The following is a 60,948-nucleotide window of genomic DNA, read 5'->3' on the forward strand; positions in this document are numbered from 1 at the left end:
GATCAGCTGCAGCCATTTTTAAAGGCTCATGGAATCTGATAACAACTCCAGCAACAATAGTCTTCCTCTCACTCATATTGTTCAAGTGCAGCAACACAATGGTCGCCCAGGGACATTATTTGCATATTGTCAAGGGGTGTGTGAATAGGGCTTAGGAGAATGAGAAATTGTATCAGCCACAAAGAAAAGCAATGGTCTGTGACCAAATGCTCGATCTTCTATGCATATGTTATCTGAGATCGAGGGGTTTTGTTGTCATATAAATGCAAATGGAAAGCTGGTATGCAGGGATATAATGTGCAATTATGGTTCAAATAGGAATTTCACTCAATCTAATCCACTTTAGTGTTCTGTTAAGTATGATGTGCAGTGGACAGTATCGTACAAACCCCACACAGTAGTAGGATTTTAGACATAATTCATTTAACGTAGCATGTAATCAGTGATAGTGATGGTGGCTCATCTTCTTCAGAAGAAACACGATAAACATTTAGATGAACAGAATTGACAAAGTCTAATTATTTGGCTGGTAAACTGATAGTTTTGATGATAGATTTATTTTTTGTTCAGTTGAAGACTGAGACTACCTGTGCGTTCCAACATCCATATGTCATACTATTTAGTATGCCAGAAAAATATGTAGTATGGCCCAATACATAGTATGTTAAATGCCAAAAATACCAGGATGTCCTACTACATCCGGTCGTATTTTGCAGTATGCAAGCCAGCATGCTTTTCTGGCTATTCTGACCCACAATCTTCTGCACAGAGGGTCAAAGTTCAAGGCGCAATGTTATGACGAAGTAGTATGTCCCAGTTGTATGCACACTACATGAAACAACATGTACATGTAAGGGCAGCTGCACGGTACTAAAAGTAAAAAATAAAAATGATGTGGTTTTGGAACTACCCTCTGTCTCAGCTACAGGGAATACCTGAGAAATGCTCAGGCTTGTAATGAATCAATGTCTCCACTGGGTGGTGCAACTTAACAGTTTTGTTTTTCAAACAGACATTAAAAATGACACACGCTCACAGTCAGCAGAATAAAGGAAACCAGAGATTTTATTTTCTGGATTATCAGGTGTGTTGTCACTGAAACCTGACCACCTTAATGTCAGGAGGAATCGTTGTATTTTTATAATAACTTTCTATTTGAATAAACTTGTTTATTGTACTCATGTTTTTTGATGCACCCATACACTGTAGATGTTTTAATGTTTTTTGTTTTTTTTATGTCTGTATGTTTTGATATTTTGTTGTTGTTGTTGTTTATTCACAGTAGTTCTGAAATAATGTGGAATGCAGTTAAGAGGGGGGAGGCTGAAGGCTGTATGGGGTTACCAGTTTAAATCCCTGGATCAGCTGGGAACGCCAGGCCAAGCAGAGTGAACATGAAAAAAGATGATGATGCTAAAAAGACATGTATGATCAGGGGACTTTAAAAACTTAGACTTAATTCCATTCATCATATACATACATACATGAAATTTGACCTCTGCATGTAACCTACCCAAAGAGTTTTAGGAGCAGTGAGCTGCTGCTCCCGGGGAGCAACTTGGGGTTCAGTGTCTCGCTCATGGACACTTCGACATGCAGACAGTAGACGGTAGGAGCCGCGGATCCAACCACCAACCTTGTGGTACAGTAGCCCCTGGGTTACTGTATTGAAGATACATATTTGATTTAATTTTTTTCCACTTCCTTTCCTCTCCTTCCGTCATCACTGATTGGCTTTTGTTTTATTAACCTGATTCACTTCACCGGCTCACTCTTTATTTAAAGACTGCACTCCCTTTCACTCACTCTTTTTCACTTTCATGTGAGGTGCCAGTTCAGGTTTAGAGGAGTTTATCTCATTTTCATCTTACTCTTTAGTGCTTGTCCTATGTCCATGTTAGTTTAGCTGAGAACTTTATTCAATGTTTTTTAAGATGGTCATTTGAGACCAATTTGATTCGTAAACTCTAATCTTGTATTTTGTTCCAGATACACCAACCCATGTGTCTTGTACTCCTTTAAATTCATTAATGCAACTACTTGAGTTTGAAGAAAATAAACTTTGTTCAAATTGAAAAACTCTTTTCCTTTGCATTCTGCTTCGATGCTAATGGTCAACTTTTCATCCTGGACCTCCTAATCAACAGTTGGCTATAAAAGAAAACAACAATATGAAGTTACTGCAAGTGTTTAAGAAATTCAGAGGCCCTCATTTGTTTAGATGACCATCTTATAGTGCCTTCAGAGAGTATTCAGACCCCTTCCCCTTTTTCACATTTTGCTATGTTGCAGCTTTATGCTGAAATTGTTTAAATATATTCCCCCACCATTAATATACACTCCATACATTAATCACATTAATGTATCATATCATATTGACAAAAGTATTCAGTCCGTTTGCTTTGACACGGGATGTTTCAAACATCTTTTAGATGTTTCTACACCTTGATTGGAGTCCACCTGATGAATTCAATTGATTGGACATGATTTGGACTAATGCCTCAGAGCTGACGACGCTATCGGAGCAGAGACCATGAGGTCGAAGGACCAGCCTGCAGAGCTCAGGCGAGATTGTGTCAAAGCTTTTGTATATTCACTCATTTTCTCCTTGATGGTACGGTCACCTAAACTAAAAATCTAAGAATAAAATCTCTCGGATTGCAAGCCTGTGACTCCACTTTTTACAGAAAGGACGAAGAAGACAGCGAGGAGTATCCTGACAGATGGCTCCCATCTTTACATCCAGTTAGAGCTCTTGAGCTTTAGGAGGCGCTATACAGTACCTCTGGAAACTAAAAATGTGTTTAAGTAGTCCTTCATCCCAAGTGCCATTAATTTTCTTAACTCAAAGTGACTGAGTAGATCTAAGTCAGTTTGGTGATTTCCACCCTGCTCGACAATAAAGATTTTATTGTACTCTTGTGTTTTTACTCATTACTGAGTTAAAGCTGCTGCCACTTACTTTCTTTTGTGTTTCATGTCCATAAACCTCATTGAAGGATGTTTATAACAACAACAAAAAAAGCCGGACTTCCTCTCATGTACGTTGATGATTATGGCTGTGCGGAGAGCTCAACCATAGAAGTCAATTTGGAATCATTAGTGAAAGGAAGTGACAATGAATAGATGTAAATTCATATATTATACTTCAGTTACTATAGTTAAAGTGACTGTATGTAAGTTTTTGTATGTATGAATGTTTTTTGCTAATGTGTGAACAGGTTGTAACCTAACCTCAAAAATGAGACTTCCTGAGTTTCCTCTATGCAGGCCGTTTTTTTTCCAAGAAAATTCAACAGATGTGACTTCATGCGTGCTCACGAGTGCCTATATTTCCAGCTCTGCTACATTGCTAATAGGGTGCAACAATGGCTAATGTTTGGTTAGAAATGGAGTCCGCTAACGCCAACAAACGACCAGCCCCCACCACAACTCGGACTCCAACACAAACTCCACGGAAGCACAAAAAAACTAAGTTATATCTAGTGAAGCCAGTCTTGCAAAAACAGGAATGTGACCGACGTCGGGAGGCAGTAAACTAGAATTGTCCGGGCCTTCTTTTCGTGGAGGGACCTTTGTTTGGTAAGCTACAATCACGTTCAGTCTTGTGTGTGTCGCCTCACCGATGCTCACTTGCGTATACGTAGCATCAGCAATGGGATGCTTAACGGGCGTAAACTTAAAGGCCACAGGTGTCACTGTTAACAAGCAGTTTCTGATTCTTACATAGAGCCCCTTTAAAGAAGCTTGAGTGTGCTGCTCCTCCTGTCAAAGATGTTAACATGATGAAAAATGACAGACAGGAAGCTTCCATTGATTGTCTCACTGTAATGAAATCCATGTACATTAAACCAGATCATCATGCTGTTGAGTCATTTGTAGGAAGGATTTCGTCGGATCACAGATTACACACATTCAGCAGTTGAAATGTTTGTTACTCTAATGCTCATCAGGTTTATAACTTCAGCTGAATCAACATCCACAGCAATTCAGTCCAAGTACTCTGATACCTTATGACTGTCTCATATGTGGTGCAATGCTCTGCTCCTCTCCTGAACCCACCATCTCAAACGACATGACCTCAACTCAATATCCTGTCTGCTATCAATGAGATTATGCAGGCATGCTAACAACAGGAAATTTGCTCTCACAGGGATTGACCAACAGCCATTTATAGTGACTCATGACTCAGAGGAAAGTCATGACAGCGGTGCCTCACTCAGACAAACTCTTGTTTTATAAATCAGTCATAGCAGGAACACCGGGTTATCTCTGGAGTTGTCGTTTCACAGCATGAGTCACACCTTGAAACTGGAGCAGAAATCTTCTCTGCAGCGACACAGATTATGGTCACCGTGACTATATAAGGAACGAGAGTGGAGCTACCTGTGCTGTGAGTCATTGCGTGTTTGTGTATAATCTGCTCGTGTGTGTGTTCACATAGTATCAGGGAGAAGTCGCATCAGCAGAGTCACATAGTGCCGATGAGCAACACACCCATGACTCTGCTGTACCAGTCTGTTACATACTGACCCATTTCCCTGTGTAGGTTGCAGCAATCGCAGGCGGGTCGCCCTCTCAACCCTTCTTAATCAACAAAACAGACATTTACTCCTTGTGGGGAATCTACAGTATAGAAAAGTAACACATGGTTTTAAATCATTGGCAGATCCCGATTTCACTGAAAATCTCAAATTAAATCTAATCTACTTGAAGCCCAACAAAGAAGACAGAGGAGGCAGTATGTGGACCTGTTGGAAAATGTTGGAAAATAAAACTTAGCACAACTATAATTGAACATTTAAGTGAATAAATTAACAGACACATGAAAACATTTTACATTGCATTGTTTCTAAAAATCCTGGCTACAGTCCCAGACTTTAACCAGCATTTTGAATTGTCACATGGAAACTGAAAACACACACACACCAAACAAAAGCTAGAAAAATGTAGAGCATTTACAATATTTCAACATTAATGGGAACACTAATTTGTCTTTTCTTTGTTTGTGCACTTTAATATGAAATTTTCAGTTATTACAATTAGCAGAATTTATTTGAACTCTGTCCTGTTGTCCTTGTAGAATCACTAAATTGATTGAATTAATTGATTTTTTTAAAAGAACATGTACACAATATTATTTTACATTCCATTGTAAATCTAATCTGACTGTATACAGTGTACATATAGGATATCCATCAATAGACAAACCCCTCGGCTGCCCCTATGATAGATAAAACATGATAAAGTGTCACTTCCAGTGAAGAAAATGTGTGTGCCTGCTAATAATAGACATGTGTTTGTCTGCTTAGCTAAGTTTAGTTTTGTTGTCTAATTGAGAGCAGTCACATTCCTTGTGTGTGTGTCAATATACTCGGCCAAAGAGCTTATTTTAATTCAGAACACTATAATGACACACAACAATGTTTTCTTTTCTCAAAAGTAAAGTTTTTCAGAGAATATTTTGAACAGACGTGGGCAAAATATGGCTCCAGGGCGAGATAACACCTGACTTTAATGCACATCTGAGGCTTTAATCCTCCCACTTAGATGGGTGCTGTGTGTTAACTTGTTCAATTTCTCAAACCCAACCAGATAACAACTCCAAGTTATTAAATCTCTTATTAAGTCTCATTTACATCAGGAAAACAGCCCGATATTTTCAATTTTCATCAGTTGACAAACAGACAAAATGCCCATCATAGTAAAATTTCCTCCAAAACAAAGAAAAAAACTGAAGCTCTTATATCCAAAGCCTCACATATGGTATGCTATTTCAATAAAGCCAACCTTTATATGTGGTTTGCATTCACGCAGGCTGCCACTGAGGATTCTGCTAAGTGACAGGCAATTACACTGAGGGGAAAAATAGCTGTCTTCCTGTTATTCATACAACAGTGAGTTGTGCAACAGTCTGAAGTTTCAAAACCTTTGTTAGCGGGGACTTATATGAGCCAAAGTGTTTCCTCTGCTGAAGTGGATTATCAGATGTAAACAATGGTCACATCTAAATACACCTTTACAGGATAAATGTGTATATAAATGAGAAAAAAGGGTGTTTGTGAAGGGAGTGCAAACAAAAGAGAAAGAGAGAGAGAAGGGAAGACAAAGTGTCATCTATAGAGTACTGGAGAAAGAAAGGAGGGGCCGGCTGCATGCGGAAGGGTGTGTGTGTGCGTGTGTGTGTGTTTGTGTATTTCAGTGTGGGAGGGTTATGCAGTCGAGCCTCTGGTACACCATGTGCTCGCTGGAGGAGCTGTCAGGAGCTGTTGAACGATTGATGGCGTCCTCAGAAAGCACAGTGTCACGTTATCATGTTATTGCCAAGGAGATCAGTGAAAACACTTTTATGTGTTTCCACACACACGCACATACACACACACACACACACACACACACACACACACACATACGCACACACACACACACAAACTGTATACATGATGCACTATTGTGACTAATGTTGGACTTGGCTTTAAACTGTAAGGAGATTTTTGAAATCTGTTGCTAAGGAACAAGAGAGAGAGAGAGAGAGTTGTGACGGACACATTTGTGGCTCTATATTTACAAACTTTGCACATTTCTCTGTAAAAATCATATATTAAGCAGAGCGCCTCGGTAGCCGAGTGGTTATGGCGCATTATGTCATATAACCACAACGTCCCAGGTTTGATTCTGGCCTTGGGAACTTAGTTGCATGTCATACCCGCCTCTCTCTGTCTCCCCCAATTCTGCACTGTCCTCTGTCAAATAAAGGCCAAAATGCCCAAAAAAATAATCTTAAATAAAGTCTTATATTTAGCATTTTTCTAATAATAGTGGTGAAATGTAGCTACTTACATTTACTCAACTGTACTGAAATACAGGCTTGTGGTACCTGTACTTTACTCGAGTGTTTATATACTTGTACTATAATACATTTCCAAGCGAAATATTACTACTTTTTACTAAATGTATCTATTAGCTATTGTTCATGCTTACTTTGTAGGTTAACTTTTTCTATACATACAAAAACATATAATCATATTATAAAATGTCAACACGTTCTCATCCATACTCGTCACATACTGACGCTTTGTCAAACCCCTCAGTGTCACTTTACGGTCGCAGTAAACACGTGCTTAATGTTGTGAATTAAACAAAAATATTTGCTTAGGTTCGGGCAACAAAACCACTCAGTGAGGTTTAGGAAAAAACAACATGGTTGGGCTGAAAACTACTGTTTCTACAGTGAAAATGACACTGAACGTTGTGAACACGAGACATAAATGAACAGCTGATTGTAACGTGACGCACGGGACACAAACAGCATTAAACATAAAATATTTCTTTATTGTGGTATTGCTACTTTTACCTGAGTGAATGATCTTAATACTTCTTCAATCGCTGTCAAACACAGAACTTTCTATCTTATATTCCAAAATCCTGAACTTTTCAAAGATGCCAAATAGTGTGTGTCATGACATGGCAATGAGAATAAAATAATGCACAAACCATCTACACTTTTCAGTTTTATTGTGGAGTTTAATATAACATAATATTTGATGCATAAAAGTATAGATAGAGAAGTAAAATACAGATACAAGAGTTAAATGTGATGTTGGCAAACAGTGGGGATATTTTTAATCTTATTTTGAAGCTATGTCAGGGAAACCTTTAATACAATTTATTAATACAGTAAATCTTTTATTTATATTGAAGATAAGTTTTAAAATAGTTATTTCATCAGCGTAATTAGAACTTCCTCTTTTAGTTGGCCAAACATTGGTCATCTGTGTCCTTATCACATCCATCCAGACACCCACACTTTCTATTCTTTCTGACCCTTTTACTCCTCTGGGACACCAGCTGACATCACACATACACACACACACACACACACACACACACACACACACACACACACTCTGGACCAAGTCCCCTGAGGTCGCAGCCGGCACAATGTCATTATCAACCATCGGATTGTATGTGGTCGCTGCCCATTCAGTCTTGCTGACGTGCCTTTTGTGCTCAGTAATTCTTCTCACAGAAGGACACCCCCCCTCCCCATCCACCCCGTACTGCCCCCCCGTCTACTGCGGCCCATCTGTAATCCCATCCCCCATCCTGCACCCCCATATCCGCCCTGTCTCACCCTGCACTTCTCCAAAACAAACCAGCTGTCTTGGCCGGTCGTGTCCCCCGGGGGCGTAAACAGGTGCCGAGAGGGCCGCCGGGGCCTCAGCATGTGACACATGGCAGCACGCTCCTCCAGCCTTCTCCTCCAACCTGCCAACACACCACAGAAGAAGAGCAGAGAGAGAGAGAGAGAGAGAGAGAGAGAGAGTGGTGTGTTTTACAGCTGCACACTTGATTGTTATCACAGATGAGGAGCTGCTGATGGCTAATATCACAAAAAACCCACAAAGCTTTCTCACTGGGACAGTAATGTAAAAGGCTGTGATAGTACTGGTCAAAAAAGTGTATGTTTCATAATTACTTAATGAAGATTTTTACAAAGTTTTTATTTAAACACATTACTGTGCAGTGTGAAACTATTTATCAGACATCCTAAGCATGAGGGTAGAACCTTGACGTGCCTTTAGCAGGTATAAAAATATACATGGCTGTGTGACCAAAATAGATAAAAGGAAAGAGGGTCTGTCCTGCTAAGCCTGAAGCCAGCTGTATTTTTAGCACAAACGACACACTGTGCACAGAGAGGGGGGGCTGCTGGACGCAGGTCAACGCGCCTGTACACACAAACCAAAATGATAACCACAGGTCGATGCTACTATTCTTGTATGAGTGTGAAATGTCAATGGAGGCGTGTGTTAAAGGTTTGCACTTCTTAAAGATAAGATATGAGGATGGGAACATTGACTTCCTCCTTAAATTTGAGTTCAGAGCTCAAATTTAAGGAGCTCAGCTCAGTGGTAAAAGAATGAATGAATACATTTCTTAATGCATATTTTCCAGGGCTATTCGCAGCCATTTTGAGGCCCACAGTATGCAAGTTATTCTGCTTTTGCCTCTGATACCTTTTGTGTGTTACACTAATTTAAAAATTGGAATTTGTAGAGAGAAACCCAGCAAGTCCATCAGCTTCTTTGTGCAGAGCGTTCACTTTTACAACTCTTTCAAGCGCTCGCAAATAGGGCTCCCAAGTTTGGAAACCGCTTTTGAACACAGTAAAGTCTTTCTTTTGAAGCTTGAAGAACAAAGGCAGCCTCACACCCTAAATTGTTCGACTATCACTCTCTCTCTGTGATGAGCTCAGCTGCGTTACACACTCTATTGTACATCTGGCACTTTGACTCCTTGACACTGTGTGTGTGTGAGGGAGGGGGGTGTATGCATATGTGGAAGTGTGTGCATAAGTCAGGCCATACTTGTGGTTTCAGGGGCTGAGCCACGCTGCAAACCAAACTGCCACCTCGTTGAGTAGGCGTCCTTGCGTGTGTTCATATCTCTGACAAGTTGAGGCAAGTTTGGTGGCTCAGCTTGTGCATGCGTGCACGACTTTTAGCACCTTCCATCTTAACAGCAGCTCCTATGTGATTTACCCATGTGGAGAAAAACAACCCAGTAGCAATTACTGTTGGAGATGCTGAATTTCAAACCCCACAACTCACGAGTGTGTGGATTTCCAAAAATATAAAGGAAAACAAGTTAGTGTATTTTCCTCTTAAAGTTAAAAAACTAAGCTTTATTACCCGGAGGAGGTAAGAACATCATGGCCTTCTTTAGACTATAATTACATAAACTGAAACAGATGGATGATTTCATTTGGGGAGTTTTCAAGACGATTCAGCATATTTGTCCGTGGAAATGTAGTTTAAGCAGAGCCTACGTTTATCTTTTTCAGATAGCACCCCATATGGGGAAAAAGATCAACACCAGGAGAACAAGGACATCCAAATTTCTAAGTGCAGTCACATTTTTTTGTATAGTTTTTGTTGAGATGAGAAATAGGCATTACAGTAACAGAATATTGATTCATATTTGATCAGCGCTGCCTAGTTTCACCATATGATCGGAGTTCGCAAGTGATTTACAGCTGCTCAGATATGGCAAAGCAGCAGCTCGGCTCTGCTTGGTTGTTTTCCTTCGGTCTGTGAACTCTTTTAGACGCTTTCAGGAGCACTGGAGGACACCAAAGGACACAGAGGCACATTATTTTTTTTTTCAGATTACCTGTCTCATGCACTACTGTCAGTATATAGTGACTGTTTTATAAAAATAACTTCTTTTTTTATCATATTTGCTCCAATTCTACCCACTGCTGCTTTAGCTTTTGTAATAAATGTTTCACTGGATAAAATCTATGGATCAATTTAAAGTGCAGTCACATGCAATTAACTTTTTTTGCTCTGTGTTACATAACTAAATCAAGTGATGTGCATGTGCATGTGATTGTGGACAGCTTATTTAGGCACATTGACTACATGTAATTATATCAGCAAGTGAAAAAAAGGCAGGCAGGGATTGTGCAATATCATCGCAGCACATTGAGCCAGCTGCTGAGTACTGGCCTCTCACTGGTCTGCTGTGCAGCCTTGAATGGTGACTCTCAGCAGCAGCTCCTGCATTTGCATTTGATGCAGACTTCTTGCAGACTTTAGTCGAAAGGGGGACCCAGCACCGCGGATGAATCTGAACTCAACAAAACTTTGCTGATCGGGTTATAAAGCAAGCAGCAAAATAAAACAGAAAGTGAAGTACTTCCACTTCGATGTTTGCACCTTGTGTCGGGTTATAGTTTTGGTGTGACTCGTGTTGGGTGTATTTTAAAATAGCTCCGGCTTTAAAGCAGTGCAGACGGGACTACTTTCCCCGGCGGATGAGCAGTAAATCCACCGCTCAACAGACTACCGGTGCACAGTTCACCGCTGAGCTGCAGCCAGACGGAGTGCGCTCACACCGGAGGGTTTAACTCCGGGATGCATCTGCGTGGCGTCTAATAAACAACAACTAGTTGTTTCTAACTAAATAACGCGTTCACCTGTCACTGTTTTGGACCGCTTTGGAGAGCAGTTGTTCCCGTGGAGACTTTGTAAGACACACTGTGGACGGGACTTAAAAGCTGAACTCAAGATGTCAATCCTGCCTTTCACTCCCCCCATCGTCAAGAGACTGCTGGGCTGGAAGAAGGGAGAGCAGAACGGCCAGGAGGAGAAGTGGTGTGAAAAGGCGGTGAAAAGTCTGGTGAAGAAGCTGAAGAAGACGGGACAGCTGGACGAACTGGAGAAAGCCATCACCACCCAGAATATCAACACCAAATGCATCACTATACCGAGGTAAAGGAGAGAGAGAGCTGCTGCTGTGTGTGTGTCTATGGTGACCGTGAACGCAGCATCCTATAGCTAACTGACACTTCAGAACAGACGTTAAAACCGTTAAAGACGTTAAAACCGTTAAAGGCGTTAAAACAGTTGTGTTACTCTCATGTTATCCCGGCTAACTGCTCACCTTTAACGTACACACACACACACACGTTCTTACTTGACTGATAAGTTGACACTTCCTGTCTCAAATATGTCCAACCTGCTGTCCCTTAATCATACAGTAACTGTTGCTAATGTGGGTTGATGTTAAGGAGCTAACAGTGGTCCATACAGAGAGCTAGCAGATCATCATCGTCATCATCATATGTACATTATGAGTGAGCTGAAACACCTTTTAGCAGCTTGTTGTGATGCACTTGACATGTAACTGCAGTCGTGTTGTTGAATGAGGTTGATATAATGTGTGATATTGATTAGTTAGCAGCAGCACATGCAATGCAGAAAGCACAAATGGAGTCCCAAGTTATATAACTTGGCCTTAATCTGGGACGCTTTCTCGCGCTGTGGGTTAGTGTTAGTGCGTAGGCGAGTCTGTGGAGCTGCTGGGGCTCCTTTACAATGCATCTACACCAAGACATTCCTCTGTCAACACAGGGTTTTAATCACATAATCAACTCTGGCATTCAACATCACATTACTGCTCGTAGTTTTAGTTATTCAGGTCAGTAATAAGCAGTCACTCTCCTCCCTTGATGTGAGGTTGTTGCAGGTATAAGAGCTGGTGAGGTGCTGTTTGTAAACACAGATTATGACAGCCAGCAGTCTTGAGTTTTTACTTCTGTCACTTTCTAAACATCACATTAGTAGGAGTAATGTGGAATTTAAGTTTTGTCTGATTTAACTTACAAAAAAATATTTAATCGCGATCAATCGCATGATTGTCCATAGTTAATCGCATTAATTGCAAATTATTTTTTTTATCTTTTCAAATGGCACCTTAAAGAGAAATTTGTCAGTTATTTAATACGCTTATCAACATGGGAGCGGGCAAATAGGCTTGCTTTATGACAATGTATTTATATGTTTATTATTGGAAATCAATTAACAACACAAAACAATGATAAATATTGTCCAGAAACCCTCACAGGTACTGCATTAAGCATAAAATAATATGCTCAAATCATAACATGGCAAACTGCAGCCCAACAGGCAACAACAGCTGTCAGTGTGTCAGTGTGCTGACTTGACTATGACTTGCTCCAAAACTGCATGTGATTATCATAAAGTGGGCATATCTGTAAAGGCGAGACTCGTGGGTACCCATAGAACCCATTTACATTCACATATCTTGAGGTCAGAGGTCAAGGGACCCCTTTGAAAATGGCCAGGACAGTTTTTCCTCTCCAAAATTTAGCACCGGTTTGGAGCGTTATTTAACCTCCTTCGCGACAAGGTAGTATGACATGGTTGGTACCGATGGATTCCTTAGGTTTTCTAATTTCAGATGATCTATCTTCACTCGAGCTTTAATAATGAGCCCGCTACAACCTCCGAAAGATTGATTGCGTTAATGCGTTAAAGAAATTAGCGACGTTATAATTAATTTGCATTAACACGTTATTGCGTTAACTTTGACAGCCCTAATTCTAATGTATGAATTGCCTTTGTATATATAACAGGACAGCATCTGTTACATACACTCAGTTACCAGTTTTTTCAGCACACCTTGCTAAATTTTGCCCACCCCATGTACAGTATATCAGCTGCGATGATTATAAATCAAATTGTTGATCAGAAAATTAATTGGCAATATTTTAATAATCAGTTAATTGTTTGAGTCAATTTTCAATACCAAACAGTGGTTGGTTCCAGCTTTTCAAATGTGAGGTTTTGATGTTTTACTTTGTCATATAAACTTTATTAGATCCGTCATATACAGACAGGTACATACATGAAATTTGACCTTTGTATTTAACCCGTCCTAAGCATTGTAGGAGCAGTGGGCTGCGGTATGCTCATGGGGAGCAACTTGGGGTTCAATGTCTTGCTCAAGGAGACTTGGTCATGCAAAATGTAGGACCCTGGGATAAAAGGACGACCCGCTCTACCCACTGAGCTACAGCCGCCCCACTACACTGTAGTGTATGATACGACACTAAATATCTTTTGGTTTTGAACACAAGACATTTGAATACATCTGTGTCAACTGTGTGTGTAAAAGGCATTTAACAAATTTCTGGCGTCTAGACCATACAATTAGTTGACTAATTGGGGAAATAATTAGCAGATGAATCAGTAATGAAAACAGTCATTAGTTGTAGCCCTAAATGAGCGTAGTCTAAATTATAGAAAAGGCCTCTCACTATAGTGCAAACGAATCCAACAGCCCTACAATATACAGTCTGTAAATGATTATAATATAACACCTCTCTTAAAAAGTTTCAACAAAAACTAAACATTATAACCTTCATGAAAGTAGGATTTATTGCAGGGTTGTCATATTAGACTGTATTCAATCAGGTGTAACTCATAAACTGGCAACAGAGTGTATGTTCACAGCTAATTTCTAAGTCTCTACTACTATTTTTGCAAATTATAAGTAACAAATAAAGGCCTCAAAGTTTTGCATGTGTCCACAAAATCTCACTTGCATGTGTGGGCAATTTAGATTTAATAGCATACTGTGTGTCAGATGAAAATTGAACCCGGTTTGCTGGGCACTCCCACATTCTTTATTGCCACAAGTGTGCATATCACAGCTTGCACAGGCCTGGGCCAGCGTTCAGAGTTAAGCCTACCCGGAAAGTTAAATAATGTTTGTCATGATCCAGGTTTCATATATCCCACCACTAATGCAGAGGGGAAGAGGGGGAGTGCATTAAGATGACCCCAGATCAGAGCTGGCTGTCAGTGTGGGCTAACAGTGTCCCTGGAGAGCTGCTGTTTCTATTAATTCCCCTACGTTCTGGCTCGCTGACAGCAGCTGCCTGCGTGTTCAGGCCTGTCCATGAGGAGGTCAGCTCCTATCTCTCTGACACATGTACTCCCTAATGAGGCTCATCGCTACCCCTCTTGATGACGGTTTGCCGTGATGCTGAGTGCTGAAGGAAGCAGGCAATGTGCATTGATTGAGTTAATAGTGGCATCCGGTGGTGGATTAGCAGATCAAGTATCTGTTGGGGGAATTTGAGGTTGGATTATTGAAAAGGGGGAAAACAGGCAGCTGATTCAGATATCATATCTTAAGCTAGGCATACACGGTATGATTTTAGCCCATTTCTGGCCCAAATTTGAGCCTCACAACTAACTTTAGAGTCGGACCGAATTTCAGCTTCGTCAGGTGTCGTTTGCCGTGCAGTGTACGGGGGGACCGAGGACCGATTAACTCCTGAATTTCTGACATGTCAGAAATTTTTGTCGGCTGTCCACAGGCTCTCACACAGTAGAAGCAGAGCCACGGGCCGACTTCCCAACGTCGGTGCCTTTTTTTTTTTTTTTTTTTTTTTACAGTAATTACAACGTAGCTATCAAGATAACAATGCACAATTGATATAGTAAAACATATAGCTAGCTTACCTCCAATTCTCTCTGTAAAATGGACAAGCCATACTGTCCACGTCTTCCTCGCCACGTGCTAGTCCATATACGCCGGCGCCTCTTTTTTTAGACATTTCAGCAGACAGGATGACACAGATGATTAAAACAGCACGTTTCTGACTTGTTAGAATTGTGACCTGAACAGACCTCTGCTAGCAAACAAACTTTACCTGCCTCAGAGCTTTTAAACAAATCTTTATTGACAACTGTCACCAGCCAGAACGGCCCTCAGGGGCCAACGGGCCGTGTTTTTTATTTATTTTACACGTACAGTGTGAGCACTCAGGTTGTGGCTGACGATCGGACCGTACAGTGTGAGCACATAAATCGTGAGCTGTGGCTTTATATCGCAAACGATCTACTCTCAAAGTAGGAGTTACACAACATTTCTAAAAACGTACAGTGTATGCCTGGGTTTAAAGGGTCAAATACCAGAAGCTGATTTTGAAATCTCAAGGCTAATGTCTTCCAGTTGTGTCAAACAAAGTTAAGGACGTTTGCAGGTTTTGTCCAAAGCAGCTCCTTCCTGAAAGTTTTGTCTGTCAAACCTACGATGCCAAGTGGTAAAAATGAGATGTTTAGAAGATTTGGGAAAGCCAGCTGTCAGATTTTAAAGGGCTGTGATCTGCTTGATGACATTTAAAATAACATGACTGTCTCTGGTTAGAAACCATGGTATCACAACTTGGTGAGTTTGGTCCACACGCAGTTATTTCTGGGTGTGGGTGGTTAACGTGGGCGGTGTGTGTGTATGTCCCAAAATATTTACACTGAGGATAAAGCCTGCGTCGCATGAAAAACATTAGTCACAGTCACTTTGATTTAAATTCCCATTTGAAGTCGGAAACAAAGGGCTTTTACAGTATATCGGGCTCTGCCTATCACTTGGGCAGGGCTACTGCTTTGCCTTTTAGGTCTCTGTGGTTTTCACAATGAGCTGTTTTCACTTTTTTTTTAGCAGTAAGCAAAGTGAATGCTGGGGCTCCTGTCCAAGTTCAAGCCTTAGTCACTCAACAACGAGCAATTGTGGCATTGTGGTGACTTACCCTCCCTCCCTCTTTTGCTCCCTCTCTCTCTTTTTAAAACCCTCTCTTCCTATGAGCTGTAAACGTGGGTTAGTCACAAACTTTGGTGTGTAAAATGCGTCAAGCCATGAAAATCGACCAGTTTCCCATGGTTTAAGGGGTGGATGTGAAGTGAGGTAGCTTGCACTGCTTGATCGTGTAAGGATGACTAACAAATGACTTCACCTCTGTTGTTTAAAGGCTGGCCCACACTAACAGATTTTTCAAATTTCAGTAGATGTTGGAAACATGAGATACCCCACACATAACAATATGTTATGTTAAATTTAATAGTTTTTTCCTATAGTGTGTGGAGAGCAACAATTTGGCCAAAACAGCACAACACACACTAAACAATTCCATTCATGAACAACAGAGTCCCAACACTCGTCACCAGAAATCTCGCAAAACTCTCTCGTGATCAAACGTGACTTTAGTGTAAACAAGCATGGCAGATGACGGGCAGGAAGATTTAGCGATGTTAGTTTTTGCACTACTTTGTATTGAAAATTCACGAAGAAAAAAGAACAAAATATGGAAGAAGTCATGGAGACATGTTAAATAAACACTTGTGTTGTTACCACTAATCAACAAGTTGATCCTCCACTTCTGAGTCCATCTTACTACTACTTTATGCTTTGCATTTGCATTAGCTGCCATGACTGCGGTTGTTGTCCTTCCTTCTTCAGTCAGGTTGGTTCCCAATTGGCTACAATTCTTTTCCAATTGTGACATAAGGTTCCTCACACACACAACAGGATGTATAATAGTAAATACTGAACATGTTTAATATTTGTGATTTGAAATTGGTGTGGCCAGGATGGACTTCTGAGCCGATCGGGGGGATGTAAAAAACACTCTTAACAAACCTCATACCACAAGAATATCTGGAAAGATAATCTTTAGAACCATCAAAAAATTGGGGCTTTGCTGACCATTGTCAAGAGGGGGGAATCGGGCCCAAAATAGGCTTGATTCTCATGTAGTTGTGCCTGGCATAAGTAGCCTACCATGGTAGAAACTACTCTTACTGGGGTCCGTACAAAAACACTGTATCATAATGTAAAAATAAATATGTAATTAAAATCCAAAGCAAAAAAGGGGTACAAAAGAAAAACAAACTTCAACCAAAACAACAACAAAAAAATAATCAACATCAATTATACTACTAATGACATTAACAACAAAACAAGTACCCACCTTAAAAACATTTCATCAACAGCAGCAACATTAAAAAACAGCGTATACATTTGCCGAAATTTAAATAAACCAAGAAACTTCCTCATTAATGATCATAGAGTCAGATATTATGTATCAAAACGTGTCATATTTGGAGAGGGGCTGGTGTTCTGTGCCATCAGGTATTTCTTTAAAATCTTCTTAAAAACAGTTTTATATGTTAAATGTGTGGATGGGCCAACAAAACATCAGACTTTGACACAAGAGGCTGCTATTTGGTTCCTGTTTTCTACCATTAGTCATTTTTAGTTTCTTTTAGCGATAGCAGTGATTGTTCCCTAATCTTAACCAACACGAAGAAGGTCCTGTAACCTTAAGGAAGTACATATTTAACCCAAACCACGGTGTTTCCTTAACGTTAACCAATACGTTATGAAAACATGACCTTTCCTTAACCCTAACCAACTAATTTTTGTCAGATCAAAACACGGTTTTATCTTTGTAAAATTGATTTGTAACTTCTTTTTTTTGAGGTGAACCCTTTTAAATACGTAGTCAAATAAAAACAGAAAATCGTCATATTTGAGAAGCTGGAATCAACATGTGCTTGTCATTTTTGCTCAACAAATTACTTCAATAATGGATTCTCAATGTTGTTGTCGATAAATTTCCTGGCAATCGACTAAACTATAGTTTCGGCATTTATATTGTGCAAACTAAGCATGAGTGACTAGTAGAGATGCACCGATACCGATACCAGTATCCCCATCCTGCAGTGTGTCGCTCACACCCTCCAGCTGGCTGTTAACGAGGGTCTTTTGGCACAGAGAAGTACTCGTATCGGTACTTGGTACTCGGTATCGGCGAGTACCCAAATGTAAGTACTTGTACTTGTACTCGGTCTGAAAAAAAGTGGTATCGGTGCATCCCATGTGACTAGGAAGCAGCGTTCTGTAAATGCTACACCTTGTGGCAGACGTGACTCTGAAGTAGAGCTGCTACGATTGTTCAAATAATCGATTAGTTGTCAACTATTAAATTAATCACCAACTATTTTGATAATCAAGAGTAATTTTTTAAGTTAATAAATTCAAAATTCTCTGATTCCAGCTTCTTAAATTGAATATTTTCTAGTTTCTTTACTCCTCTATGACAGTAAATGGAATATCTTTGAGTTGCGGACAAAACAAGACATTTGAGGACGTCATCTTGGGCTTTGGGAAACACTGATCAACATTTTTTCACCATTTTCGGACATTTTATAGACCAAACAAGAAAATTAATCGTTAGTTGCAGCCCTAAGAGAGACCTTCACAAGCTACTCTAGTTTTGTAACATAGATAGAAATTAGTCTGTCATTGAAATTAGGAGGAGATAACAAGTACTCAGTCTCTCAGTAACTTCTTGCATTGTCTAATCTTGTGTGTCAAATGCAAATTATTACACAAACGTTGTCTACCTGTCTGTAACGGTCCTGTCATGTTTGAACAGAGACAACTTTTTAACAGAGAACTATGTATGGATGCCAAACAATCCTTAGCAGAAAGATACACATGTTAATGTTACAGGCAGTAATTTAAGAGTTAATAGGTTAACATAGGAGCTTGCAGAGCAGCAAAATGATGTAGGATAGCAGTTTAATGGGGGAACACTGATGGTATATTATTCAAGGTGTGTTGCGTGTGTGTGTGTGTGTGTGTTATGTCTTTTCTCAGAGCCTGGGGGAGTGGATTCCTCATTCCTACCTACCTTAACTTAGTCTGGGTTTTGGCCAGCGCTGGGGAGTGCTTTCGTCTTGTCCACACACATCCCTCCTGGCAGCAGTCTGATTCACACTGCTGCATGTCAGGGCAGGAAGGAGGGAGTGAAGGAATCCCAAGCACAGAAATAAAAGATGAGATAAAACCAGATAGACAGGAAAAGAATATGGACTAAGAATGAAAGAGACTGCATTCGTGAGAAAGAGGGTGAGGAGGACAGAGATCAGTCCCCTTTTCACATACTAACGTCGCCATTCACTGGTCAAGACTCGGGTCCACAACTGTGTTTCCATACATGTTACTGCTTAACGGAGTTGTTGAGATTCATAGAGGATGTTGCAGACAATTTATAAGTTTAGAAGATTCCTTTTATTGATTTAGCCAGCCTATGAAAACGTTTGTGCCAAAACTGGTGCTCCACAGTCACACAGAGGTTGTGTTTGTGATCTAGAATAGCACAATTTATGACTGAACTGGCTGTCTCATACACTGTTTATTAGGGTGGGGGAAAAAATCGATACAGCATAGTATCGTGATATTTTGCGTGGCAATATTGTATCGATAAACGGACATCAAGTATTGATATTTTATTATATAATAATCTGACGGCCGCTATTCTGTCTTTCAGGGGTGGTAGCGGGTTCAGTCTTAAAGCTAGAGTGAAACTAGAAAACCTAAGGAATCGATTGGTACCAACCATGTCATGTTAGCTTATCGGGAAGAATGCTAAATAACGCTCCAAAATTGCGCAAAACTTTGGCAAGGAAAAACTGGCACAGACATTTTCAAATGGGTCCCTTGACCTCTGACCTCAAGAGAGGGACAGACTGAGAGAAAGTATGTAAGAGATAAAGGGAAATGCAAAGGGATGAAGGGGAGTTGGGGATTCCCAGTGTTGTGTCTGCTGCTGCTGCAGGGGAGGGCCTGGGATTTAATGAGGGAGGATGACACATAAATTATAGACAGAAGAAGTCAGAATAAAAGGAATGAAAGCGGCAGGGATGAGAAATTAGAGGGGATCAGGATGTGAAAGAGAAAGGTAAACCAGAAAGCCAAGGGATTAAATGAAGGAAGAGAAGGAGACAGAATATTTGGCAAGAGGCAGCGTGTTGGATTCTCGAGCTTATCAGAGGGAGACTGTGGTTACTGTGTTTGGCATGCAAAAAAAAGAAACATGCTAACAGCTAAGATAGAACTGGTTTGTTTTCCAGCTAAACAGCAGTTCAGCATCAAAAGAAGCGTGTCTGTGTGTGTCTGGATGACAGACTACATCAAATGCACACTGACACACACACACTGCAGCTACTGTGTCAAGAAGATATTGTTTATACCTGCACTGCTTCATACGCCTCCTGCTTGAATCTTGCACATAAGCCCTGTTTCGACCGCAGGAAATTCCCCCGGAACTAGGAACCTTTTGAGGAACTCATTGTGTTTTGACTGCGGGACCAGGGTCTAAATGAAGTTCTGGGGTCCTTTTCCAGGACCTTTTTACCCACCAAAAAAAGGCCCTGGTCGGGGGGGTATTACTTTCTAAAAAGTACAGGAACTTCCGGGGTGGAGTTTAAAAAAAAACAAAAAAAAACTTTAAAAGACTTTGCAGGGATGACCATTGCTGATTGGTAAAACGCACACAGTGCCGCTGCTTCAACTGTACCGCTTCATTCATAAAACAAGGAAGTACTCTATGATAGATTTAGGACAATCTTAGGACGAGAGGAGAGCATTTCTCTTTGTTTGATAACATTAAATGTAAAGTTAGGCTTTGCTGTTGGCTTTCCGACTCATTTAAAAAAAGACAGAAAGACAAAGAAAGAGAGAGAGAGATTGTACGAGTGAGCTTAGACGGCGAGCGAAAAAATAAGTTATTTTCATATTGTTTCACGGCGGTTACGTTCTAAAGCACATATAAATAACGATCAAACACTAAACAGATGATTTACTGTGGAGACAGACACACTTAGTTTCATTTTCCTCCATTGCATTTCATTCATCCAACGTGCATCAGTAAATACTACGCAGCAGTAAATATCATCGCAGTGAGACAAAACCTACGGTTAATTTTTTTCAACGTTATTTTTAGATGAAACGGGCGGACACACTGAACTGCAGGCTGCAGTGTGTTTACTGCTGTGACCATCAGCAGCCCTCATCCCATGTCATGTTGTATTTTCATACGTCAGCGGAATAATTTGCATAATCTTTGCAGGTCTTTAGACCGCTAAGGAAACGCACACAACGATGGCCTGGTGGAACATTTTAGTTCCTTGAAAAGTAGTCCCGGAACTAAAATTACCAGGAAATTCTTTGTGGAAACCAGACTGTGTTCTACACCAGTTCTACACATCCTGTTATTTGGTATAGCAGATGTCTGTGTGTCCTGTCTTTATCAGTGCATATTGTTTGTCTGAATTGTTAGTGATTTTTATATTGCCGGTATGTCTTGTGAATCGGTTGTTAGTCATCTTATTTGACACATGCTGTTTTCATGCTGTGGTGAAAGTTGGTAGAATGATGTTGCAAGTGAAATGCTGAAATAACGAATTCACTTTTTTTGTCAATGAGAAGCCAAAGACGGAGTGTGATTGATGATGACACACTCACAGATATTTTACTTTAAGCAACACCTGCCCAGGTTAAATCCAGGTTTGGTTTTAATTTTTTTAATTTTTTAATTTTATAAAGCTGATGTTGAACACTGTCATGACATGTAGGTGCATCTATCTTAACACTAGTTGACGTAGCCAGCATACTGTTGACACAGTTCTATGAATTCTATTTAAACTATTTTAGGGCTGCAACTAACGATTATTTTCATAATCTATTAATCTGCTTATTATTTTCTTGATTGATTAATTCTGTCTGTGGTGTATAAAAAATGAGAGTTAAAAGTTATGACATGGAAAAGCAGCAAATTTCACAAGCTTTAACCAACAAATGTTTGAAAGACGACTTGAGGATTGATCGATTATCAAAAAGTTTCTGATTAAATTTCTGTCGATAGACCAATAGATGGTAATCTATCATAAATGTATTAATGTAATAGATAAAGGTTGCAGCTGTAGATTATTTAGAAACTAATCTTTTTTAACATCTTACCTAAAGTAATTGAATATCTTTGACTAATATAATATGTAAGGGATAATGTACCCACTTTCTGTACATTTTCTTGCTTATTACACGGCTACTTAGTTAAGAAATCAATAATTATACTCAAAAACGGTCCTCCAGAGTCCGACATCAGAACTGTGTCCATAGCAACAGTTTGTTATACATAGCAACGGACTGCTATAAAGAAATAACAGTCCGTAGAATGCCGTGATTGACCAAACAGAATCGAGTATTCAACAAAGCCGTGTAATAAATATTATATATTTATAAATGATAAAAATAATTGCAATATTACATTTGAAAAATTACATAATCAAAGCATTTGAGCTGACGAATCAGTACAGTTTCGGATTTGGGAAATCCTTGCTCTTTTCTCTTGCCATTATCTTCATCATACTTCGGTGTGGTCAAAGGTCTACCATCTCCTTTTTGCGCGCACATACACACACACACACACACACACACACATACACACACACACACACACACACACACACAGACACAGTCTTTCTCTCTCCCACTCACTTAGGCATCACACCTGAGTCATCCGAGACAGCATTGTTCGACAGGGACGCGATACAAGACAGGTCACCGAGAGTTTATGTGTGTTGTCTGTCTGTGTGTGGTTGGCTGCTCTAATACGTTGCCCTCAACAGTTGGGTTCAGGATTCCTGTCATTGTTTGATTTGCTCGACAGAAAGTGGATACTGCTGCACTAAGTGTGTGTCTGTGTGTGTGTGTGTGTGTTTGAAGACTACAGTACCTGTGTTATGGTGTTTACCTTTTTGTAACCAAAGAGTTTTAACCTAAAAAACTGAATAAGTCAAAGCTCAGTGGCTTCACCTGGCTGCTGGGTAATGATTTGATTTAATGGTTTACTGTTTCATATAGTGAGGGTATCATGATATTGTGATATGACATTTTTATTGCTGATATTTCTGATGTTTAAATTAATAACAGATAGGTCCTCGACCAAAGAAATTCTTATTCAACTAACAATTGAAATGATACATCATTAGTTGATTTAATCGACATATCTGTGAAACAGAGTTTCTCCACAAAGAATCACACAAAAGCACCATTTTAAATCCTGTGTTTACCAGAGATGTGCTCAGAAGTTTATTGGAAATAAGTCATTCAACATGAAAAAAGCATAAAAAATGACTAATCGACTAAAGAAATCTAAAGGCCCAGACACACCAAGCCGACATTGAAGAACTAGCGGCGATGAAGGCCGACTGTTGCGTTGCCTGACGTTACCTTTGTCTTGGCCGACAAGTTGCATTTGTTTGCGCTGCAAAGACTACAGGCGACGGGAAGTTAGCACTTACGTTCTGTACCTGCGTGAGAGGAAATAACTCTCCACACCAGCAGGTCGTGGTAGTCTGTATTCGTCATTCAAAAAGGGAAACTGGAAGACCGAGGACTGCGGATATACAAGCCGTTGTTATGATGCATACATGAAACAAAGTGGCGTTTGCCGACCTTTTTTACACCACTCTCACTCACCACTCACCACTTAGCTTCATTCCAGATGGCCATGTCGTTATCTATCTCGTCATCCGTGTTTTGGAATGATCAGATGAGATAAAGATGAAAAATGAGAAGAGCCTTCTGTGTGTGTCCTCTTGACTTTACTCGTTGGCTTGCTTTCCTCACGTCTGTTTCTCTTCTCGTGCACTGATTCGTTTAAGCTGAACAGCCAATCGGAGTGATTTCTCTCACCGATTCTCAACATGCTGAATTGGCCAAAAAAACTCAGACACAGGCAGACTAGAGCCAACGGTGCGGGACACACCGCAAAAACTAGGCTGACAGACGCTCAACCACTGTCGACTGTCGGCTTGGTGTGTCAGGGCCTTTAAAACTAAGTTTGTCCACAAAGAATCACACAAAAGCACCATTTTAAATCTTGTGTTTACCAGAGATGTGCTCAGTTACTTGAAAATAAGTCATTCAGCATGAAAAAAGTCGACTAAGACCAAAACAGCCAATTAGTTGACTAACCGTCTAAGGGGGGTCAGCACTAATAACAGTTATTAGAAAGGTTTTACAGTAATTGAAATCACACGTAATCACATTGAACTGCATGAACTGTCATGTAGTTAAAGTCATTATTTATTTAAAGGAAATGTGATTACCGCATTCAGGCCGCTTACTAATATCAAACGGATTTCATCATACATGTTGTATCAGTGTGTGTGTGTGCGTGCGTGCGTGCGTGTGTGTGTGTGGTTACTCAGCTCAGAGGAATGCTATTTCTGCCTGCCGGGGCCTTGAGGAGGGCGTCGGCTGCTGTTTGGTTTTCGGCTTGCTCCGGGGGTGGAGGGGGTTAGACAGACAGCTCTGCCTCGACTTGGCCTTCTCACTATCTGCGGGGGAGTGCACGTGCACAGCGTAGAAACATACACATACTGTACACGCACACACACACACACACACACACACAGACACGTTCACCAGACAACAAGCCTGTCTTTGTGCTCCTCTGGCCACTACCACCACCACCACCACTGCTGCTACTGCTGCTACTGCTGCAGGGTGCTGAATGAATTGGAGACTCAAAATTGTTTGCAAGGTGTGAATGTGTTTGTCGATGTGTGTTAGCTCAGTAGTAGGCTGTTCAGGTGTATAGGGTTAGGTATCAGATCGTAATTAGATTCGTAATCTTGTTTACTTATTCTATGATCAGATAGTTTCTGATTTAAATCCAAATTTTGAAAATTTAAATGCTGTTTTAGTTCTTGTATTTCTGCCCATGTTTAGACAACATTTAAGAACTTTGGCTTCTTGTTTTAGATGAAAGAAGCTCAATAATTCATATCAGCATCAGGATCGAAAACTTTTAAATCATACCCAGTCCTTGTACTCTACCTCACTTCCAGTGCATGTTGGGATATGCTTCAGGCCCCCACAATGCTGAATAGATGAGCAGTTTAGACAATGGATGGATGGATGGATAGATAGATGATGGATATACTCAACTGTCTTGGGTAGCAATTGAGATAAACTTTGCTGGTCCATAGAAAGTAATTTGATAAGGAAGGGAAAAACTGTTATTTTTTGCTGATCAGTCAACAGCAATGTACTTGTCTGTCAGTATGAGAAAGTTCTCATTTCTGCTTTATTATTTACACATCAGACATTATGCACTTTTTTTTTTTTTCACCTGTAGCCACATTTGAGCTCACATAGCTTTTGTTTAGGCTATATTCCAGATTTCTGACCATCAGCACAGAAAATAATCAACTATCAACGACTGACGTAAGCTGTGGGATTGACTATGGGGTTAACATTTGTTGGGCAAAGTTACTGAGCATGTAACCTTAAATGCTCCAAAGGTAAAGGGGATGGTTGATTTTAATGAAATTTGTACTTAATGTAACAGTGCCTAAATTTAAGTCATTAATAAAGCTCAGTTGATTTTAGTCTTACGTAATCGTTGTAATTTGTCAAGTCGATGTGGCAATCCTTAAGATTTCAGTCCTGGTTGATTTGGCGACACCCTGTTTACTGGTGGTAACAACAAATGGTTTAATACTACAAGTCCCAGAATAGGGCAGCAAAGAAACTATTAACGTTTTAAATACAGAAGTCAGGCAGGAAATGACCTTTTTCCAAAAACCTCTGAGCAACCATGATCTGATTTTATGCTGCTCACGGCATGAGCCTGTTAACAGCGAAAGTGAAAGTAGTTGGTGTGTATCCTGTCGCCTGCAGATCTTCATCTAACAGCTCACTGTGGCTGCTGCTTCTTGTTCCATTACTCCTTGCAATATTTTAAACTGATCCACTGTCAAAAAATGGCCGTTTTTGTTACATTTTTATTAACAATAGCAGCAATACGTTGCATTTCCTGAGTACTTCATAATAAAAGTCTACTCATGTTTCGCCAGTTAAATGCTTCTAATGTTAAGCTGCATCAGTAGGAAATGTTCAGTTTGCATTAGCAGTAACTTTATACAGCGTTTTTCCGGGAATGTCGCCACATACACTTCAGTAATACTGCAAATATCTAAATAGTGCAATGCTTTCATCAGTGGGCCATAGGCTCAATCACAATTGTGTTACCTCATTTGGCAAAAGATAGTGACTTAACAGACATTTATTTAAATGAAAATCTTTGAGATTATTACTTTAATATCAGCTGTTTATCAAATCACACTCAACACTCAAACATAATGCAAATTTAGAGTGTTTTTTATTGTAGAAATTTCACTTTTTGAGCAATCTGTTTTAAAGAAGGAACAAGCATTAATTTCACTGGACTAGTAGACACTCTGCCCTACTGTAGGAAAAAGCCTTAACCGGACTGTGGAGAAAAATGTATCGATGACTTGCATGTGGAATATTTTCAGTCATTCATCATTTTGATGTATAAAGAGGGAGACGGGCTGCTCAGCTCATTGACTATTAGCAGTAAAACTAATGGTTCCCAGTCCTCCATTGTGTCCCCGGTCTTTTGAGTCCAGACTAGGTTATTTGTCGTCTAGCCTGACTGGTCGTCTGTCTGCTGGTTTCTTATTTCACATCCTTCACTGGTCCCAGCACACTCCAGTCCTATGATATCACCTGTGGGTTACAGTCACACTGGCTTTTCTCTCACACCCTATTCTTGGTTCTCTTCCTTCACCCCCCGCCCCCTCACCCCCCCCCCCTCCTCCTTTTGTTAGAAAAAGAGAAGTCTGATGGCTTTTCCAGAGAGAGTGGGAGGTGTGTGTGTGGAATACGTTTCTCTGTGTGAGTTTCACCACAGCTGGAATGTACTCACGAGCCAACATTTGTGCACTTTGAGCATTTTTCTTTTGTGATTAAGTTGATTTTTGCTGCCCCGCAATGATATATATATTTATGTAAAACAAAAAAAATCTAAATAAGAACGAAAAAATGTTTTTAAATCAGTTAGATTTTTGAGAAAATGTCCATGAGTAGATACAACTGAAGTCTAAGGTTTCACCATCTGTCCCTCAGTGTCAACGGACACAGGCTTCTTTCTGGAACTGCAACAAATAACTTTCCATTGTCTTCTCGATTAATCGTTTGATCTATAAAATGTCTTGTTTTAGTCCAAAACCTCAAAGATATTATTTTAATATCACATAAGACAAAAAAGCAGCAAATGCTCATATTTGATGCTTGAAAAATGACTGAAATGATTGATCAATTATTAAAATAGTTGCCAAATAATTTTCTGCCAGCCAAGTAATTGATTACTTGGGATTTTTTTAGTTTTACTTTTTAGTCTTACTGTTTTGCACAAATGTTTACAAATCACAGAATAATTCCTCCACTGACCTTTGGCTCTAGCAGATGAGAGTGCAATGCAACCGCAAGACAAAACTATGTTTTATAGAATAGAGTGGGATAATATGAGGATATATAAAGTGAGATGATAAAAAATTGTCAACCAGATTTTGCTCTACTTTTTCTACTAAGATAGTTTTACATTTAATGTTCCTGGTCGTATTATTACAAGAAAAAAACATTTATAGGAATATTTGATTTTTGCATCTTTTCAAGTATTTAGTGGCCTGGAGCCAGAAACAAACAGTATTTATTCTAAATGAAATGATTATAACTTTCTAAACTCCAGTCTCATACTACTATAAACTGCTGTGCAGGGTTTTGTCATCTGAAAGGCTTTATAACTCATGGATGTTACTCTAAATTGGCCTTCCATTTAATTTTCTCACCGGTATCTGAAACAACACGCCCCCCACCCCCACCAACGCAGCAGCCCCTTGTTGTTTGAATGCATTTCTGTTTTTGGTCTGTACGCAAGGTAAATTAGACCAACACAGTGACATGGGTTGAACCCACGTCAGTGACAGAACTGAAGGGTCAGTGCATGTCTGGCTTCACAGTCCTCCTCCTGACCAGGGCTGAATGAGGATGCTGCCCAGCTTTGCTGAACTGGTGTTTCCAGAAGGGACTTTAAAAGGGTTGGTTGAACAACCGGCGATTTCTGTTACATTCGCGTAGGTGTGTGTGTCTGTGCATGTCTGTGTGTGTGCATCAGCTGGATGATCAACTGTTTTAGCGAAACAGAAACAAAATATAACTCACCACAAAACCATCTTGGTTAGTCTTTCCAACAATCTGGCAACTCTGGTTTGTTCGAAATCTACCCTCATTTCACAAGTTCAGTGTGGAAATATGCCGACTCTGCAGGTTGTTTTCCCCCGCTGTCTCTCTCTGCCCGTTGAGCAGCGTCTGAGCGGCTCCTGTACGTTGGAGGTGGATCATTAAATTAGCAAAATAAAATGACAAACACCCAAAAAACAAACGTCGATGTACTCAGCCAATCGCCGATAGCCAATATATTCTCACAACCGTAGGCTTTAATTCAGTGTTATTGTTGACCTCAAACCAACTTAAGTGGGAGACACAGAGAGCTTACAGAGCTATATTTTTATTTGTATGGTTATGTAATGTAATTAATTCTACGGTTGCAGATTCTTTGAATGGTGGCACAACAAGGGATTAACATGTGACAACAACCATGCGAGTACAAGTTCAACGTGGGTTGAAAATCATTCATTAATGTACGACACAGGTGTCCTGCATGGAAAAGGGGATAGCTGCAGTAGAAGCAGACGAAGCAGTTTTAGGGAAAATTAGTTCACCAGCAAGCCGTGCGTCCGGTTTCAAAACCAAAACTTTATTGCAGCCCCTTTCTCCAGAATTAGTGAATGATTTGTGTCTTCACATGTTGTTGTTGTTGGAGGACAGCAGCTCTGTGCTAGATGTCACTGGACTGCAGCCCTGTTGGTCATGGCTCGACAGACTGGCCGCAGACTTTATGAAAGGCACAAAGGCCATTTCAGCCTTACACCCCCACACTCCCGCCCTCACCCCTCACTCAGTACTGGGACGGAGGCAGGGCGGTCGGGATAGTGGGACAGTGGGACAGACGGAGGAGATGGAGGGGGGGTTTAGGGGCCCAGTCACAGACACTCTGAGCTGCCCTGAGCTGTTGAGACAGTCTGCCAGCCCTATTGTCCAGCAGCACCCTCCTTTCTTTATCCATCATCCACTTTGTCCTCCCCCTCATGTGCTCTCAAAGGACAGATTGTGACTGGAGATCCTGATGTTTACATGCACTTGCAGGCATAATATCTTTTAATTTTTGGATTAAACATAAGAGTTTAGCAGCCTAATGACCAACACTGGAAGACAACAAATAATAAAGTAGACTTTTAAAGGCGTTTAGATCCTCACAGTGTTTGCTGGCATCTTTTTAGTGAGCTTAGACTTTCATTTGAGTTTGAAGCTTGGCAGAGAGTTGTAAAAAGTCCATGTCAAAAGGTCTGAGCCCACAGGGAGAGAGGGTGTATGTGTGTGTGTGTGTGTGTGTGTTTGTTCGTTCAGCACTGCTCGGACCACGGCCAACCTGAACACACACACAGTGTATATGTTTGTGTCTCTGAGCGTAACTCTGCAGTGTTTGTTTTGCCCCCTCCCTCCCCAGCCCAGTGAAGCTCAATTTGCTCTGTCTGAGTCTGTTTTATGAGTCAGCCAAATACACACACACACATATGTAAAATGTGTTTATCTACTCCTCTTCACAATTCGTCACATCCATGTGTCCTCCCTCTTTTCCATTCAAACCCCTCCTTTATACAAATGATTACTAAATATGTGAATTTGTGTGTGCACGGATTGCACTCCCTACCCTTCACACAAACAGAGCTGGTTGGGCATAAAGGTCACGTTCAGACTCAGCTTCGGGTCATAAAACACAATCATGTTGACACGATTTCCCCCCTGGCAAAAAATCTATACCAATTTGTCGCTTTCCTTTTTGGACATCAATTTCACTCTGACTGTCTCTTGACAGACACGCCGGCACTTTGTTCTCAATCAGAAAGGGAATCAAGATGACCTAAAGATGACACTAGCATGTTTTAACCAGCCTTACATGTTGTCTCTACAGTAGGAAATACAAATCAATGCAGACAGAGAAGTGGAGGGTTTGGATATTTTTTATTCTTTGGGTTAATAAGTAATCTTTTTCATGCCTGCAGTAAACGTAGAAAAGAAAGTGTTTGTTTGTATTAACTAGTCCTGAAAGGATTAGACAATTAATGTATTAGTCTGTCGACAGAAAAATAATTGACAATTATTTTGATAAGTAATCGATTAATCTTGATTTTCACAACATTCCCTTGTTCTAGCCTCTCGGTTGTGAATATTTGCTGCTTTAATTTTTCTTATGTTGACACTAAATTATATATCTTTTTTTGGTTTTGGGGTGTTGGTCTGACAACACAAGCAATTTGATGACATTAAGAAATTTCAATGGGAATTTTAAAAATAATTTTATAGACCAATCGGTTCATCGATTAATTGAGAACATAATTGGCATGTTATTTGATGATGAAAATAATGATTAGAACTAGCTTTTTATTTTCAACTTCAAATCATTGTGATGTATCACATTGAAGAACTTTGCAAATTTACGTATAAAAACTAGAATTGAAATCACATTCAAATGTATAGGTTACATAAGTTTTGTGAGATGCAAAATACTGAAACAACTAGTCTATTTATTAGGGTTTTGTTGTCGATCTACAGAAAATAAAACAATTAAAATTGAAAAAAAAAATTGTTACCAGCTTCTCCAATGTGAAAATTTGTTCCCTTTCTCTGTTTTATATCATCTTTTATATAAACTGTATATCTAAAGCTCTTGGATTGTTAATCAGATAAAACAAGACATTTGAAGATGTCACAAAGGATGCTGGGAAACAGTTTTCTGACATAATTGAGAAAATAATCGGCGGATTGATAAACAGTTATCTTGCAACACGTGCTGAAATCGGCCTTATCCAACCTCAAACTATGCACTATTCATTTTGATGTTCGGTTTGCTGTTTTAAAAGCTTAATTTGAGGCACACAGAAAAACAATTTTACACAAAGGCAATACTGAAAAACAATATATCTTAAGCAAAACAAAATTGATTTATTCCTTCTTCTATTTTTTTTAGTATGAGTTATAACTTTGTAAACAAAATCCGTCTGTGTTGATCTGTGTTGACCAGTTTCTAGTGCTAAAGGTTGAAAACTGCTGTCTCGGATTCTTGGAAACCTTCAGATCCCACCCATGTCCACCCAGCAGGGAATTTGGGGTCATAGTTCTCCCCCATCTGCCTCCCCCCCGCTACATAGCTGAAGCACTCTGAGCTCCAAATCATTTTCAAGTGTTTTGCAGGATCTGAGGTTGCCTGGCTCTTCCTCAAACAGGCTGAGGCTTGATGGTGCAGGAGTGGTTTTTACTGTTTTTTCCCATAAAGTCTCAGTCAATTTACCGTCATAAATGTCTTCAATAAAATGAGTCATTCAGATTGAGGAGGGTATAGTAAGTGTTTGAACCTGTCTAGGTGTTTCATGTGCACGGTACTTTGACTGTTGCTGTTGGTTTTCCTTTCTTTTTTCCCATAGATATACAATTAAATTGAGTAAAACTACTACATAAGAGAGTAAACTGCCATAGTTTATTGCTAATGGAAATCATCACTAGTTGCAGCTCTAAATCACAATTTAAAGTATTTAAAAAAAAACTGTCTTTCCTGAATGTTTGATGAGGAAGGAAATGTACTCAACATGTTTGGATATACTCAGTGTGTTTTTAAAAAAAACACTGAATATACATTGTACATTTTGTTTGTTTACAAGAGAACACCACAGGTGACATTAAACCCTAGAGACAAAATACAAGACTTTTAAGACCTCACTGAAAGTATTCTGCATCACATGATGTCACACATCAAATTAGTTCAAACTTATGATGTGTCGAGGTTCCTGTCACGGAAATCAAACGTGATGTCTGGGGCTCAGTCGGGAGGTTGGAGATTTTAATCGTAAACCTCCACACACTAGATAATCTGTACTGTGCTATTGTCCTGTGTTTCACTGAGTTCAAATTGATATCAATCTCTCCCCAAGTTTCTTCCATTTTTTTCCATATGCCGTAAGTTTTTGGGTACTTTTTCCTTGTCTTCTTGGATAATTGTGGCTGGTTTGTGAACTGTTGCTTTTGTGCACCCTTAGGGGTAGGAATCACCAGAGTCCCCACAATATGATATTGTTACGATATTTCAGTCACAATACTATATTATTACGATTTTAAACATTTTGCGATATGCTGAGTATTGCGATAAGATATATTGACATATATTGCGGTTTATTGCCTTTTTCAACTTCAAATTATGCAGTTTGTCAACATGTGTTTTATCTAATAAGATACAGTTTTCACTCACTCACTTCATCTCAGAGATTTCATTCACTTATCTTGAGGTCAGAGGTCAAGGGACCCCTTTGAAAATGGAAAATTTTGCATAAATTTGGAGCTTTATTTAGCGTTTTTCCAGACAAGCTAACATGACATGATTGGTACCAATCAAAAAAAAAATAACCCTTAGGTTTTCTAGTTTCACATGATACTAGTATCTTCACATGATACCAGTATCTTCACTGAGAGCGCTACAACCTCTGAAAGACAGAAGAGCGTCCAGGCCTGCCGGCGGGCTGTCGGATTTTTAAGGGGTTAATAGTTTATATAATAAAAATCGATACTTGACATCCGTGTATTTATACAATATTGTCACGCCAAATATCTCAATACTATGCAGTATCGATTTTTTCCCCCCACCCCTATGCACTCAATCAATTAATAATGGCCAAGTGCTGTTTCCTAGCATTACTGAGGATTGGTGATGTTGGTCGTTGTTACTGCTGTATAAAGTCATATTCATTGTTGAGTGTAGATCCTCTGTATTGTATTGCACTGCACATGTGCAGTTCAACTATTGAACATATTAGTGTGAGTCACTCATACCATTCCTTTACTGTAAGCCCTTTCTCTGAAAACACTGACTGGAAGGGGCTTTACAAAGAGAAGGACAGTCAGCACTGTAGGACACCAAGTAGCCAGTAATGCCACTGCAGTTTGTGCATGTGTCTGTCTCAGCCCACGCAGCGTCTAGCCCCACCAAACACCCACTCAGCTGCAGGGACTGAACACACACATACCACTCACATCAGATCAGCTCTGTCTGACCATTTAACACATCTACAGTGATGTTTTACTGCTGCAAAAGAGTAATGGAACACCTTACAGTATAATCACAATAACCCTGCATTAAATACTACCTCTTTGAGGATTATAGTACACTATTTTTTGTAGATTCTGTCAGAGAGGTATTGTTCCAACGTTTGTGCCGTTATTAAGTAAATCTTGTTTCCATTAGTGTTGTGAGAGTCTGCATGTGATCTCTCTTCCTCTTCGCCTCTTTCATGTGTTTCCCTCGTGTTATCATGACTTTTGGACAATTTCCCATGATTCATTTTTGTAGCTGCCTTTGTTCATTTATCTGTGATTGAGTTGCTTCAAATCTACTAACCAGAGCTACAACGATGAATCGATTAGTATTTAACTATTAAATTAATTTTTAAAAAATTTTTGATAATCGATTAATTGGTTTGAGTAATTTTTTAAGAAAAAAAATCAAAACTTGTCACATTCAAGCTTCTTAAATGTTTCTTTACTCCTCTATGACAGTAAACTGAATATATTTGAGTTGTGGATAAAACAAGACATTCAAAGATGTCATCTTGGGCTTTGGGAAACACTGATCAACATTTGTCACCGTTTTCTGACATTTTATAGACCAACTAATTATCGTTCAGATTAATCAACAATGAAAATAATTGTGAGTTTCAGCCACACTACTGTCTTTATGTCTTTATATTTATTTTATTTTGTCCAAACCCTGTAAAAGAAGGTTGCAAAATCAGTCAATAGTCAACTACCAATTAGCTTTAATGGATGTCTGATAACATCTATCAGTGACTTCTGAGGAAACTTACAGAGGCACTAAAAAGTCTGAATAGCATTTACATCATTCACAATCTTAAAAAAAAGAAGCAATGTGTTAAACAGAAACAGCACCAATAAATCATGCCAACATTTGCCAAACAAAGGAAAACTGCAATAGGAAAGAGGAACAGCGGTCACAAGTAGACCCTCACAAAGACATTTAACAAAAAGTTAAAATACTCAAAAATGTTGACAAAATTAACATTATTAGCTTTACAAAGGTAGTATTTATTTTAGGGTGTTGTACTTGATTGCATAATAACCCAAGTTTATTTGTCTACGTTGTGTAAGTATCCAGATTGTACTTGTGGGAGCAGCCAGATCTCTCCGTATTGTTGAATGTTTTCTCTCAACACTGAGATCAAATGCAAAGTAGTGGGCCGAGCACTGTTGATTGTCCTTGATTTTAAAAAGCCTGACGTCTGGGAGGTCTTTGATCAGACACTGTGTTATCATGAGACATCCCTAATTATGTTCTTAGACTTGATATAATAGATGTATTCATATTAATATTATGTTGCTCACTTCCCTTTTTGATGTGTCAGCTGTGATAACGTGCATGATGTTGCCATGGCTCACTCTGAAAAAATACTTTTTAATAAGGAAAAGCTTTAACAGAGACGGTACAGTACACCCTTAACAAAACAGAGACACCATTTCTGTTTATATCGTGACATTTATGGAGAAAAGAACTGCTGTTTTATGTGTTATTGATTGACCATTATAGCATTTCATGGTTGAGGACAGCCCTGCTTTCACTTCTCTAACGGAGGCTACTGGACCACTAAGGTGTAAAACCCCAAGAAATGGCTGCTTTTTTACAAACCGTGAAAAACTTTGGCAACTTAATTACAGCTTTCAGCAATCACTAGACGTCTATAATGGGACTCCCCCTTAACCTCTCACTGTGTTACCTGACTTCCACTGTAAGGGGAATCTTATCATATAAGGTTTGTAAGGTGCAGGACAGTTCTTCTGAATTATACTGACTTATTATAACAAAATGTGGTCCCTTATTAGGGTTTTGGCTGCAGATTTGTGATTAGGGCGTTAGGGCTGCAACGATTAGTCGACTTATCGATAAGTCGATCAACCGAAAAATAATGACCAACTATTTTGATAATTGATTCATCGTTAAAGTAATGTTTCATTAAAAAAGATGGCAGAAAATGCTGTTTTCAGCCTCTCAATTATAGCTTTTCTCTGTTTTATAGCATATTAAACTGAATATCTTTTGGTTTTGGACTGGCAAAACAAGACATTTAAAGACATCACCTTGGACTTTGAGAAACTTAGATGGACATTTTTCACTATTTTCATACGACATTTTATGCACAAAATGATTAATTGATTAATCTAGAAAATAATCAACAGATTAATCAGTAATGAAAATAATCGTTAGTTTCAGCCCTAGAGGGCATTAACACACCAGCTCTCACTTTCAGGCTTTAAGGATGTGTTTTTCAGCTTTCCTCTTTTGATAATTTGTCTCTTCAACTGTATGCTCCTGTATGCTCCTGTATGCTTCTGTGCACTTAAAGTACTCAGACACCATTTACAGATTCAAGACACCCTCCCCCCTCCCACCAACACACACACACACACACACACACACACAAACACACACTTTCCAGCCCATTTTAAGTACAGTGACAGTGAATGAAAGCCTTTACCATAAAAAATTAAAACAGCATTCTCTGCTTGCTGGATGTACAATGGCTGACCCAGATGGGGCACTGCTGAGCTTTCAGTAGTTGAACCAGCCTTGTTTTTATTTGTGGACTGACGTTTGTCCTTCTAAAGGGCTTTAGCTTGTGTCTTTGACTCTCACTCTGTATTTGTGTGTGAGAGTGAGTGGGCGAGACAGAGAGATAGAGGGGACATATGCGGTCATTGCCTCTTGCATAAGGTGATAAGTGTGTTTTTGGGTCATTGTGCTCAGAGATTACAGGCTGCATCCCCATTATGACAATCTGCAGCGTCAAACTACCGCTCATTACTATATGGCAGCCTAAATCATCAACCTGCCAGGAATATTGTATACCAGATGAGTGCAGATGTTATACAACACAATGAAAAAAATTCCTATTATGCATACTGAAATCTCATTGCTGGTTGTTTATTATTAGACCTCATAACCAGGATGCACATAGCTGGGACCCTCATCAGTACGAGGTCAGAGACCAGACAATAACAATAGTTAACACCACACCTGGTGGTTGATGTGATGTGGAGGACAGAATTGTCTGTGATTGTGAAAGAAAAGGTTGTATTCAAGTTAATTATTATTACATTTTGGTCATGGACCTTCATCAGGTTTCAGTTTCCAATTGGAAAAAATACATGTTTATATTAAAGCCACTGTTACAACCAATCAACAAAGAATAGCAACATCTCAGACAATAACCTCTAGAGCTGCAACGATTAATCGATTAGTTGTCAACTATTAATTACCAACTATTTTAATAATCAATTAATCAGTTTGAGCCATTTTAAGAAAAAATGATGAGGATTATAGTACACAATTTTTTGTAGATTCTGTCAGAGAGGTATTGTTCCAACGTTTGTGCCGTTATTAAGTAAATCTTGTTTCCATTAGTGTTGTGAGAGTCTGCATGTGATCTCTCTTCCTCTTCGCCTCTTTCATGTGTTTCCCTCGTGTTATCATGACTTTTGGACAATTTCCCATGATTCATTTTTGTAGCTGCCTTTGTTCATGTAACTGTGATTGAGTTGCTTCAAATCTACTAACTAGAGCTACAACGATGAATCGATTAGTATTCAACTATTGAACTAATCGCCAACTATTTTGATAATCGATTAATCGGTTTGAGTAATTTTTTAAGAAAAAAAGTCAAAACTTGTCACATTCCAGCTTCTTAAATGTGAATATTTTCTGGTTTCTTTACTCCTCTATGACAGTAAACTGAATATCTTTGAGTTGTGGACAAAACAAGACATTTGAGGATGTCATCTTGGGCTTTTGGAAACATTGATCGACATTTTTCACCATTTTCTGACATTTTATAGACCAAATGTTCTGTTTGTGATGCCGACTGATTAATAATGTTTACTTTGTGGTCATTAGGTTGCCCTAGTTAGTTATATCATTTTTCACAATAACGCCACAGTAAGTTGATTGAGTTAATTTATTTTGTGGGACCACCGCAGTCCCGAGACATTGTCTATAGCCCACTGACGTTTACTTCCGGTATTTCCCCGGATTCGTCTATTGAAAATGCATGAAAACACATAAATCAGTATCTGAAACAAAAGGTTTCAGGTAATTGACAAACCTCTCTGCTTCTTCCTCTCCTCATCGCAGGTCTCTGGATGGCCGTCTTCAGGTCTCCCACAGAAAAGGTTTGCCGCACGTCATCTACTGCCGTCTGTGGCGCTGGCCCGACCTGCAGTCCCACCATGAGCTGCGGGCGGTGGAGCTGTGCGAGTACGCCTTCCACACGAAGAAGGATGAAGTGTGTGTCAACCCGTACCACTACCAGAGAGTAGAGACGCCAGGTACGGTGTTTATCTCTTCTTCAGATTTTATCACGGTTCTAACATGAGTTTATCCCAGGAGTTTAACGGATGAAGTTTGACAGTTTGTCCAGATTTATTTCACTTTGCTGTCCGGCCAATTTCTGTGGAATGATAATCCTTTTTCCAAGACACACTTTTATAGACTTGTTTCTATCTAGAGGGCTAACCTGATATTTGTCCTGTCATTTATTGCACGTAACTTTGTCCTATTTTATTGTTTTATTGCATGATTTTATTGTGTTGTTATCAAATTGCATTGCATTACATATTTATTTATATTACCCAGACATGAAACCCATCACTATTGCTATGTTCTAAGGAACTATTTGTTTTGTGTGTCTGTCTTTATGTCCATTATACAGTACTCCCACCAGTGCTGGTGCCCAGACACACAGAAATCCCCACCGAGTTCCCACCTTTGGATGACTACAGCCATTCAATCCCAGAAAACACCAACTTCCCTGCTGGTATTGAGCCTCAGAGCAACTATATACCAGGTACCAGCCTGCTCTCTACCCTTTTACATCAGGACTTTTATGACAATCTTTTACACAAAGTCCGATTATCCACAGTAACCCAGTGTCAAGCTGTTAACATTATACATGGGCGTGGATCAAGCAGTTAGGGCCGGGTGATTAATCAAATTTTATTTTCAATTACGATTTTGGCTTCCAACAATTATGAAAACAAGATAATCGAGATAAAACGTTTTCGCTGAGTTACTGACTGGAATATATTGAATATAGTTTACCAAAATGTGAAATATATGTCTTAGGAGTTTTCAATAAGTTGTGGTGGTGAAAAATTACATATTTGATCTAATTTATTTTTATATATTATTTTATATATTGAATAAATATTTATGTTAAGTAGTTTGTTGAAGTACAGTTACAACATAGTTGATGTTATTTATTTTGATCTAATTTATTTTTTAAAAAAAATGTATTTATTTATTTTGTTTCTCTCCTTTATTACATTTATTTTTTTTATTTGTTTTTCAGTTGGATTATATTTAAAATTCAAGAAAATCCTTTGCTAAAAAGAAAAAAAAAGTTTAATAAATGCATGATGTTTCCAAAGTCAATGATTGTTAAATAATCGTGATCTCAGTATTGACCAAAATAATCGTGATTATGATTTTTGCCATAATAAAACAGCCCTGCATTGTCACTGTGCAGAGTTAGAAAAATGATTGCCTTAAATAAATTGTTGGTGTCCACAGTGACATAGTGCAGTCGGAACTGGCATTTTTCTGTATTCAATATCAATTTTATGTAACTAATTATTTGTAGATAGCCGGTGTTTATTATTTTACTTCTTTTCTTCTTGTGTTGTGTCAGTTAGCTACTATACATATACAGCGGAGATTTCCACCAGATTTATCTTTGGAAACTTTGCCAAATATGATGAGTTGTTGTTTGTGTGTGTGTTTTTGCGTGTCTCAGAAACGCCACCACCAGGCTACCTCAGTGAGGATGGAGAGACCAGCGATCACCAGATGACCCACAGCATGGACACAAGCTCCCCAAACCTGTCACCTAACCCTGTTTCACCCACACACAGCAACTTAGGTAAGTTGTGTTTATGTGTGTGTGCGTTAAGTGTGTGTTTGTGTACTTATCTGTCTGTCTGGCTTCACTTGCAGACAAATGTTTTCAGTAGTGTGTCTCCCCACTGGGAATTCTCTGTTTGATTCAACTCCATTTTTGTAAGAGGAAACCAGGTGATGAAAGAAGCCTTTGTCTTCCCTGTTGAACAGGCCAAGACACCATTCAGCCCACACTAACTTCAATGACAATATCCTACGTTTATTCTATCAGGATGGAAAAACGCCGGGGGGGCTTGGCTGGAAAGCCTCTGATGAAATAACAAAATCACACCAGTTTCATTTGGCAGCGTCATCCTGCACTGTTCTGGACTTCAAAGCCAAGAACAAAATGTTGAGGTTGTTAGAGAGTGGCCATGTTGAGGGGAAAAAGAGCAAATTACCAGAACGAGTTGAAGTTTCTGAAAATTATCAGGGATAAGCCTGTAATTTGGCCATTTTGACTCCAGCATCTCACCAGCGAGGGTTGAGTTTCCACATTTTGTCTGGTGAAAGCTTCTGGGAAACAGCGTATGGGTTTGACATTTTGTGACGCAAGCTCAGCCTAATGTTTTCGCTGGTTGTGTTTTTCTTCCCCCTCTATATCCACCTCAGCCCCTTTTCTCCCCACATTTCTTTGCTTCGGTTGCTCTTGTTTTCATTTTCTCTCCCATCTATTCTGTTTTCTGGCCATTATTCCTCCGATACACCCACTTCTTATCCTGTTAACCTTCACTCCTGTCTCCTGTTACCCATTTCTTTCTTCCTGTATTATTTCAAGCATTGAATTTCTTATTGATCTGCACATTTCCGTCCATTCACAGCCACCCTGCTATCTACGTTGTTGTACTCCATTCACTAGTCTCTCTGTCAGTTCGATGAAAGCAAACTGTACCTTTCTCCGTCTCTCTGTGTCAGACCTTCAACCAGTGACATACTGCGAGCCGGCCTTCTGGTGCTCTATTTCCTACTACGAGTTGAACCAGCGGGTAGGAGAGACCTTCCACGCCTCACAGCCCTCGCTGACAGTGGATGGCTTCACGGACCCCTCCAACTCAGAGCGTTTCTGCCTGGGCCTGTTGTCCAACGTCAACCGCAACGCAGCTGTGGAGTTAACACGCAGACATATTGGTACGACTTCATTTAGTGCACATATGATAATTCATTTATAATCATATGATGCTCATTTTATATACCAATTCCAAACAAGACATTACTCTACATTTTATAATTACTAATCATGTCATTGTGGTGTTATATCTGAGGAGTTTATTCTGTCTCTATTTTCTTCAAGGCCGTGGTGTGCGGCTGTATTACATCGGAGGAGAAGTGTTCGCAGAGTGTCTCAGCGACAGCGCCATCTTTGTCCAAAGCCCCAACTGTAACCAACGTTACGGCTGGCACCCTGCCACAGTCTGCAAGATCCCTCCAGGTATGTATCAAGCTGACGGAGACGCCTTTTCTCATTGTGTTCATAAAAGTAAGTCCAGTATGAAGTTGTGTTGTTCCTAACTCTAGATTTTGGGTGCATCTAAATTTACTGTTGGTGACCCTAAATGAAAAGGTTGGGCGCACCAACACAACCAACACAACCAACACAACCAAAAGTTAGTTTGGAGCCCTGTAACTTTCACAGCTGAGTGTAGCCATTGGGGAAGTAATAAACTTCTGGAGACAACTATGTGTGTTTGTCAGCGTCTTTCTGCTGCCAAAAATTCTCCAGTTCAAGCACTTTGAATGCCTGTGGCAAAACTGTCATTGGAGGAACTGTTTTGGTAGCCAAGTTGGGATTAATCTAAGTTAATTCTTTAAAAAGGATGATTCAGAGCAGATTTCTTTTATCATAGAAACATCTAACCCTTCACTTTTCCTACTCCACCAGTTCAGGAATGTCCTCTCTGGCTAAAGTGTAGTCAGGTTAAATATAAATGTTTTTCCACTCCACAGTGGTCTGTTTACTTTTACCACATGACTTGTAAAAGCGTGAGGAGTGTTACAAGTTTTCCCTGAACACAACACATCTATAAGTCTTAATAGAGGTTTGTTGACAGAAGCAAGATGTTTACACGAGCACCGCTGCACTTTGTTTTGTCACCAATGGCCCTTTCAGACCGGCACCTCTTTACTTAAATGTGATGGCAGTTTTATATGTTGGTTTCATGTCTGAAGTCACGTCATGACTGCAATCTTATTAGGTCTTGTAACACTTTCAACACAAGTCAGAATTGAATGCCGTCAGATTATCATAGAGGATGCACATGCATATCTTGTTTGCTTCATTAAGATCACTGTATTATATTTCTTGCGCAAGTGTCATCTATGCTCGAAGAAAATAAGACCACTTTATTAAATCATGATTTATTAGTCAGATTAGGATAAATAAATTGAGGGTCAAAAAAGACCATTGTAGAAGCACAGTAACATTCAGACCAGCTGTCTCCGTTCTTATATTTTCAACTTTCATCCACAGACCCACCATGTTTAAAAGAATGCTCCACTGATTTAACGGTTGCACTCCTATAACATTGTTGGACACACGATGGACAGTTAAAATCGATTCAGCAGAACCAGAAACATAATCTTTTTTATTCCTGCATTCTTGTCAAAACCTGGTGCCTCAATTACCCATGATGCAGTGTGACATCACCTGAGGCAATTTATCAGATTTCAGCTCCCTCTGGAGCCACAAAAAGTTTCATACAATGAGCTCCCCCTTAAAGGCCCAGACCCACCAAACGGACAACAGAGAACTAGCGGCGATGAATACTTACCGTTGCGTCGCCTCACGTTGCCTGTTGTTACATTCACACTACGAGCAACAAAACGGCCAGCGTGGACAGCTACATTGTCGGAGAGACGCCTTTGAAGTGTTGCTCAAGCGCTCAAGACTAGCTTAACTTCATTTGTAGTGCTTCACACCCATCATGCAGCGACAAGTGTCGGCGTCAGTTTATAGCTTCATGTCACCGGCTTCTATTGGCACTTACTTGAAGCTGACTTGTAGAATGTTGCGTTGTCGCTCGTAGTGTGAATACAGCATGTGTCTTGGCCAAAAAGTTGCACTTGAACACACCGCAAAGACTACAGCCAACAGCTAACTACCATGTACGTTCTGCGCCTGTGTGAGAGGAAATAACTCTCCACACCAGCAGGTGGCAGTAGTCTGTATTTGATATTCAGAACGGGAAAACTGAAATCCAAGGACTGCGGCTATACAAGCTGTTTTTATGATACTGTACGTACATGAAACAAAGCCGAGTTTGCTGACCATTTTCACACCACTCTCACTCACCACTTAGTTTCACCAAATGGCCATGTCGCTGTGAAAATATCCATGTATTGGAACGATCAGATGAAATGAAGATGAAATATGAGAAGAGCCCTCTGTGTTTTTCTTCTTGACTTTACTCCTTTGTTTGCTTTCCTCACCTCCGTTTCTCTTCTCGTGCACTTATTCGCTTAAGCTCAACAGCCAATCAGGGTGATTTCTCTCACCGACGGCTGCCACCACCGATTCAAAATGCTGAATCGGCCAAAAAAACAACAACACAGACTCGAGCCAATAGTGCGGGAAACACTGCAAAAACTAGGTCAACAGACGCTCACTGGTGTCTCAGGGCCTTAAGCCAAACCTCTCCAGAAGCTGTCCCCAGTCCTATGTACATAAATGCAGTAAAACCAAAGTGATTGTGACTCGTTGTTGTGCCCTAACTTTTGGTTGTATGTTGGTTGTTACCTCCAGGATGTAACCTGAAGATCTTCAACAACCAGGAGTTTGCTGCCCTGCTGGCCCAGTCAGTCAACCAGGGGTTTGAGGCTGTGTACCAACTCACCAGGATGTGCACCATCCGCATGAGCTTCGTCAAGGGCTGGGGAGCCGAGTACAGGTAAGCTGCCGTCACAGATCAGCTTTGGGTTGCTGATAACCACTCACTCATTTCCCAAACGGTAAACCGCTACAGAGCTGAACTGCGTAACAGATGATAAAACCCACAACCAACTTGTCAGAAACATTTTAAGCGCTGTTGTGCAAAAGATGAAGTCCTTAGCAGTCCCTTATGTAAACACAGACAATATAAACAAACAGGCTGTGAATCACATCCCACAATCCAGCCGCCCCCTCTCTCAGGCATCTGCTCACACTCTGGTGAATCCGGTGTGTGACGTCGCCGAGCCCTCATCAATAGAAACAGGCCCCTGTTGGCACGCCAGACTATTTTTAAACAAACACACATGTGCTTTGTCAAAAAGAGACGTCAGACTTTCCCACTTCCATCCCCTCCCTGTTTTCCATACTGTCTGACTCACTGATAGTAAGAGAGGAGGCGACGGAATTAAAGGGGAGCCGCTGATTGGCTAAAAGTTGGCTCTGCACAGGAGGTTTCCTCAAGGGGGAAACCTTTGTGCTGGGAGCGACTGCTCACCAGTCCTGTGCAGACCAAACGCTGACATGTGGAGACAGTTAAAAACAGGATTCAGGTTACTGGACCAGACGGGCCTCCACCCACACATCACTCTCTCTGTCTTTTCCCATGCTGACTCTTGGCTTTTTTTTTTTTTTAACTCTTTTGTCTCTTTTACCTGTCCTTTTTTAATCCACTGAAAGAAATATACAACAAAATATAAACAGACGAATGGAAAGATGAATGGAAAAACATATAATTGCTGTACCTAATTTATTCAGACTGCAGCTTTAGTGCCAGCAATCATGAAACCAACCATATAAACCACAGGGAAATCACGCAGCTGGTGTCTCTGTTCATCTGGCTCACCAGTGCATAAATTAGATGCATAACAACATATAGGATACATTTTGCCTGCTGTTGTTTTTTGGCATTTACTGAGAGATTATGGTGTTAGTTGTTTTAGTTACTTACCTGATTCAAGCGGCCTCAAAACATGGGGTTTGGTTCATTACTTTTAACCTAATGAAATGTACAATTTTGCATGATTTGTCAGAAGAAGAAAAGACAACAGAAACGTGTCAATAGCAGAGCACAGTGGCAGAAATGACTGAATGGTGGAGGCACACTGAAACCACAATCCTTTTGGAAATCGAATCCCTCTTTTTAAAAGCACATACACACATACAGTGTCTGCAATGTTTTCGGCAGCCAATGTTGGTCTTTCACCAGGCACTTTAGGTATAAGAGCTGTCACTTAAGGGACCAGTGTGTAACATTTAGGGGGATCTACTAGCAGAAATTGAATATAATAATCATAACTATGTTTTCATCACTGTATAATCACCTGAAACTAAGAATCGTGTTTTCATTAGCTTAGAATGAGTCCTTCATATCTACATAGGGAGCGGTTCCTCTTCACGCAGTCCACCATGTTGCTCCACTATGTTTCTACAGTAGCCCAGAACAGACAAACCAAACTCTGGCTCTAGAGAGAGACTTTCACAATTATGTTACCTGAAAGCCACCGTAGTTCTCTGACTTGCTTGTGAGCCGCAGAGTGCAAAACTGTGGTACTGTACCGCCAGCTGCTGTCTGACATCCGTTGCTCCTAAAGTAGTGTTATTATGGTAAGGATAGCCTCTGGGCGAGGTGAACAGCGTCCCACGCTTTGCACTCGGCGGCTCACGTTACCGCAGTCTTGGAAAGGGAGGAATGAGCGGGGGGGTATTCAGTTGGTTGCAATCTGCAACCACACCAGAAGTTTAAAGGTAAACTAAAAACCCATCTATTTAGTCTGGCTTTTATTAGTGTTTTATCATTTTTTACTCTTTTTTTATCAACATTTTACTACTTTGAGTAACTGTTGATCATTATGACATTTGTCAGTTGCTTGTAAAGCACTTTCAAGTGCATTTCATTTGTTCGAAAGGTGCTATATAAATAAAGTTTGATCCAAATCCTACACACTGTACCTTTAACTCCACTCATACATTATATTACTTTGAACACGTTTACCTCTCCTCTCCTCTGTGAAAAGCAGTGAGGGTTTTTGTATGAAGGCCGTGGGGAATCAGGGTAGCGGTAAAGGATATGGAGATCAAGAGGTTGGATGTCTGGAAAGGTTTTGTTTATATTGCCTCTTCTAAAGTTTTTCTTCTTCAAGAACAAAAGAAAAGACGTGTAAGTGGAGAAACCTTATCACCACTTTATAAAGCCTAAGGTCTTTCAGAGGTATATAGAACAAAGTTAACAAATGTTTATGAAACAGAACTTCCTGTTTTCAGTTTCAGTATGACACGCATAAAATAATTTTCTTAAGCAATATTCAAACTCTAGAGAGACATAGAGGCTCAGGTCATCATATTTATTCTGGTTCAGCTTAACTCATCACTATGTAGGTGAGGCATTGATAAGATAGACCCAAATAAAACACAATTATTGTAGACGGGAAATATACAGTAGATCATATCTATATGATATTTCAATCCCAAGTGAAAAAGATGACACCACAAATAGAAAAGAGAAGATTGTTTTATCATTTCACACTCTAAGCTTAAAGGATGACTTCGGTATTTTCCAACGTAGACCCTATTTCCCCATGTTTTTGTGTCTAAGTGACTAATGAAGACAACACTTTTTGAAACTGGTCCAGTATTGAGGGAGAACGCTGCAGCCGCTAAACAAGTTGTAATGTTATCATTTGGGGCAACCTGGTACCGACAGTTTACGTCCACTAAAAGTGCTTATTTTTGCCACTGACAGGCTCTGATTGTTGCTATTATAAGTGTCTGACATTATGGAAAGGACCCTACGGAGAAATGAAACGTTTTTCTTACGTTTCGCTTGATCCGGTCTGTTTGTTATTGTGCGTCTCGCTCAAAGAAGTCTCGTTGTGAAATGTCGCAAAATACCAAAGTTATCCTTTTAAATTCAGTCTTAACAGGCATTAAAATGTGTTAAAAGTATAACTCAGAAATCTGCATTCTTCCAGTTTTTTGTGCTTTCTGCGGCCAGCTTCTTGCCGTACATTGGAGCTAAAATGAAAACTGGAGTAGTTTGACGTTGCTGAAACTTGACTTGGCTCTAAACAGCTCTCTGTGTGTACTCAACATCTGTTTCTGCTCTCCTCGCGTCTCTCTCAGGCGACAGACGGTGACCAGCACCCCCTGCTGGATTGAGCTGCACCTGAACGGCCCCCTGCAGTGGCTCGACAAGGTGCTCACACAAATGGGCTCCCCCAGCATCCGCTGCTCCAGCGTCTCCTAGGGAAACCCTTCATCCACCCACTTCCCGTCAGTGACTAAACACACACACAGACTGCATGCAGGCAAGAACGGCTACACAAAGACGACGAGCCCCCTCATTCAGCCAATCTGTAACTTAGTCCTTCCTCCCCACCAGCTGTCAGTAGCACTTTTTATATACATGTTGTTTGTGGCAAAAGGGGACAAGTGCATTAAAGCAGTACCATTTTAGTATGATCTCCACATTTTGTCCAGGATTATTATGATGGCAGAGTGCCAGAAAGGCTGTAGCAATGGGAGGAGTTTTTTTTTTTTTTTTTTCAATTAAGAGATTCTTATTTCTTTCCTCTTTTGTTTAAATTTCATGATTTTTACTTTTTTTTTCTTTGTACAGATGTTAAAGTAAACAGCGGATATAAAAAAATGAACTTTTTTAAGCATTAATAACAATTTTGTAAAGCATGTAAAAGATCATGTTAAATGCATTTCACTTGACTTTGTTTCTGTATCAGGGCATTTGATAGGTTATGAAGACATTTACAAATGTGGCCCAGTGAGACAGATTGAAAATGAATAATATAATGTAAACCGCCATTTGTAAACACTGTGTGAAGGAATATAGTGTAAGCCGAGAACAAGCACATTTGTTTAGCTTTTCATACTGTCATATGCAGCTTATGTTACTCTGACGAGGCAAACAACACAGTGTTTCAGGACAGATGTTTGGGTTTCACACAGGAACAAAAAGCAAGAATTCCGTTATACTTAAAGGTTCAGTGTGTAATATTTCGAGGGAACTATTTGTAATATAATATTCATAACTATGTATTATTTAGTGTATAATCACCTGAAACTGAGAATCGTTGTGTTTTTGTTAGCTTAGAATGAGTCCTTCATATCTACATAGGGAGCGGGTCCTCTTCACGGAGTCTGCCATGTTACACCGCCATGTTTCTACAGTAGCCCAGAACGGACAAACCAAACACTGTTAACTTTTCCTGCTTGGGCCGTAACGTTATCGACTCCGGCCCAAGTAGGAAAAGTTAACAGTGTTTGGTTTGTCTGTTCTGGATTACTGTAGAAGCATGGTGGACTCCGTGGAGAGGACCTGCGTCCTATGTAGATATAAACGTCTCATTCTAAGCTAACGAAAACACAACGATTCTTATTAACAGGTGATTATACACTAAAGAAAACATACTTATCAATATTATATTCAATTTCTGCCAATAGATCCCCCTAAATGTTACACACTGATCCTTGCAGATTAAGCAGACAGGAGTTATAACTCTTTAATCCCATATATGAGTACTTAAAGACAGTCATCAAATGTCATCAGGAGGATGATGCACTTTGTAAAATGTTAATATTCTAGTAAAGCAATGTTGGCAAATGGCAGTTGTAGTTCACAGCTGCAATAGGTTTTGTCAGAAGGTTATATGAAATATATCCTGGGTTAAATTCAGGAAGCTTTGCCAATTTGCAATATAATTTTGCAGCATTGTATTGTGTAGTATTACGATAGGCATTTACACAGGACTTGAAAACATCTCACATACTGTACTATTCTGCAAACTTTTAGTTAAATTATACATTGACCACACAAAATCTAGTTGTGTGCGATATGAGTAGTCTGCAGACGGCTATGTAAAGAGAGCAGGAAGATGCCTTTGCTTTTTTAATTTTCTCTCTCAGCAGTCCATAACATTGGTCTTATTTTTAGCCATCAGTGATATTGACTTTTTGCACACTCAGGACCGTAAAAACAAAACAGCTGAATTATGTACAGAAAAGAACAGACGCATGACTCTCGAGACTGCAAAGTCTATTTTGCTACCAATTATTTTTGTAGGGCGGTAATGTGTCGACGGCTTTGTCCGCTCCAAGTGTTTTGCATGACATGACAGAAAATACTGCTAGCAGGTCTGGAGATACAAACCTTGTATTTTTCTACCCGTGAAGACGACGTTTCAGTACAAAGCACAGCTTTTTACAAAGGGAAATGTTTAGACAGATAGAGGCATGTAAATAACAGTAGCTTCTCAATATCTGATGTCCCCTTTTTTGTTTATTTTTAGGTCTATGTACATGTAGTACATACATGTGTTATAATGTGACCGTTAACCTTTATATTGTTGATGGTTTTGGAAACCGGAGAACAAAAAAAGAGGCTCAAAGAGAAAATGTGGCTTTTGCTGAAACAGAAAAGTCTCAGCTTTGGTCCCGTTTCCTTTGAGCCACCCACTGTGGTGGAAGTGGATTGATTTCCTTCTGGCTCTATAACACTAGACAAAGACACAGTGGGTGAACACGGACAATATCTGAATCCTTTTACAGTACTTATTTACATGAACCCAGCTTTTGATGTTAATGCCAGCCCAGTGGTGCTAATCTTTAACATTTAGGGACTCAAGAGAAGAGCAAAGCCATAAGATTTTACTGTTAAAGGGGAACACCACCTAAATTAAGAAATCCAGTATGTTATTTCCATGGCCTTGGAAAGTTAAATTAATATTTGTGAATATGAGCTACTCTCTCTCTCAAAGCTAGAAGCCAGAGAAGTAAGTCTCAAACTTGTGATGTCATAAGGTATAAAGTGTGGAGATCCCAAGTTTGAGTTTTAGCCTCTAGTTTTTGGATTTGGGAGAGAGTTGTTCATATCTACTAACATTTTTTGGACTGTCTTAGACCATATGAATAACATGTATGAATTTAGAAAATGGATGTAGTTCCCCTTTAAAGCCGGTAGATTTTTGATTTCTATTAAATGATGATGACTTTTCAAACTATAATGTGGGATTGTTTCAGAAACAGTAGCATCTACCAATCTGAGACAACACAGCTCTCTGTAGAGCTTCTAGTGTCCTTGAACGCAGCAGTCCTGACCCTAATGGGCTCTTTAACCCCCGTGGTCAATGCAAGTACCCAGTAGGGAATCTTTTGCAAGCAAATTTTGATACACTCTTCAAGTTATAGTGCTTGTGCTTTCCCCCCCTTGTTTAAATTGTTCACTGTAATCGTTATTATTAGTTGTGATTTATGTATTTGTGCTCTGAATTGGTCTTGTTAGATGTCTTGTATAAAATTATACCCTTTATTTTTCTCTGCCTATAAAGAGTTGATGTGATGCCTAATATTTTTGTTTATTATTATTGGTCTAATAATAATCTCGTGGTGATAATGGGGCCGATTAACAAGGAAAGTGAAGCTGGGTTTTACAAATAACGGTAACACTTTATAATAACTATCATTAATAAATGGTAAATTGATAGTTAATTAAACTTAGTTGATAGTTATTTTACTGTTAACAAACAACAAAATGATAATTAATAATGTTTAGTAATTATTAGCAATGCTATAATTTGTTATTCTATCATTAGTTTGTGTAATATGAATAATTAGTTTATAAATTATATATTGCATCTTAGCTGATAGGAGACTTTAACAATTACATTCGGATTACATTAGTAAAAAAAAAGTTACTATAAAGTGTTACCTACAAATCTTTAATGTCAAACAACATCTGTGTTTCAGTAACCGTCACGGTTATTCTGCTTCTCAGATTCAACATTGGAAATCAGATTAATTACTGTGTTCATTTGATTTTATAGCGTAACAAGTTTTGTTAGCGTGAAATGTGTTTATTACAGTTATTACAGCCCTCTCAGGTTTTAGACTCCTCTGTCTGGTTTCTTCTGTAGTTGGGGGATTTCCTCGCTGTCATCAGAAGCAGACAGAAACTGTAATTACAGGCCCGCAGCAGACACTCTGTTGGCTCTTCACTTCTATGTTTTAAGCTAATTCAAACTGTAACCATTATGCTGTCACGGAAGCACGACATGGCTTTGAATATGAATGTGAGTCTTTGTTCTGATGCCCTTAAGGTGAAGAGAGCTGAACAACCGGCGAGGCACTTCACAAACCACAACGTCACCGTGGTGACAAATAGTCTGGGTGCATGAGAAAATCAACTGTTGAGGTGAGAGGGTGGCAGGAAGTCATGGTGTCATTCCGCTGGTTGACTCTTTGAAATATGTGGATTCACTTAAAAACAGTCAATGCAGTAGCAAGAGTCTTCATCGGGATGATTTACTTTTACATCTTTGTACAACATACTACTGTGTGATGGCATCAAAAGCTGAAGCAGCAACTTCTGCTCAGTCAGCTTTACATCACGTGTCCACTTCAGTCTCCTGTTGTTAGAGCCGAGCTTCCTTCCAGACAACACAAACACTTAATAATTAAACACACACATAGAGATTGAGACTGTATATGTGTACGTGTGCACACACACCACATCTACAGCTACTCCAACAAAAATGGATAGGAGGCGGATTTGTTTCTCAAAGCATCAGGACAATACTTAAGTTATTATCAAGAGGTTTATGACCTATACAGTCAGCAAAATTATAACTTAAAGGTCCGATATTATGCTTAGGTTCACACTTGTATTTTATGTTTCTACTAGAACATGTTTACATGCTGTAATCTTCAAAAAATCCGTTATTTTCTTCATACTGTCTGCTTGAATATGCCTGTATTCACCCTCTGTCTGAAACGCTCAGCTTTAGCGTATTTCAACGGAATTGCGTTGCTAGGCAACAGTTTGGGTCCAGCATTGCATACTGTAATATTTCACCAGAAATAGTACGCAATTTGCGCACTATTGGTTTTATACTAAGGTTTAGCATGTTAGTATGGGATTTCAGACGCAACCAGAAATAAACTGGGACACATTTTAATGTTTATGTTTAAATAGTCTCTATATTGTATATTTGTGACATCACAAAATTACAGAAATCCTGACAGCTCGTTTAAAGGCACAGTTTCTGAATACGGGCTGTGTGTATTTCTCCATGGATTGAGCGTTTTGATACTTTCACAGTATTTATACACCACTTAAACCTGCTTTATAATATAAAAGACATGAAAATCTCACTTGTTACATTATGGGACCTTTAATATAGTTTTTTAACACAATTTTCAAACAGTTTGAATTATGACTTTATATAATATATGGGTACCCTTTCCTATATCAGGCAGTTTCTGAGTTGTATATGCTATGAAAACATACAGTAACAAGGTATACAAGACAACACTTACAAATACCTGTACCAGAAATACAGTTTAACGCACTTAAACTTTCTAATTCGAAAGTCATATTCTCCTGAAATATACCTCAAGACTGGAAATATAAACTAGTTTCAGGTTAATGCACTAAACTAAAACAAGAACTGGAAGGATCCTGTTCATGCAACATTTCATTAAATAAAAGCTCTTGAATCTTGAAGCAAAGGTTTGGACAATAAATCCCAATCATGCAGTAGATTCAGATAGCAGACACTGTTGTTTTTTTGTTTCGAAACAGGGGAGTGGTCCTGTCTGAGTGAAACTCATTTATAAATCATGATTTATTCCACACAGACAGGATCCAGACTCAAGCCTTTTTTTAAAATGACTGAAGAGTAGGAGGGTTCAGGTGATGTGCATTACGCTCTGTAATCATTTTAACTTTTAGATATTTTCATTCATATTTTTGATTTTCTTTAGCTCAAACCTTCATAATATCCCACATTCTCCGACGAATAGAACCATACGATTTCATTATTATTTGGTTGAACTGTGTGGTGGTGTGATATCACACACAGCTCATGTCACAGAGGAGGTGAACTCAAAATGAATTAGGTGTCTGTTTAGTTCATTAAAACATTGTTCTTGGTCTAATTTAAACTGTTTTAATTGTGTTGGTGCAGCAGGCTTGTTAAAATGAACTGATGTGAATGAACTGTTTTAGCTCAACACTGCCATCTGGTGGCTGCAGTGATTACTGATAGACCCAAAGTCAACTCTTAACATAAGGAAGTTTAATGTTGTAATGGGTCCAAACTCTTATTTACTTATTTACTTTACTTACTTATTTACTCTTTACTTATCAACATGGTGCTTTATGCAAATATATGTATATATTTATTATTGGAAATCAATTAACAACACAGAGCAATGACAAATATTGTCCGGAAACCCTCACAGGTACTGCATTTAGCATAAAAATATGCTCAAATCATAACATGGCAAACTCAAGCCCAGCAGGCAACAACAGCTGCCAGTGTGTCAGTGTGCTTGTCTGTAAAGGGGAGACTCGTGGGTACCCATAGAACCCATTTTCATTCACATATCTTGAGGTCAGAGGTCAAGGGATCCCTTTGAAAATGGCCATGCCAGTTTTTCCTCGCCAAAATTTAGCTTAACTTTGGAGCGTTATTTAAGCTCCTTTGCAGCGAGCTGGTGGGAAATGAATTTGCGTTAACACGTTATTATCGCCTTAACTTTGACAGCCTTAATTTATATATGCAATTATCACTCCAACTCATAAATTAAGAGAATAATTATGGCCTGTTAGTGTTGTCCTGTTTGAGCCCACATGATTACAGCTAATAGTGATTAAATGATCATGTGTGTGCGTAGGAATGAAAGATCTTCGTGCATCGACACAGACGGAGGAAACATGGCTCACGTTGTCTGTTGAATTGACACGACTCAGCGTTGGCGAGTGGGCACAAAGATGAACAGATGAGCGCCGTCAGCGCTGTCTCTGCGTGAAGGTCACTCTGGAGCAGGTGTTGACAGCGAGAACATTTGTTGGTAAACAAATCCATCTTTGCAAAAGGTCACCATTTGCTTCATGTCATTCTCCCTCACTCTGTCTCTCTTTATCCTCTCTTTGTCACGTCTCCACTCTCTTCCTGCTCTTTCCTGCTCTCTGCTTACTTCTCTGGCACCGGCCGGAGTTATTTTCCTGAGGAATGCCTGTGATTGGTTGGTCGCCGCTCCGTCTGCCGGGCAGAGAAAAACGCAGACTGCAGCATTATCAGCATTCAGTAGCCACCAACCTGATTGCATGGCCACGGGTGGCTACGTTACAGCTGTCTCTGGACAGCAGCAGGTACACGGCCCTGCATGCCAACCGAGATGGGCACCCACTTCTCCAACTGGCTGCCGTTGGCCCTCTGCCTGCATGTCACCCACACACCCCCACACACACACACACACACACACTACGCTAGCCAACACTCATTCCCCCCTGTCAGCTGTACCACCCGTGCAGGAGAGGAAACTGTCACACTGTCTCAACTGAGCAGACGTTTTGTTCCGACAAACATTCATAAGCACCTGGCCAACACTTATGTTCAGTGCAAAAAAAACATGCATATAAGATGTTCAAATGCAAGCTGGTTGTAAGAGAGAATGTTTGGTGCAGCAGGCGACAAGCAAAAGAGTTTAATTTTTCCCCTTGAAGCAATTTTCTGCTCCTTGGTGCAGCTTTTTTTCAGTTTTTCTCCGTACCAAAACCGCCTAAAACTATCCAACTTAAATGTGTAGTGGAATGCGTCCATTGTTGATATTAATAATAAAGATCAAGGCAAGAACAGGTCAGCGTTAAACCCCAAAGAACAGGGAAAAAGAACAATCATAGGACCAAGAGAAAGTGGTGGGAAAAAGAGGCAGTGAGGGAAACATATTTACTGACATCCATGGGCTGTCACCACTCTGATTAATGGTGGTTGGAATCCCTGCCTGGTGAAAAGGTGTTGTTGGGGTGTAGAGAAAGCCCAGGCGCTGACCTAGAACTAATAGCATTCGACTTGAACAAGCTGTCCAACCTGAGAGAGTGGAAAGAAGAGGAAATAAGAAAAGTTAGAAACAAGGAAAGAAGGTTCACATCGCAACCTTTGACCTTTGAACACCTGGCCTGACTCCATTGATTATTCTCTACATAATACACACGCAATAGTTGACTCAAGTAGTGAGCAGTAAATTTCAGGTGAATCAACTGTAGCTGACATGTCCTTTAAAGGTGAATCGTTGTGGGATTCAGGGCCGATGAGGACACAGAAGAGGACATGTCCTCAGCAGTGTTTGTTGGAATTTGGATCATTGGCTCAGTATTTCTGAAAATCTGGCTACGGCCCTGTTTTTTTTAAAGGTTCTTTATACGATATTCAGAGCATTAATATAGCATCAAACAATTATTGTCTCTGTAAAGATATAGAGGAGTAATGTCTACCTGAGCAGAGAATGAAGTCGCTCTCCCTCTGTGTGTTGTAATCCAAGCTTCTCTGTGCTTTATTGACAGATCGCCGGGCCGGCTGTGTGTGCTTTTAGTGCATGTGAGCGTGTCCCACTGGATAGCTCACAGCCGCTGCTCTGCAGTAGGCTATGCTCATATTGCTGTTACGGCAGACAGCGTCTTTGCGGAAGTGTACCAACCAAAGTACTGGACAAGTTCAATTTTTGACTTGATGGTGAGAAACCTGATTGGAAGTCATTCCATTTTTCGTCCTGAGGGGAGCATGAATGACTACAGTATACTTTATATACAGTATACTGATATTGGTTAGTAACAGTCGGGAAATTTGCACCAGAACTATTAAGATATTTTATATTAAGAGATTAAGTAAGAATTAAGATTAGAAGTTTAAAAAGAAGTTTGAGCTCTTTTAGTCAAATCAGGACTATTTGTATAGCCCAACAATATCACATAGCAATGGTACAAAGTTTCAATGGGCATTAAAGGGGCAGTGTGGAGGATTTGGTGGGATCTATTGGTGTGGTTGCAGATTGCAACCAACTTAGTAGCTTACTCCTCCGCTCACTCCTGCCTTTCCAAGACTGCGGTAATATGAGCTGCCGAGTACAAAATCGTGGAAACGTCGTTTGCCTCGCTCAGACGCCATCCTTACCATAATAACACTACTTTAGGAGCAACGGAAGTCAGACAGCGGCTGGCGGTACCACAGTTTTGCGTTCTGTGGTAAAGTGTGTTGGAGAACTACGGTGGCCTTCAGGTAACATAAAAACATGAAAGTCTCTCTCTAGAGCCAGTGTTTGGTTTGTCTGTTCTGGGCTACTGTAGAAACATGGTGGAGCAACATGGCGGACGAAAACACAACGATTCTTAGTTTCAGGTGATGAGACACTAATGAAAACATAGTTATGAATATTATATTCCATTTCTGCTAATAGATCCCCTGAAATGTTACACACTCTTCCTTTAAAACTCAGAAAGAAAGAAAGAATCCTTGGGAGAAAGAATTCAGAGATTCCCCTCGTCTGAGTGTCCACGTTGAGCTACATGTTGGTATTGCTTCCTTGAAAGCTCAGCTCTGCACACGGGTCAACTTACTGAAAAAAACACAACACAATCACCACTCGCTCCTGCTCACGTTTCCCTGCAAAAAACACCACAAAAAAAGGTCTTGCTTGAAATAATCTGCAGCGCATTTGCCAGGAACATCATCCTGCCGAGGTTGTTTTTGCTGAGGGCAACAGCAAGCCCAACAGCTGGGACATAATGAAGCTTTCAGGCACTTGTTCTCCCATCGTGTAGCGCCAGCCCCTGTCTGCTTCCACCAGATGTTCCATGTTTTCCTTCCAAAAGGCTCTGCTGCCAAAATGGGGACGACCGCTAGCAAAGCGGGAACCAGCTAGCTCCACAGTTGACTCGTGATTATAGGGTGATAGTTGGGTTAATTGCTTGTTTCGTGTTTATTGGGCGAGGCCCTGTCACTTGGTTGTCATCTTTTGTGTCGCTGAGAAAATCAGTTTGACAGTAACCAGAGCTGCTGTTATCAGTCTGGCTGGTCTGGAGTCAGGTGGGAGTAGATAAACATGATGTTATTGATTCATTTTATAAAGATCAGCAGGGGAGCTGTCGTTGTGAGTAACCGTGTTGTTTGATTGTTGATAAAGGATGACATGAAAATGTGTCCTCATGTGTCTTCAAAGCAGGAAGTCAGCTGGCGCAGGAAGTATAGCCTCCTCCACCAAACCAAACGAATACAAGATGTTGGATGAGTCAGGAGCAGCGTTAAGTGTGTGACTCAGCACTGATCACAAGCTGCTGAACCAGCCAACTTCACAGAGTTGGAGGATTCAGCAGTCTCTCTCTGATATAAATCAGTGCTGCTGAATCGGAGCTACAGATAAACAGAGCACAGCAGGCGTTGGTTAAACTCTGCTCCATGTCACATGATGGCTGAGAGTAGGAGTTCATCCTGCAGTGGAAAAGAGAGCACTGAAATCTCACTAGTAGGAAGCTTAAAGGTGCTACTGATAACATTGATAAGATTTCAGGCACGAGATGTTGCATTCTTCCTCCCCCGTGCAGTTGCATTTACTTCACAATAAGTCGTTGCCAGGCACTTAACATCAATCTCAGCCATTTATCTGTTTTTTCAACACTAACTGAACTAAGAGATACCACGTGATACCAACATTGTTTGATTATTGGCTCGTAAGGATTGTTAGAAGTGTGAACCAAACGTCAGATATCTTCCACAGAGATAAACAAAACATACATTTTTAACCTGCCAACATTTTTTAAATGATTAATTCACAATCAGAATATTTATTTTTTTCAAGAAAAGCCATACTTTTACACCTTTCTAAAAGCTCTGTAGATGTATTATTCTTTTTTCTCATGTAAATCAGTTTCCTTATTTATTATTTGGTTTGCTGGTTTCTGATGAGATATTTGATTTGATGTTAATACTTTTCTTCTCTTTGCAAAGCTTAAACCACACACACCCAGACATGTACGGAAATCTACAAAGAAATGACAATAAAATAAAACCGCGCTGCGTTCTCCTCCTGCCTCATCTATGGACCTCTGACACATAACACAATTCAACTGACCACAATCGACTTTTAAAAAGTTTGATGAGTTGAACACAGCTTGTTTTTCTTTGTTTTACCTCTGGTAAGTGGCGCTTGGCATTATATACAGTGTATATATATATATATATATATATATATACAGTATATATAAAACCCAGCGAAAGTGAACCGACTCCTATAGCCTTCCTCATGTGCTTGACAGGATGTGATAAGGTCCAAATCATGGTTTATCACATTCACATATTTTTGGGATCACTGTTGCCAATGCTATTTTTTCAGTTTTCTGTTTCTTCTATTTCCTTAATAATTTAAAACACGTAAACTATTCCATTTTGTTTGCTGTGTTTTCTACTACAAATTTGTGATTACCAACTTGAGGTTTAGACCTTCAGAGTGAAGATATCTTGGCCGGTCTTCACTTTGGGACAGACCTTCAAAGACCTGTTTGAGGGTTCAGAGAGTTTTAGGTTAGATTAAAGGTTGGGGTCGGGCATTAAGTTGTAATGGTTGAGGTTAAGGGGCTTTAAGGGGCTAGGGAATGCATCTTTAAGTGTCCTCAAAAGATAGAAATACAAATTTGGGTGTGGTTTGAAAAGACACTATGCATGTAACAAGCATATATTGACACGCCGTCCCTGACGTGCAAAACTGACACTACGTATAGAGCGTCACAGTTTGAAGCCGGGGAGCACTGACCAAGCTATGGTATTTGCATTGGGGTGAGAATGTGTTGAATGAACTCACTACCTGCCTTAAAAATCAAACAGATTTGAAAAAAAAATGTGGTATTATATAAGTGCACATTTCGAGGTGTCACATAAACTCCGCAGAGGAAACGCCGTTCGTTTCCACCTCCGTTATCAGTTGGGTTCATTTGTATGACAGCTAACATGTTAGGACATGTCTTACGTTATTGATTTTATAATACTTTTCTTTCTAAAAATGAGGTTAAAACTTACGGTGTGCTGCTGTGTTAAAAGCTATTTACTTTTACTCAGATTTATTGATCTGTTTTTAGTCGATGGGTTAAATATCTACTAATTGGAAAGCTTACTTACGGGCACACACAACTGATGATACAGTATTAATGTTGGGCCAAAGGAAAGGGAATATGATTTTGAAACTAGAACTACACCTAACATTATTTAGATTTTCTATTAATTTGCCAGTTATTTTAATTGATCAGGTTTATAAAATGCCATAGCAGCCTAATAATGCCATTAATGGTGAAAAATACCCATCACAATGTACCAAGGTGAAGTCTTCAGACTTCAAAACCCAAATATGTTCAATATACAGTAAACTGATATCCCATGAGAAGCTGTAAAGATGACTTTAAATGATCAGATATCAAAAAGTGTTTTTAATTTCTTGTTGATTGACTAATTGATTAATCAACACATACTGTAAACTTAGTCTTTATTAATGCAAGGCAGTTTTAAGTCAAAACTGTCATCGGTTTGTGAATGCTGATCACTTTTTAATTAGAGTTTGCTGTGTGTGTGTGTGTGTGTGTGTGTGTGTGTGTGTGTTATGTTGTGATGCATTTCCTGTTAATTACACCATCTAATCTACCCCTTGCCAGTGGATTCATGTAGCCGGCTAACTGAATTAATTGGGACTAGATGTTTTTACATATGTAATTAATTTAAATCATATCATTTATGCTTCGCTCAGTTCCTGTTAAACTGAGGAGGGACGCAGTCAAACCTTGTTTTCTTTTTGGGCAAATGAAGAAATCTCTATGGGCTATCCTGTCACTGATCAATGCACATTTAGAGGTTTAACATCTGGCAAGCCACTGGAAATTGGCTTCTATGGCAACATGGCGTTGCCATCATCCTCCCGTCATTAGCTTTCACCATTGCCCCGGGGTTCATAATGTCGTTAGCTTACATCGAGTCGCAGTAAAGTGATGTTACATGACGTTTCTCAACTCCTTTTATTGAAGTAGCCTGCCATGCAGCCGGCTTGTCCTATTCCATGGGCACCACAGGGAAATAAGACATGATGAGAGCGCAGGCTTGATGACATGAGGTTTAAAATTTCTTGCGTCAAACATCATTTAATTTGGGGATTAGGCAAATAAAAAGCATCACACAAGCTAGCAGGAAGAGCTTTCTAGCAGTGGTGTAATGTTACATGCTCGTGGAGAATGGGGCTATAAAGGATTTGGTATGGAGCCAGTTGGTCTACAAGAGCTTTTATTCATTTTCAGTCTCACTTTGTTAATCTGTTACTGTTGTTTCCTGCTCACATCTGTACGTCGCACAAAAGCTTTAACGCAGATATTCAAAGTTGCATCATTGCTGCACTAGTTTTAATCGAATGTGCAGTCAAAATGATTAGCCACAATGACTGAAATTATGTAGTTGTAATTACAAACAGATGGGAGGCTTTATTTGCACTTAAGGCGACTGTGTGCATGGGAAATGCAGTGTGAACAAGAATAATTAAGAAGTTAAAGTCCTGTTTTTTCCAAGTTGTGTTTAAATAATCAACACTATGATGTAAATTTGTTTCAAATTAGCTATATAGTTATAGGAATGCTTTGCCGGGAGCAGCCATCACCTTCCAGCCCTGAGGTTGAGAAGATATGGAGACTTTTTTTATTAATTTATGGAGACCTCAGTTTGTTTGTTTTGTGGAGGGAAGCGGCGTGTCATGGCTGCGATGCCTCATGCTGAGATGTTTCATGATACCCGAGGGCTCATTGGGACGGTGACTAATCAAGTGAGTCGGACAGTACTTTCTGCTTTAGGATACCAATTGTACTTTGACTTAAAGAAAATAAACAAGTTGCCATATAGAGAAGTCATTCCCAACCCCGGGGTCAGGTCTCCCAAAGGGGTCACAAGATTATGAAAGGGATAAATAAAACTAGAATTACCACCTCGCGGTTGTATGTCTCCGCAAACCAGTCAAGTTACAGTTTACATCCATGTCTGTCCGAAATGTCACCACTTCATCATTTTGCCCTATTAGACATTTGTGTGAAATTGTCATAATTAGCATATGAATTATTGACTTATGGTCATAGTGACCTTTGACCATCAAAATCCAATCAGTTCATCAATGAGTGGATGAATCAAAGTGGACGTTTGTGACAAATTTGTAGAAGAGATCACGTTCACAAGAATGGGCCGGCTCGGCGTGGAGGCATAAATCTATATTTCTTTTTCACAGTTACTAGTTGACTTTCCTCAACTCATGTCCACACTATCTCCATAACCTGTGATGGCGGGTCATAAGGTGACATTGCTTCATTTCAACGGGTCACAAACCTTTTAAGAAAAAAAAAAAAATTGAAGGGTGCAGTGTGTAGGATTTGGCGGCATCTAGTGGTGAGGTTGCAGATTGCAACCAACTGAAACTTCTCCCGTGTGCCAAGCATGTAGGAGAACTACGGTGGCTGACGTGAAAACGGGAAAAATGCGAATGGCCAGAGCCAGTGTTTGGTTTGTCCGTTTACTGTAGAAAACATGGCGGACTCCGTCAAGAGGACCCTCTCCCTATGTAGATATGAAGGGCTCATTCTAAGCTAACGAAAAAACACATTGATTCTTAGTTTTAGGTGATTATACACTAATGAAAACATAGTTATGAATATTATATTCCATTTCTGCCAATAGATCTCCCGAAATGCTGCACACTGGTCCTTTAAAACATAGAAAGATATTTTTCATAAAACCTTTTTTAGTGAGCAATTTGCATTTATGACTGCTAAATATTGATTATATTACTGGGAATTAACAGTAAATATTGATTCATGCTCCCCAAAGAACGTAAAATAGTTTAATATAACATGAACAAACGTAACGTTCAAGTATATACAGTATATGCTGCACATATTGATGGTTCCAATAGAATGTATGTGAATAACTTTTCTGACTCATTTGCACCCCGATCAGGACAAAACACTTGAACACAAGTATCTAAATTTACTGGGCAGACTGCAAAGGAATATGATAAGATAAGACATAGGATTATCCAGTCCCACAGAGGGGACATTTGCGGTATTACAGCAGCAAAGGGGGACAGCTCAAACAACAAGAGGCATCAGTAAAAAAAAGAAAACAAGATCTATTAGATAAGTAAGTAAACAATAAAGATATAATAAATAAGTAAAAAGCAA

At 39.7% G+C, this 60,948-nt stretch overlaps 1 protein-coding gene across 1 annotated transcript; it reads left to right on the forward strand.

Annotated features, from left to right (window-relative positions):
- Positions 1 to 10,845: 10,845 nt before the first annotated feature.
- LOC119501556 (mothers against decapentaplegic homolog 3) lies at positions 10,846 to 46,377 on the forward strand. The gene is made up of 8 exons (XM_037791989.1): positions 10,846 to 11,279; positions 37,187 to 37,380; positions 37,764 to 37,898; positions 38,847 to 38,972; positions 39,905 to 40,117; positions 40,281 to 40,418; positions 42,729 to 42,873; positions 46,035 to 46,377. The coding sequence occupies exons 1-8, from the start codon at positions 11,077 to 11,079 to the stop codon at positions 46,156 to 46,158; spliced, it is 1,278 nt and encodes a 425-aa protein (XP_037647917.1). The 5' UTR covers positions 10,846 to 11,076; the 3' UTR covers positions 46,159 to 46,377.
- Positions 46,378 to 60,948: the final 14,571 nt, after the last annotated feature.

This window comes from Sebastes umbrosus, chromosome 2 (assembly GCF_015220745.1).
Source record: "Sebastes umbrosus isolate fSebUmb1 chromosome 2, fSebUmb1.pri, whole genome shotgun sequence".
NCBI lineage: Eukaryota > Metazoa > Chordata > Actinopteri > Perciformes > Sebastidae > Sebastes > Sebastes umbrosus.

Coding starts and splice junctions, on each gene's coding strand:
- LOC119501556 (XM_037791989.1), top strand. CDS start 11,077: ATGTCAATCCTGCCTTTCACTCCCCCCATCGTCAAGAGACTGCTGGGC. Junction 11,280..37,186: donor AAATGCATCACTATACCGAG/GTAAAGGAGAGA, acceptor TCCTCATCGCAG/GTCTCTGGATGGCCGTCTTC. Junction 42,874..46,034: donor GGCTGGGGAGCCGAGTACAG/GTAAGCTGCCGT, acceptor CGTCTCTCTCAG/GCGACAGACGGTGACCAGCA.